General features: G+C 48.6%; 1 protein-coding gene and 2 pseudogenes across 1 annotated transcript; 1 reads left to right on the top strand and 2 right to left on the bottom strand.

The window, feature by feature from the left end:
• Positions 1-26,646: 26,646 nt before the first annotated feature.
• LOC130159838 (olfactory receptor 10AG1-like) lies at positions 26,647-27,585 on the bottom strand. Its single transcript, XM_056361876.1, has one exon. The coding sequence runs from the start codon at positions 27,583-27,585 to the stop codon at positions 26,647-26,649; it is 939 nt and encodes a 312-aa protein (XP_056217851.1).
• A 3,097-nt stretch (positions 27,586-30,682) lies between these two features.
• On the top strand, positions 30,683-56,383 carry LOC130159837 (olfactory receptor 14C36-like; annotated as a pseudogene).
• Positions 56,384-64,669: 8,286 nt separating this feature from the next.
• On the bottom strand, positions 64,670-65,322 carry LOC130159836 (olfactory receptor 14C36-like; annotated as a pseudogene).
• Between the last annotated feature and the right edge of the window lie 6,045 nt (positions 65,323-71,367).

Below are 71,367 nucleotides of genomic sequence, written 5' to 3'. Positions count from 1 at the left end.
AAAATCACAGACTTGACTGTAAAGATCGTGGAATACGCCCAAGTATTTAAAACCCTTCCCCTAGGAGTGAGGGGGACACGTGGAATCTGAGCTAGATCCAGGTTAAGCTGGACTATATCCAATAGCCACGTTACAGAAAGCATCTAGAGCAGAGATTCCTTTGAAGGACAGACAGAAAAAGCTCCTGCTTAGGTCTGCATAAAAATACGTGTGCCTTCTTTAGACTTTTGAAATTGGCTTGGTAATATCATCTTTTCCCCTCTCCTGACAAAGGGCATATTAACTTAATGAAAAGGAAAACACCAACTGCACGGAGATTGTTGCAGAATGGATGAGAGAAAACGGCCACGGATCCATGGAAGGGCTGTGTGACACAGCACTTGACATGAGTTTGGAGTGAACCAGACTAGGCCGCAGAGAAAAATTTACTGAGCTTGCAAGAATGGACAATGGACAAGGAAGATAAGGAAAAGGTCGATGCTGAGCTTGCAGAAGATGTTGCAACTAACTCTGAGGAAGTCACGTAGAACACGGAGCCAAGCTATGTGACCAGTTAACCGCAGAAACCGCAAGTAGGAGGCCGTATGAAGACGTAACCGTAAGGGCTTAGCCTATCAACATATGACTAGTAGGCATAATTAACTGGAATTGTATAAATGCCATAATTGCGCCGTAATAAATCGGAGCTTGCTTTATCACTCATACTGAGTCGGCTGCTTGCTTCCCCTCGCTCGTCGCAAGTGGCGCCCGAACAGGGACCCCCAATCCCTGTTCTTCACCGGACAGCGAGGACGGAGAAGCACTGGTAGCAGCGACCAGGGAGCAAAGATCGACTGATGCTGGCATCGTATCTCGATCCGTGCTTGAACCACGTTAATCAAGGGAAAGGTTCGCCGTCCGTCAGAGGCTACCCAGGGGAAAAAGGCTGCATCTTAATCAAGGAGAAGAATTCTCTTAATCAGGGAAGAATTCTTTAAAAAGCGCGCTATGGAAAAAGAGGTAGCACTCGCTCTTTTACAACGCTTTTTAGAAAAGCGGGGGGTAAGCCCATTAAAAGATTTAGCTGGGCTAATTACGTTAGGCAAAGCAAAAGGTTACTTTAAAGATCCTGAAAGTATGTTTGAAGTAGAAGAATGGCGTAATTATGGGGACTGTTTATGGGATTTGGTGATTGACGATGATAAAGTTGCTAAAAAGTTAATGAAATCTTGGAGAGAGGTCATTAACTGTTTAAAACGTTACAAAGTTGAAAAACAGATGGCTGCAGCTGCCTCTAATCGGCTCGAAAAAACTGACTCAACAGCGGGGCGTTTTACAGCAGGAGGAGATTACTTCAGTCCTCCTGCTTCAGGAATTCCTGTCCCTGTTGTTCGTCAGCCCTCAAATCAACCACCTCCTCCTCCTCACACAGAGAAAGAGGTTTGTCCTTCGGCACCGTTGCAAGATCAGGTGCTGGATGGCGCACAAAATGATAATATAGAGGAGGAGTTCATTGATCTCGAGGGAAAGGCAACAAGGGGACAGTTGAAAGATAAAACATTTAGTAAACCGGTTAACTCACCCCCGCATTCACAGTTGGTTCGGGTCGACTGGGACAAAATACTCCGAGAGGCAATGGAGCAGAAAGATTTTGATGCTGTAACTCAAATTAATTGTCAAGCTTATCCCGTGATTTATACTATTGATAATGCAGGAGTAATGACAGGAGAACATCATACTTTAGATTGGAAAATTTTAAATCAACTGCGAAGTACAGTTAATGACTCAGGTTTACATGGTGAACCTACCCGACAAATGTTAAACTATATTTGGGGAAGTGGAATACTGTGTCCGGAAGATATAAAAAACATTATGAGACTTATTTTGAAACAATCACAGCAATTGTTGTGGCAAGCTCATTGGCAAAGGCTTTGTGAACTATCTGTACATGCGTCGCGTGACCGATTAGCAGGAGTAACCGTAGAACAATTGATGGGGTCTGGACCTTTTGCCTCAATAGAAATGCAGATGCAAACTGGTCCTGATGTACTGTTAGAATCTATGAAACTGGCGCGTGAAGCATTACAAAAAGTAAGAACAACCCCTACTACACCTTCATATATGTCAGTTAAACAAAGCAGGGATGAGTCTTTTGCCTCTTTTGTAGACAGAGTCACTGATGCAATCAATCGCGCAGATATAGCGGATTTTATGAAGGGACCATTATTGAGGCAGTGTGTATTAGAAAATTGTAACACTTATACAAAAGGCATTTTAGTTACCCTTCCTCTAGATGCTTCTGTTGAAACTATGTTAGAAAGAATGAGCCGAGTGCCTGTAGGACCTCAAGCTTTGTTAGTCGAAGCGCTTAAAGAGGTAGGAGACAATTTGGTTAAAACTCAGCAACAAGCTTTTGCAGCCCTCGCTCCTTTAAAAACATCAGATGAACGGCCAAGTAAGAAACCACCTCGAAAAGACTTTATTTGCTTTCGTTGTGGGCGTCCTGGACATACGCGTCGTCAATGTCGAGAGCGCCACCTATGGTGCAAAAACTGTCAAGTAGATAATCACAACACTGCAGCCTGTCAGTATTCGGGAAACGGGAAGCGGAGCGCCAGGAACCGCGGCGCGCCGACCCCAATAGCGGCTCCAGCAACCTGCACATCGATGACTGTTCCCGGCCGACATCCCGATCGACAGTCAACGATGCCCACCTTCAACCAGCAACAAAGCTACGACCGGCAACCCGAGGGAGCCTCGGACTGGATTTGGCAACAGCAATAGATATTACTCTCCTTGATAACCATCCACAGAAAGTTGCCACAGGGGTGAGCGGGCCCATTGTGATCGATGGACAATCTCATGGAGCTTTGTTACTAGGTCGCTCCTCCAGTGGACTTAAAGGACTCTTTGTATTACCCGGACTTATTGATGCTGATTATGAAGGAGAAATTTTCATAATTGTTCAAACAAGTTTTCCACCTATTTATATTCCAAAAGGTAGCCGCATTGCACAATTGATTCCACTCCAACAACTCACTCGACAACTATCGGCAATTTCCAATACTGATCGCAGAATAAATGGTCTTGGATCTACCGGGGGCCTAGCTATGTTCACAATACCTATGAATCAACGTCCAGTTGTTCAAATCACTCTTATACATGGAACTGATAAAAGGGACATGTCTGCGCTTTTGGACACTGGTGCTGATATTACCATCATTGCTCGTGGTCAATGGCCCTCTTATTGGCCATTGCAACATGTCGCCGGAGGCGTGGAAGGAGTAGGAGGGATAGCACCTGTTCAGCGCAGCCGACAAAAAATAAAGATTATTCTGGACGACAGATCAGCAATGCTTCATGTTACAATTATGCCCCTACCTAATGGAGTAAATGCACTCGTCGGAAGAGACGTTTTAAACCAGCTGGGAGTCATACTTACTACCAATTCACCTTTTTAGGTGCGGTCACTGTCAATTGGACTTTCCCGATTCCTTTAAAGTGGCTGACAGAAGAGCCCGTTTGGATCGGACAGTGGCCGTTAAAAAGGGAAAGTCTACAACAAGCACATTTATTGGTCCAAGATCAACTACAACAAGGACATCTGCAACCATCAACTAGTCCATGGAATACGCCAATATTTGTCATTAAAAAGAAATCAGGGAAATTTCGATTACTACATGATTTGCGTGCCGTCAATCAACAAATGCAAGCAATGGGAGCACTACAACCAGGTCTCCCGAATCCCGCTATGCTGCCCACTGGATGGCATTTGCTAATTATTGACTTAAAAGACTGTTTCTTTACTATTCAATTACATCAGAAAGACACTCAGCGTTTTGCATTCACCTTACCGGCAATTAACAGAGAAGGACCTGACCAGCGATTCGAGTGGACTGTGTTACCTCAAGGTATGAAAAATAGCCCTACTCTATGTCAATTATTTGTTGATAATGCTCTTGCTCCAATCCGAAAGACTTGGCCTCACGTCATCATTTATCATTACATGGATGACATTCTGTTTGCTCAAGAGCAACCTTTCACCCCATCTCAGGAAACCTTTGTACAACAACAGTTAGAGGTGTGCAATCTTGTCATAGCAACTGAAAAAATTCAACGTTCTCCCGTATGGAAGTATCTAGGTTGGAATATTACCCAATCGCAAATCAGTCCGCAAAAATTGTCTATTTGTCAGAAACTGTCTACTCTCAATGATGTTCAAAGATTGCTAGGTGATCTTCAGTGGTTACGACCGGTAGCAGGAATTACTAATGATGAACTCAATGTTTTACGCCCTTTGTTGAAAGGGACAGACCCATCTGCTACCATTTACGTCTCTGCAGAACAACAGCTTATGATCCAGCAACTCAGTGAGAAAATTTTGCAACGAGCAGTGGACCGCATTGATCCACGTCTTCCAATTGATCTTACTGTTCTACATGGACCCTCCCACTTTATTGGTGCACTTACACAGTGCAAAAAGAAAAAGGGGGAGAGTGTGCGAGTACTGGAATGGATCTTTACAAAAATGCAGCCAAAAACCACCATTCAAGAAAAAACGCAGAATTTAGCAGAAATCATTCGGAAGGGAAGAACTCGGATTCTACAGATTACTGGCATGGAACCTAGTATTGTATATTTGCCAATACGACGGGACGATTTGGAATGGTGGTTACAGAATTCATCAGATTTGCAGCTAAGCCTATTAGATGAAGCTTTGGAAATCAAGGTTGAATCATTAAAGGCACCCATATTGAAATGGATCAGCAATTATGACTGGTTGAAACGTCCCAAACGAACTGAACAACCTTTAAGGGATGCTGTCACAGTTTATACTGATGCAGGGAAGCGTTCTAAGAAAGCAGCAGCAACATGGTATGAAAACAGCCAATGGCATCATCAAATACTGGTTGCAAAGCCAGGTGACTCATTACAGATTTTGGAACTAGTAGCAGTGGTATGGGCATGTATCCGATGGATGCATGAAAAGTTAAATATTGTAACAGATTCGTTATATGTTGCTGGGATTGTGAGTCGAATTGAGGATGCGTATCTCAAGGACGTACAAAATCAACGACTGTTTGAGTTGCTTCGACAATTATTATCAGCAATAAAGCAACGTACTCAACCCTATTGTGTAATCCATATCAGGAGCCATAAATGGGCTGAAGGATTAGGAGAAGGAAATGCACGTGCTGATCAACTTGTTTCTATGGCCGCTCCAGTAAGTGAATTTGTTAAAGCTCGAGAATCACACAGCATCTTTCATCAAAATGCACGGGGACTCCATAGACAATTTGATGTCACCATGGAAGAAGCAAAAGGAATTGTACGCGCTTGTTCTACGTGTAGTCATCATGGACCGGGGTTAAGTGTGGGGGTAAATCCTAGAGGACTTAAAGCTAGAGAAATATGGCAAATGGATGTTACTCATGTTAATGAATTTGGCAAATGGAAATATGTACATGTTACCATTGACACATATAGTAAGTTTGTATGGGCTACAGCACAAACAGGGGAACGAGCACTCCATGTAGTAAGACATCTGACAAGTTGTTTTGCTGTTATGGGTGTACCGCAGACAATCAAAACTGATAATGGCCCTGCTTATGTTAGCGAAAAAATGAGACGTTTTTGCCAGACATGGGGGGTACGTCATATTACAGGTATACCTCATTCTCCGACAGGGCAAGCAATTATTGAAAGAACACATCAAACTCTAAAACAATATTTACAAAAGTTTGTTGACATCATAGATATTCAAGAAAGACTTGCTAAAGCTCTTTTTGTATTAAATCATTTGTGTATATTTGCTGAACAGCAAGACCCACCTGTATGGGTGCATGGGTACACTGGATTACCCAAAACAGACACCCCGATGTTTGTTATGTACAGAGACCCTTCGACTGGTCTATGGAAAGGACCGGCAGAAGTAAAATATTCTGGAAGAGGTTATATGTGTGTACTTACCCCCACAGGACCACAATGGATTCCGGCCAAATGGACCAAAGCCGCAGTGACCAATACATCGGTGCCTAAATAAGTAGTCTGACCAGTATTAAATGTATAGACTGGAGCTTTGGATACAACAACATCATGACAGATTATTTCGGCTGCCACGACCAGATGAAGAAAAACGACTTGTAGAAAAGCTGACATATATTATTCTCCCCATCTTATGGCAACTGCCTCGGGAGATACAATATCAATTACCCTCTGATAGATTGTCTCTATTACATTTTACCCGTATTTTGCATACTTTGCAAGACCTCTTTGGGCAAGGACCAATACAATTAGAAAAATTTTGTCCTATATGTAAAACTGTTTGTAATTCAAAAATTACATTTTATTGTGGATATTGTAAAAGAGTTGGAGTGTTTAGACGAAAAACTTTATGTTCCTGGGTATGTCCACCCTGTCAAAATAACATTTTACGTTTTGGCTTTGGTGGAACTTCCCTTTTGACTGAAACACCTGCTCCCAATTTTACAGTTATCAACAAAGCATTACAATCTTATGAGGCTTTTGAACAATTATTTTTGGCAGAATTACGTAATGAATTTATCTTTTGGGTTCGCATTGTAAAGAAAAGTTTTGAGTCTCATATCATACAACAACATTGTAAACGTGGATGATGGCATTGTTTTTGGGAATTAGCCTATTGAATATTGTCGTTGTTTTCGCTTTACATAGTATAGAGCCTAGACAAAATATGTGGGTTACGTGGGCAAATCAATCAGGAGTTACAGATTTTTGTCTTTCCCTGCAGAAAGCAAGTGATCCTTTCCGAACGTGTCTAATTGGTTACCCTTATATACATTGGCCTGATTTTGAACCCTTGGGAGTAAATTATACAGCCATAAATCAATCATATTTGGCTTGGTTAGGCTGGAAGTATAATGACATGAATTTTGGCTTTGGTGATAACTGTACCTGGTGGAATAGTACACTTATTAGAAATACGTATTTTTTACAACAGTTGATTTACCATCTAAATGAATCAATCCATTTACCTCAGCAAGAATTAGACCTATGGGGCTCTTTTCCAGCCGCTGGGCCTTTAGTAAATGTTAGTCAAAAACTTAATTGTACCAGAGTTCGCCCCCTATTTCGACCTATCAATGGCTCAGGTGCTGTCATGTTTGGAGATGAATGGAAACGCATCATGCACCGTGACAATGTAATACAATTTTACTTAGGATATCAGAATGTATCAGGGAATTCTAGCCATTGGAACACCTCAAAATATGCCGGTGAATTTGATGTGGAAAGTGTTACGGCGAAATTATTACCAGAAGGATATTTTTTAATATGTGGAGACAGGGCGTGGCCTGCCATACCATTTCGTCCTGTGGGAGGACCCTGTTATATTGGCAAGTTAACCATGTTTGCACCCGCCATGCGTGACTTGGTAAGACAAGCGAATGAGAGTAGAGCAAAACGCAGTCTTCATGACTTAAAGCCAGATTGTAATGATAATGTAAATCTTGGCACAGTGGCTGGAACTGTAGCTCTTTCATTTTTTCTTCCCGGTGGCGCAGCCGCTGCGAATTGGGCTAAAATAAAGACTCTAGCTTGTTGGGCAGTGAAACAATTTAATTCTACAACAGACATTTTATCAGGTCTTGCCACTGATGTTGATAGCTTACGCCACGCAATCTTGCAAAATAGAGCTGCTATAGATTTTTTGCTTTTGGCAAATGGGCATGGATGTCAGGATTTTGAAGGCATGTGTTGCCTAAATCTTTCTGATCATTCACAAAGTATTCATCGACAGCTAGAGGAGTTAAGAAATCGTATGCATCATGTCAAAGAAGGTTCATCAGGCATAGATTCTTGGTTTGCTTCTCTGGGCATAAATGGATGGTTAAGAGACTTGTTAAAACAGGGTTTATCTGTATTGTTGCTTATTGTTTTACTATTGCTTTTGTTACCTTGTATTCTTTCTTGTATCCGAAAATTGTTTGAACGTGTTACCCAATCCTTCCTTGTCCAAAAAGAAAAAGGGGGAATTGTTGCAGAATGGATGAGAGAAAACGGCCACGGATCCATGGAAGGGCTGTGTGACACAGCACTTGACATGAGTTTGGAGTGAACCAGACTAGGCCGCAGAGAAAAATTTACTGAGCTTGCAAGAATGGACAATGGACAAGGAAGATAAGGAAAAGGTCGATGCTGAGCTTGCAGAAGATGTTGCAACTAACTCTGAGGAAGTCACGTAGAACACGGAGCCAAGCTATGTGACCAGTTAACCGCAGAAACCACAAGTAGGAGGCCGTATGAAGACGTAACCGTAAGGGCTTAGCCTATCAACATATGACTAGTAGGCATAATTAACTGGAATTGTATAAATGCCATAATTGCGCCGTAATAAATCGGAGCTTGCTTTATCACTCATACTGAGTCGGCTGCTTGCTTCCCCTCGCTCGTCGCAGGAGATCACTAAAATCACCTAGAAAAGGGAGTAGTAGCAAACCCCAAGTTCCTACTTTTCTTTTCTAGGTGGCCATTTCCCACAAAAATAACTGCTTTTTCCAGTCTTCAGTTCTGGTTTTGAAGATGCATTTTACCTCAGTGTTGACATGGAAATCACAGGAATTTAGGTGGGGTTTTTCTTTTGTTTTCCCCTTTTCTTTTTTTTGAGCAGGCAATAAATTTGAACCTCCATCGTGCGCTTCATTTTTTCTAAAAAGACATTTTCTTCATTTTTTGAGAAGCAGTGGACTACTCACTATGGCTTTCACCACTGAGGAAACTACTTCAACTACCACAGTATTAGAAAACCTAAGACACTTACATAGTACTACAAATAAGAATTAGAGATCATTTCCTTAGCTTGCCCTTTCATTGGCATTTTAATCAATTTTGAGCTCTCCCCAGATGAAAAACTCTTTTTGTCTTCTTCTTCTATCGTGTTTTCATTCTCCATTTTCAAACAGTCATTCTTCCTTACAGTAATCTTTTGTTTCATTTGCCGATTAGGGATATTATTTAATTTATCCACACATTCCTGTTTTGCCACGGCCTGCACTTTTGAACATCTTTGTTTGCTTTTTTCCTTCTTAACCTATAAAAACAAAGTTAAGCTTCACGTATTTCTAGAAGACAGAAACACCACATCCAAGATTGATTAATTCAGGGTTTACCCCTGAAATAATATAAAATGATCTTTTTTTTTAATTCATAGAGAAGCATTTTCACAAAATTACACTACAAAGTGTATTATGCCATTGAAAGTACTTTGAATTCACTCATCATGAAGGACATAACAAAAATACAGCCCTTAGAAAGAAAACAATAGTGTCTCTTAAAACATGAACAAGAAAAAAGTGAAAGCATTACTGATGGACAAAGCATTAGGAGGACTGCACAATGTTAGTTGTAACACCACCAGAAAAAAATCAAGTGGAACTGTGAACAAGGAGAGGAAAGAAAAAAAGATCCCAAACCCACAAACACAACTGGTTTCACAGGGAAGACAAATTTTAGTGAAAGGCAATGAAGACACACCACGCAGATAGCACAGCACATGAATTATTAGTCAAGACCCTGTTCAGAAGCTATTTTCATTCTTTGATTCAGAATCAGAACCGATAGAATTCTATGGATTTCTTTTTATGGCAATGAAGAGATAACTACTTGCACTGGAACCAAGTGCCACCTATTGTTAAACTGGAGAAATAACGCATTCGGTTTTCCAAAAATGGGGAAAAAAGACAACTCTCCACTGCCCTCTTTATTCACAAGTCACCTATTTCCATTAGAACAAACCCCAATTTGTAGGAAGCATCTTCCCTTTGTGACCAATAGCTAAAGTGAACAGGAAATACTCTGCCTGGCTCCAGAAGGCTGCGGGTCTCCCTAGGCTCTTTTACTCATGCTCCATCGCTGCTATTGCTTCAGCAGCGGTTTTACTTCCCAACAGAGACTTCCTTAAAAACATATTCTGACTTTCCTGAACAGTGGATTGTATCTCACAGTTTCATTGATTTGCACAGCAGAATCCTGCAGTTTCCGTTGAAGCTAACGAAGACTGTGTGCTTTCAAACCCAAGCACATTCAGCACCTCCATCATAACTCTGAATTAGAGCTATTGCCTAAACCACTACATGCTGCACACGCTGCCCGTGCCAGCCCTGGCTAGCCCAGCCCTGTTTTACCGATTCATCCAGGCACTTGCATCAGTGCCTCTGACTTGGTGAATTTACACATGAGAAACCAGGCATTTCTGACCAACACCCATGCTCTTTAACTGCACTGGTTATTTTTAAATTAATGACACATTACTAATTAAAGTGACCAAGACAAGTCAGAACTACAGCTTGGTTGTAGTCAAAATCACATGCGCCACAGATTTTCCCTGAATTTCTTCACAGCATCACCTATGATTGCTGTTGTCAAATACATGACTGCTTCTTCTTTACCTGCAGAAAGCTTGGCACAACATGTACAATATTGTACAACATACAGCTCCATCTGACAGTCAGACCAGAATGACCTTCCTGCAGTGCAGGCGGGCTGCATATCTCCAGTAGCACCCACAGCCCCAGCCTGCACTGCTTTAGAGACAGCAAAGATCCGTGCTGATGAGAAACGCTCTCATGCACATGGCATTTCACCTTGTCCACGGATTTGAAACACGGGTTGCTTCGCGAAATTTAATTGTATGGTTTTATTCCAAGGCAAAACAGACTGTCCAACAAGTTTTGACTTACATTAAAAACCATAAATACTCACCTTCCATATGAACGGATACATGCCAGGATATGTACGGCTGATGAATTTTTTCGCATGCTGCTGGGGAGCAATACCTGCACGTGTTCATCTTTTTGTCCACCTCTGCTGGGATTCCTTCTAGCTGGGTACATTGCATCTCAGGGTTGTATGGAGGGGATTACCTCCAAGCAGCGGGACAGATCACCCCTGTCGCTCCTAAACTGCCTCTGCTGAGCATCTCAGTGCCTCCCACAGTGGTGGCTTGCTCAGGAAGAGGTGGCCTGTGATGGCTTTTCTCCAGTGCACATGCCCACAGGACCACCAAGCAAAGGACTATCCCACACCATCTTTCCCCTCTTTGAGAAAGAAAGCACGTACCTATCTATGGCTAATCTCCCTTCTGAAGCAGTACAGCTCAGCTGAGACCTCAGACTGCTTTTCTGCAGCACCTGGGATTCTTACCAACACTGTCTCCATGGACTCTACCCGGACTCAGTTTTGTGCAGAGGAGGTGTTTACTGCCGCATGCGCAAGAGCAATGGCAAGGGCAGGCAGCGCAGCGATCTCCTGTTACTGAACGTGCTGCTCTGGGACTCCCAAACAGGCGGTCAGTTATATCCCTGGCAAAGTTCTCCAGCAAAGCCACCCCTGATCTGTATCCACCTCAGCTGTACAAACACGGTGTAAACAGAAGCGCAGCGGCTCTTTACCTCCAGCACTGTATGTCCCTTTCCTTCCCATGTCACCACCACTTGCAAAAGCGCTCATGGAAATGAGCAAACCCCACCCGCCAGAAAGAGGCAGGGCTTTCAAAGGAAAGGAGGGTATTCAATGGAAGCTGCAGATGTGCCCTGCCTGAAGAAGGTACCACTGGCAACCACTCCTCTGTGAGAGCTAGGGAGATGCAGAGGGGGGAGGAAGGCAGGCATCGGGGAGTAACTAGAAGCCCTGGTTTGCTACTGCTGCAGTAGCCCTGGCTGTGGGGACAATAGAGCTCGCCATGAAATGACGATCAACCAAAATATTTCAGAGGGGCACAGCAGGGAGCACAAGCTGCTGGCATCAGCAAAGGGCTGTGCTCAGCTTTTCTGTGGCACGTTGTCATAGGCAAGGTGAACACGAAGCACAGGGAGGATCTGCAGTTCTACCTGCCTTGCAGGGGCTTGGCCTGAGCTCCCCCTTTGCAAACCAAGTCACCCTCCCACCACACCGCACAATCTCTGCTTAATGTATGTCCCAGCAACTGGGGTACCACATGCAGAGAAATCTGAGAGGTCCCCCCTGGTCACAGCTCTAGTCATCAGTGGTCCCAACAACTTCTGATGCTCAGGGTGTCCCCTGCGCCAGTGGTCCTCCCTCCAGGCGCCCCTCCTCCTCTCCATTTGCCCTGGAGTAGACAACTCAACATCACACCCATTCTGGGGAGATTTAAGCCCCAAAGAGCTCAGAACTGGCTGAAGCCAGCACAAAAGCCTATCTTCTCTCTGAGAGTTGCAGTGTCCTTACACCCTCCCTGTCCTTCCCGTCTAGATCAGAAACCAAACAGGGGAAGCAGTGCATGCAGATACACAGAGAATACTGAAAGGGACACACTGGCTCCTCTTCTAACTCCTTTATTGTCTCAAAGGTGTTTTCATTCTGTTGGAGGAAAAAAGAGAGAAATATGTAGAGTCCCCCCCAGGTTTATCCCTGGTAAGCACTTTCACATGTTCATTTAGTAAAGCAGATTAGATTGATTCCTCAGATTTTTTATTTTTTTGGGGGGATGGGAGGGCAGGGAGGGTGATTATAATGAACTCATTCAGTTTTTAAATCAGGCTTAGGAGCCATGACTCACTGGCTACGAATACATGTACACACACGCGTTTACAGGACAGCACAGAATACTCTATTTACTCATATGGGTCTAAAAAAGACATTTTTTTTTTCTATCATTTTTTGTTCTGTCTGTGCGTCATTTATGGCTGGACTGCATGGACAAGATGGTTTTCTTAATTCTGTGAAAACACTTGCATCTATTGATGCCTGCACCTCTAAACATAGTGATATGGTCATACAGCCAAATTTGCAAAGCGGATTACTGTTCTTACACCATTCTGGGCATAGGGGACATACCCATAGAAACACCCCTAATGGCCTAATGGTCATGCCTATTTACACATTTATTTCTCCTATTTCATCCTCTGTAAAGAACAAGTGCTCCTTTCCTCGACCTGTCTCAGAAGAAATCTGAATACTTAAGGAATTAAAACAGTCAAAGGAAAATTTAAACATACTTACTTTAACAATGCCAAGGTGTTATTACTAAAATGCAAGCACTTTGACAGCAGGTATCTTACGAGTGCTGTGCAAAGTGACACAGAAAAGCCTCAAGAAAAATCTACTAGAGTTTGGGTTAATACACTAAATCCCAGCACAATGGTTCAAGGGTAAGGGCACTTTAAAACAGAATGTGTCCTGAATCATGTTAGGAAGAAGACAAAGAACATATCCTGCTGGGAAGATCATTAATGGTTAGGAAAACTCGATCAGGCTACTATAAATTTGTCCCAGGTTAGAAAAGGCCAAGAATCTTTTAAAGGATGCTACAAAAAAATAACATTTGAGACAAAAAGCAAGTGTAGTAGCAAATGGAATTAAAAGGAGTCCTAGAAAGTAAATCTTTCAGTAATAAGCAAGCAAGGCTAATAACAATCTAGGGCATAGAAAAGATTAGCTCAGCACCAGGATGCACAGCAGATAGGAGAGCAAATTAGTTCTGTCTTACCAAAATGTAAAGGGGGGTGGTGGTGGTGGTGGAATTCAGAACTTACTGTTTCTCTTTATTTTTCCTGCATCTAATTTTTAACTGTTAAGAGAAATAACACAAAAGCTTTATTTTTCTAATGCCAGGCAACCAGAATCTGGAATTTAAATTAATCCTTTACACACTGCCATTTGGGGATCATTTCTACCAGATCCAACAAGGATACAAGGGATAGGACAAGAGGTAAATGGCCTCAGGTCGCCCCAGGGGAGGTTTAGATTGGACATTAGGAAAAAATTCTTCACTGAAAGGGTTGTCAAGGACTGGAACCAGCTGCCCAGGGAAGTTTCAGGGTGGCCTCACCATCCCTGGAGGCATTTCAAAGATGTGTAGATGTGGTACTCAGGGACACAGTTTAGTGATGGACTTGGCAGTGTTAGGTTAATGGCTGGACTCAATGATCTTAAAGGACTTTTCCAGCCTAAATGATTCTATGATTCTATGCTGTTCAAAGTGACCTACAGTCTTCCTTCAAAAAAGAGGGTTTATACTGCTGTTCCAATTGTTCTGGTTATCGGGTAATCCAGCCTCATAGCACTCTTTAAATTAAAGTTTACAAGCACCAAGATATTCCCCAGTGACTGCACTTTAGCTAGTTTGATATTAAGCTATACATTTTTCTTACCGTGATTAGCAGCATATCTCAAGCTATGTTTGAACATATATTCTTAGGTGAATGGGAGATACTATCAGCTTTTCATTAGACAGAACATATGAGTATTTTAAAAAGCCAAACTCTAACAGAATACACAGCACAAGCATGTGTTTCTGCCAAGATATTTTCTATTAAGTAAATCAAATGCATATGTTCGTTCTCTCCCTCTTCTGTCCATATTTAAAATCCAGGCAAATTTGCAGAAGAACAGCGCAAAGAGCAAGGTGTTAGAAGTCCCACAACTTCTCTCGCATATGCTCTTCCGCTACCTGTAGCTACGTGCTTACCTTTGCACTCACATTTGTTACACAGCACACTTTGGTGCCCGGGAGTTTGATTGATTTAGATTCGCCCTGACAGAAGGAAACCTTTTTTTTTTAACCGTTTGACCTTGTTTCACTTCTAACTGGAAGATCAGTCCTGCCAGGAAGGAGAGGTGAAACCTCACGACAGCTAGAGGGTGAATAATCTCACTTCAAACTTTAAAACCCTGCGTATGAAGTTTCCTTTACAATTTGTACTCCACTGGGCTATTAAACATGTATGAAAAGCACAGCAAGAAATCAAGCCGCCCGTCAGTACAGAAGGTGCCAGCAGTTCCTCCTCGTTTCGCGAAAATCCAGCCCTCACCCTGAGGCTGCGGGACCAAATCCTGTGCAGCTGGAAGCGGCAGCGAGCCCTGGCCCCGGGGAAGGGCAGCTCAGCACCCTGCAAGGACGAGGCGCATCGCTCCGCTCCCCGCCACCCCCGGGATGCCACACAGCCCCGATGCCGGGCAGCGGCGGCAGCACGGGCTTGCTGACGGTAACGGCGACCCTCCTGCCTCCCCCGAACACGTAACGAGAGGCGAAAGCACCGTCCGGGCCGGCAGGCAAACCACCTGGAGCCTCATCTCCCACCCCGGCAGGCCCGCCACCCGCCGGGCCGCCACCCCCCCTCGCACCCAGACAGGGGGCGAGCCCCGGGAAGGGCCGCTGTCGCACCGGGACGTCGCGCGGCCCCTCCGAGCGCCGAGCCCGGCCGGGGCTGGCAGCAACCGTCTCCTCGGGACCTGATGCTGCCGTCCAACGGCCGGATCCCATTGCCCGCCGTGCAATGGATCAAGCACCCGCACGGCTGAGGGACCAGGCACGCGTGTCTGCGGAGATGGGAGCTGGGGGGCAAACCCACAAAGCTAGCACAGCTCTTCGCAACAGGAAAATACTTTATACCCCTGGAAAAACCGTTTACGATGACCTTTAGTCACACTTAATCCTCACTGGGTCTTACGAGCCTCGTCCCCATTTAAAGGCACAGCGGTCTTTACTTTCACTCAAGTGTTCATGCACAGTTCAAGTAATTTGTTTGGTCCCATTAACCAACTGGTTCTCCTTGAGCTTACTTTATGCCCCCAGCTTGACCCATGGCGTCTGTTCCCCCTCCCGAGGCCGTGTGCTGCCAAGCGCCTGCAACACGCTCTGTCCTCCGGACCCTCTGCTGTGCTTCGCTGCAGACCCTCACATCTTTTCTCTACGTCGCCATTTAAGGCGCAGAGCTGCCTTCTGCTGACCACCTACGTGCAAGCCGTCGGTCCGCAACGCTTCCCGGATCGCCGGGGGCTGCCTGCGGCGCGGCGCGGTGCGGGGCCAGGGGTGGCTCTGCGGGGGCTGCCGGCGACTGAGGCGGAGCCGCGAGTGCGGAGCCGCGGCGCAGCCCCCGGGTTCGCCCCCTGCAGAGGGCTGCCCGCTCCCTTCCCTGTGCGCTCCCTGGCGCTCGCCGCCTCGCTCCGGCCTCTCCCGGAGAAGGGGTCCGCTCTCCGGCTGGCAAAGACCTGCCCCGAGCTGGGCACGGCAAGCGCCGCCGTCGCAGAAGCGTGTCGGGGCGAGGGGCGGCGGCGAAACGTCTCGAACCTCAGCAGCAACAGCCCTGACCGTGCGGAGACCCGGCAGCGAGCCCGGGCCCCCCGCGGGAGGCGGCTCCGGCTGACCGGCACCTTCACGCCGCACTCGCGGCCTCTGCCGCGGTCGTGCCCGTCCTCCGCAGCCGCTCGGGGGGCGCCCGTCACCCGCAGCTCCCCCGGCTCGCCCGCGCCGCTCCCGCAGCTGCCCCCGGGCAGGGCGGGGGGGGGACGGCGGAGCCCTCCCCGGCTGCCGTGCGGGCTCTGCGGCCCGGGCACAGCGGCCCCGCCGGCGCACCCCCGCAGCGAGCGCACCGCGGCGCAGGGGGGCGGGGGGCGGCGACCGGGCTCCAGCCGCCGGCTGTCCCCGACGGAGGGGCGGGCGGGGTCGCTCCAGCCCGCGGCACCGGTGCCGGACCGCCCGCCGGCCGGGAGGGGTGTCCCCCCGCCCCGGGTGGCCCCGCGCCCCCCGAGCCGCCCCCCTCTCGCAGCCCGGGCTGCTGCCGAGCTCCTCTGCCGAGACCCCGAGCGAGATCGCTGCCCCCCGGGCCCCGGTGCCCACCCGGCGCTGGAAAAGCGCAGCCCCCTGCGGCGTGCTTACAGGCACCAGGGGCTGGGGGCTGCCTCTGGCTGCCTGTGCGGGTGTGTACACCGCATAACCCAGCGCTGACCCTACCTGCATGCACACGTGTGTGTGGTGGGCATGCCCGCTCGGCACGCGTGTGCCCACTGGAACACACTTCCTTGGCCGGAGCTGGGGCGGGGGCTGCAGCAGCCTCCCCTCTCTCCTGGGCTGGTACTGTAATAAGTAACTAAAGGTAATTTGCTGAGCGACCAAGGTAAGCAAGCGGAATGAACCCATCGTGGTGGTCTATAGAACTTCCTGTTTAACAAGAAGAGACATGTCCACAATGTTATCTTGCTGCACCAAACATGGGAACGTCCTGTCTGACAAGAAACCACGATAACAGAAGCAGCAGAGGGGCGTACTGAAGGTGTCAGAAGCGACCTTGCTGAAGATAAAAAGAGCTGCTCAGCTTGCTTGAATTTGCACGCCATTGGTGGAGCAGGAGACTCCCCGGCTGCCCAGCGCTGTTTTGCTTACTTGTCGCTTGCTTTAATAAATCACATTTTCTAATTGGCCAGTCTCTGTCATTTCATTGGACAGGTAAACTCTAACAATTTTGGTGCCGTGACTCGGATAAGGGCAATCTGGCCTGAGGTCCGTGGCAGGGGAGGCGCCCCGCTGGATAAGCGGCCCTTGTCAGGGTGCTTCTACGCCAAATCCTTTACCGAGGAACCTCAAATTTGACAGTAAGCAAATAAAACCGGTTACTACATAACCTTTGTGCACGAAGCCCGAATGAAGACGCAGGACGCGTGAGTATAGGCCGGTTAACCATTCGGTTGGGGTTGGGTATCCTGAAGCGTGCTTGTGTGCGACGCCCAGGGAGGGCGAAGTGAGTGCGGACCCTCAGTAGTGCGGTTTCCAGACCCCGCGAGGGGCTGCGCCACGAACCAGGGGAAGCGACTGCGCGAGTGAAAGAAGGCGCCTCGGAAGACGGGACAGAGGAAAAGCAAGCCCTCTGATCCCATGGGTGGTTCTGGGGTCCAGATTAGGCTCCCACAGATACCACCGGAGAGTCCGCTAGGACTAATGATAAAATTTTGGGATGCGTACCCTTCTAGGCAGGGTAAGAGTAAAGTAAGATTGATACGCTACTGTATGGAAGTTTGGGGTGGGAAACAAATTAGGGGCGACCACCTCTACTGACCAGTCTTCGGGGCATCTGAAGACTGGATATGCCAGGCTTTGAATATATATGTGAATTCAAAAGACCCCTTTTGCCTGGAGGAAAGTGAGTATGCTTCCTTATGGATAGGGTCTGAAACTAGGGCCCTTTTGTTCCCATTAAAAGAAAACAAAGAGGGGAAAAAGAAGAATAATAGAAGTGAGGATGAGATCCCTACCTCCCCCCCTCCGTATATACCTCCCCCGCCCTCCCCCCCCCCCCCCCCCCCCCGCCCCCTGAGCCCTTACCACCTCCCTCACTCCCCTCCCGCTGCTATCTAGACCCTGTGAAAGTGTTAAAAGTATCGGGGTGAGTTTGTACAAAGCCCCGTCGCCCCTCGAAGGTGCGGCTGAGTCCTGCGGGACGCATGGCAGGGTGTTTGCTGTTTGCCTGTGAAGGCATGGTATGTAAGAACGCAGACTTAAAGCAACAAGGAGCAGATTTGCATTCAGGGTCAGAAAGAGTTAAAACAGAAGTGCTGTAGCAGAGGCAGGCTTGTGTAACCTGCAGAGCAGGAAGAGCATCTCCTGCCCCGAACCCTTCTGATGGTGGGGAGGAGGGGGTTGCTGTTGCTGACAATTGAGCAGAAGGACCTGACAATGTCACCCCGATTGCTGCAGCATTTGCAGCACAACAGGACCGGTAACGGCCCCTCTAGGGCAGGCAGCGGGTCTGAGGAGAGTAAAGGTGAATCTCTGATGGGGAAATTTAGATGTTTGAAAGTTGGTTGTGAATAGGCCTGGATAAAGGTTTGAGTTGATTTTTACTAAGGTAATCGTGATGTAGAAAAGTTGATAGAATAGGGGACGTGTACAGACGGTAAGAGAAGAAGATCTGGGTCGTGCTAAACTGGTAGAGGAGATGAAGCAGAGATGAAGCTGCTCTGCAGCCTCAGGATTTCAGGCAGGGAGAGCAGTTCGCTGCCGCTCCTCTCCTGCCCCTCCAGATGCCTTTGCTCCTGCTGCTCACTGCCTGCTTCCCCGGGAGGATGGGGGCGGGGGCGGGGGGGTGGTGATGGCTCACTCCCACCCATTGCCCTGCAGGACAGAGACATCCACCGCATCACAGACAGGGTCGGCCCGGCGAGTCGCTGCCTCCTCTTTCATGAGGGCAAGGGTATCACATAGTAAGTTTTCACGGTATTAACATTTCTCTTAACACAGGAGATAGGACTTCAGTAAGTTCCATGCTACTGCCAACAGTGTTGCACTGCAATTAATTTGAGAGAAATCTCAAATAATATCCTGCAGTAGGAGAGAAATTATTTTAAAATTTGTTTTGATTGTGCTCAGCTTATTTATTCAAGATTTTGTCAGCAAGCAAGCATTGCTGTTTTTCAGTCCTTGACAAAGCGGAGCTCTCCTATTACCATTCCTCTGTCAGAACTCCAAGCAAGGATTACAAAGTTGGGGAGAGAAAAAATCCTTTAATAGACTGAATTGACAGGATTTTTTTTTAATGTTTTCTCTTAAAATATAGATATACAGTGAAGGCCTGATGAAAAGGCATATAATAAAAGGATTACCAAAATTAGCATGACATTCAAAAAACAATCAAACTCTTTTCTCTTTCTCTAAGCATTAGTTCATATAGCTGCACTACTTTGAATAAAAATGAATCTTGACAGTAGTAATACTATAAACACTGGAAATGCTTATTATTTTTCTTGTGCTCACTGGAATCCGTATATAATACAAAACACTAACAGTCAGACCACAGAGGATGCCAAGTGATTTGACACAATGAGTAACTGCTTTATCTGTCTTTGTCCAGGTGTTACTGTACAAAACAAAATTTTCATGTGAGTCCAAAGAACAGCAGATGTTGATGTTGGGATGCTGCATATTCAGTTGTTACACTTCAATAATGACCTAAGTGGATGTCAGGAAGAATTTCTCTGGATAAAACCTTAAATTTACCAGAGGAGGGACCTAATTTGGCAGACTTTTAGTTACCACTCATCCTTTGTTTTTTTCTGTGTTCCCAAAGCCTTGCTGATGTTACAGATTTTTTGCACTTGAACATGATTGTGAACAAGAGTTGGCCATCAGGCCACAGATCAATAGGCAGTACTAATGAGAGCAAGAGTCAAGTTGATGTTGGTTCAGTCAGATTAAGCTTGCTCTTTGCTTAGCATGGTAAATGTTGATCTGCATCGATCATCAAGTTGTGTTCAGCAATCTCTCAATTCCTCAGGACCGCTACATTCAAACAGACTTTGTGCAGGAATCTTCAAACAAACAAACCCAAAACCTCCAATCCAAACAAAACAAAACTTTCATCAGTTCCAACTCCCTAACGTTTGGAGATTGTGTTAAAATATTTTTAGATCTGTGGGTGAAAAATTGGCACAGTGGCGCAGAGCGTCATCACAGATGAATTATCTTATATGTCTGTTTTTGTTTTTTTTTTGTCTGCTTGCAATTTCAGATTTTCTGGAAAGGAAATTGGTTCAGTATCTCTTCCAAACATTCTTGCTACTTGACACAGTGCTTTGCAAAGAATGACGAAAACACAGTCTATGCCATAGGGGGCAGATGATTAAAAAGAAAAGAAGCTTTGATCTGTTACTTCTGTGTCATTCAAGAGTAATACCACTGTAAATACTACTAAGATGTTACAAAAGTGTATATGAAATCAGAATATGCTACAAATATCAGAGGCAGAGACACAATAAAACATCAAAGAGCAATGAGAAAAAGGGAAAGAGATAAATGTAAAAAGAACTTTTGAGATAGACTAATGTTAGCACAAAGCAGATTAGTAGTTCTTAAGGTGGTGGGAGAAAAGATTCTGTTTAGTAGTATAGCATGTTCCAAAATAGAAATATTTTTGTGGCTACAATTTAAACTCGGTAAAATAGATTCGTTAGAGCTATTTGTTCATCTATGTAAGTGCTTTGTGAGCCACGTAATTTTAAAAAAAAAGCTTGATAGATATCAAATATATCTTGAACCTATGAGTTAGTAAGATCTATCCTATAAGTCACGTGTACCTAATTGCATACCTGTAGTTTAAACCAAGCCTCATCATTGCTGTTGGGGCAATGCACAGGACCTTAACGAGCTGCAGGTGAAACCCCAGGATGAGTTGTGGAGTTTGTGTTTGCTTTACAGAGTCCATGCTGACTACCCAAACATCCCGGCTGTTTCTGCAAAGCAGTGTTGGGGTACGCTTCCAACAGAAACCAGCCTAATGGGTTTTTTTCTAGGGTAACAGAGAGAGCGGCATGTGATAATCAGCCGCCACTTTCTGAAACTCATTATAGTTTAAAAGCTACGTTGGTGACTGATTCCAAATCTTTAGCTGCTGCTTCTGAAATGCTGAACTGCATTTCAATCTTTTGCACCTTGTTAGCAGCTCCATCTTCATCGTGGTACAGGCCAACAAATGCCCAGATACAAAGTTAAATTTCCACTAGTAGATAAGGGAAGCATCCTTTCTTTTTCTTTTTTAAATCTGCCGATCCATTTTTCCAGAAAATACGGTTCTTGATTTTTTATTCCTAATCCTATTAATCAAGTGAAATATTTTCCCCACTCCTTATTCCAACAATGTAAGGAAGTGATCATGAATAATTTTTGCTGGCAACACACGTTCCTTGAAAACAGATATTACTGTCCATATGCCTTTGCAGTAAAGTATGTCTACCTTACAGAAAACAGGAAATTAATCTTTTTCATCTTCTCACATTGAGCAAATATCACATAACAAAATATTTAAAGAGGTACATTGGGAAAGGATCTTGTTGAAGTAATCCCTTCCAGGAGGAAGTGATCATTACCTGGAGGCCACCCCCTTTATAGAAAAACCTATATAGATTTCCGCATATATATATATGTGGAATACATACATATATATTACACACACACACACATATATATTTCCTCAAAGAAATCTACAGGTACATACGGCTTATATCACAAGCACATATAGGCACAAAAGTTCAAGGGGACAAGGCACTCCCTCAGATTACAATAGCAATGATGGTAGTGAACCTGATTCTAAATATGTTATACTTCCTGCATACTCTAACTTTTTGTAAAACTCCATCCTCGTACACGCTTAGGCAATGTTGGCTGCTCTAAGCGACATAGTTTAACATTAGCAAATGTATGCAGGCAGAGTATGAAATTATGAAGGGGATTCAAGGCAAGAATGGGCTATACTATGCACAAAATGTGGAGAAGTAGGGGAAACATGCAGAATTATTCACAAGGTGAAAAGGGGAAGCTATTTCAGGCACTCTGTTTCAGAGACAATTCAGAGAAATATTTTAACAGTCTGCTTTGATAAATAACATCAAGCATACACACATAAAAAGCACACTGAAAAAACATACTCAAACATACTCCTGGAAGAGGATGTATTTTGGACTTTCATACCTCAAACAGCCACACATACGTTAGTAATTACATATGCATTCTCAAGTTCATATGCGTTCTGCTGTGTTTTGGAGGTTTATCTGATGAACTCACTATGAAAAAAAGGTATCATATAGGGGCTGGGATCGGATCTTTATTGTTTATTGTGATAACATAGTGTATTTTCACAGGGGTGTCTGGTTTTGCACTTACTTAAAGAAAGTCTCCAAACTATTTCGACTAATTTTGTTTTTCTAATCATCCTTTGTTACGGCTTGTAAACAGATCCCTAGCTCCAAACATAATTTAAATATATTGGGCTGCAAGTTCAAAATAATCATAATAAAAAAAAAAAACAAAACCAAACCAAAAAACCCCCAAAAACCCAAAACTGCAAGGAAGGAAAATTGAATTTCAGATAGTCTTTACTTACTACTAGACAAGGACTGTTCATCCAGCTTTGAGCAGAATAGTGGAGTAGATGGCCTACTGCAGTTCCTTCAAACCTGAATTACCCTATAGTCTTACAAGATTCTTGGTTTTGGGTATGTTTTCAGAAGTCCCTTATGATTTAATTTACATGGAATATCTTATTACTGGCTTCCTTCAGACTGAGTGGAAAGTCAATTGCTTTGTGACCTGTAAAATCACTCTCAATGTATTGTTGGAAATGATTCTAATCAGTTCTCTGGGATGTACATCTTATTTTTCTTGGATGAAAGCCCATGATTAGGAAAAAAAAAAAAAAAGACATGGACCTGGAGGAATAAAGACTCAAAGTCTAAAACTCATAATAGAAGAATGAGAACTCTTAGCCTGTACAGACTACTCTTCAAGTGTGGTTCTCAAAGGATATGGCAATGAGAATTCTTTAACCACTGTGCCTGAAGCCAAAAAACCCCCACAACAAAACAGGTTTATTAATATGCAGACTTCCCTCAAACACTGCATTTTGATGCAGTTTACACTGTATACAGAAAAGTTATTTAAGCTATTATTAGCAGCAGAACATATGTTAGTGCAATTGTATATGACTTTACCTTATCAGGAAGTGCATAACTAAAAGCAGCAAAAGCTATAGTTCAGATGGCTACTTAATTACTTGCTATGAATAGATCAATAAACAGCTTTGATTATGATTTGTTTGAATATGTTAATTAAGCAATTTATCCCTGAGCAGGAATGATTTTGCAAAATGCCATTATCCCCAAGAGACAAAAAGGTGCAAAAAGTTGAGTTGCACTATTTTCTGAATTTTCTGTTCTCTCTGATGCAATTTTATACAAAAGGGCTAGTCTATTCTAAGTGGTTGGTTGGTCATCTGAAAGTTGTAACAGAAATGTTTCAACCTAGAAAAGCACCGGTGGTCAAGGCCACAAATGCTATCCTGACCCCAGGAAATCTGTAGAGGTTTTACCACTGGCTTCAATACAACCAGGATTCTGCTTCCTAAGGAATACAAAAATGTAGATTTTATTTGATTTGATTTTATTTTTTTCATTTGCTTGTGTGGGCACCATAATGGAAAAATTTATATAGAAAGCTTTGTGGTGGAAGAAGCCATATGAGCACTTGGAGCGGGACTGTGAGATGAATAAGGTGTCATATTTAGCAAATAAGGCAATCCTCCGGGGTGGGGAAAAAAAAAAAAAACAAAAACAACCAGGTATGAAAAATTAGTTCCTTAGCTTAGAAGCTATAGACTGAAACCAAGAATACGTAGATTAGAAAGAAAATGTATTGGCCTCTTCCCTATGAACACACAAGTCATTGCTGTACTATATGTACAAACCATTACAGGTGTTATGCAAACACTGCGGTGCAATTTTTTATTACTGTCTAGCTTAAAATGCTTTGTTGTTTCTTTCTCTCACTTAAAGAAAAAAAAAAAAGAAAAAAAAAAAACCAAAGCCCACAAACAACCCATCTCAGAATGTCTCCAGAAACCTACTTTCCAGCCCAAAAAGCTGGCTTAGAAGGAGTTTCTAAGACAATTTATCTTTCCATATAAAAGGTGAAAATGTGGAAAGGTATCTGCAAAATACACCCAACCATTTCTAAGAAGCTTAAAAATGCAAATAGCTGGAACTGACTATTCCTTAAAGAAATCTTCAGTAAGTTATTATTTTGTGTGCTGCTTAATTGGTCTTTTAAATCCAGAAGCTAGGGCAAACACCTGCAATTACAGTATATATTTCCTTTATTATAATATAAATACATACTAACAAGTACAATTTGGTCCTGAAATAATAGCTTATACATTTAGAGGAGAATCTAGAATCTAACCCTGTACTCTGTGCAAACGACCAGCTTTCTGTGAAAATTATCTCCAGCTCTGTCCCCAGGTGAATTCAACTTCTAAATACCTGCCAAAGATACATCCATATACTACTTTTTTGAAACATATGTAAGAGGGGATCTTGTATCCATCAGCAGAATCTAATCACAATACTTCTAGTTTATTAACATGATTCAGGATCCTATATGTTAAGGCCCAAGAAAGAAGAAATCATTTTCCACTTGCAGAGTCTCTGTGCTACGCTAAATTAAGCAAAATAATAACAACAGAGACAAACCATGCATTAGAAATAGTCCACAAACAGCAGGGAGGAGGGAGAGGAGTAACAAGCATTACAGTACCTATTAACTAACGGAATGCTTATGGAAATAGGGATAAGAGGCACATGCATGCACTCTGCTGAAAGGGAAAAGAGAAATAGAAAGAGCTGTGCAGCACATCCTGCACAGGCGATGTCCCTGGTGTCCCAGAGGGAGTTGGCCATGGCTTTGGGTAGAGTGGTGGAGATGGAGCCCAGGTCGAGCAGTGAGAGGCTGAAAAGAAAAAAATACATGGGGGTGTAGAGGTGGTGGTCACAGCTTACAGTGGTGATGATGAGGCTGTTGGCCAGGAGGGCAGCCATGTAGATGCCCAGAAAGAGCCAGAAGGTCAAAAGCTGCAGCTCCCATGTATCTCCAAAAGCCAGGAGGAGGAACTGGGTGGCGCAACTCGTATTGGACATCTGCTGCCTCCAACCATAGGGTCCTGTTCAAGGAGCAAACATAGTGACAAGTCAGGAAAGACTACCGTGAGCCAAGGTAAAGCCCTTTCTCCTAGATCTGCCCCCACTGCCCCATGTCCCCGCCTCTGCCGTTCCTAGGAGAGCTCCCTTCAGAGCCGTGGCTGGAGCTGTGCTGAGTGCTGGCCGAGTGTGCTGTGAGGAGCAGGGGCTGTGCCCGCTGGCTGCCCAGCAGTGAGCCCTGCTCTGCAGCATGGGAACCGTGGGGGCAGGGGCCAGTCCTGGCCTTGGACTTGGTCAGACCCAACTGCTCCCAGCGCAGAAGGGCCTGTCAGCATCTGCTCTGCCCATGCTGAGCAACGGTCATGGCCAGAGTCAGGTCAGGAGGGTTTTGTGCTGTGCTCAGGGAGAGCAGGGTGAGTGCTGAGAGGCAAGGGGACTGTCTGTGCCTTAGGGCAGTGTGAGGGAATCTGGTGTGTCCCTCCAGCTCCTTCTCAGCTGCCCAGCTCTGCTGGATGAGGAGGTACCAAGGAGCCTGGAACTTATGAGCTAAAGGCTGTGATAGCTTATAGAGAGAAAACTTGTATATTTTCAGGGAAGGCATCTGCATGGTAGGGCACAGTGGGTGGTGCCCCATCTACCCTGTGTTAGTGTTCTCCTCAGCATTCCTCCACTGCCCCAAGCCCCCTCTGTCCCTATGTCTCCATCCTGCAGCTTTCCCTGCCAGTAGCTCTTTCTCTGGCCCCATGGTTCTTCCCTGCCAGCGCTCACAGAGCCCAGCTCAGCCCCTGTGTACCCAGTTCTGCCCTGCAGCCGCTCCCTGTCTGAACACCTGAAAAAACAACAGGTCACCCAAACCCTGATGGAAAAGGAAAGGATATTTTGATGTGGAAGCTAGTGGGGAGTGAAGGCACTTGCTGAAATTCCTGGTAAACCTGTGTAATGCTTTAATAGTCTGTGCCCCTGGTCTTACCTCCACAGCTGAATTTCCATTCCTAACAAGCCAAGACACAGAGAAGTGGACGCACAGATTCAGGAAAGCACAGAGTGAAGCAGGGAACCCCTGCAATGAACATGCTCATGACGCGTCCCCTTGGAAATGACCTGGACCTGAGCTGGAGTTGTGAGTACCTCTGACCCATGCAGCACCCGATCACCAGCACAAGGACCTTGCCCTCAGTAGGGTTGCTCCTTCCACCCACAGCTTCTCCCCACAGCCCCATGGGAGCTCCTGGGCAGGGTGAGAGCTGCCCCTGGCAGACGGCAGAGCCCCTGCCCCAGCACACAGCCCCCTGGGCTGCAGGGACCCTGCTGGCAAGGACAGCCCTGGGCACCCCTGCCTGCACAGCCACCTTCACAGCCCTGCAGCCAGCCCTGGCACAAGGCAGCCCCAGTGGGACTTCTGGTACCATTTAGGAATATTTTACATACCCTGTGGTTTCACTTTGTCCGTAGGAGTCTCTTCAAGGCAATTCTCACTTCCTTATTCCTCAGGCTATAGATGACAGGGTTGAACATGGGAGTCACAATTGTGTAAAACAGGGCAAAGTATTTATCAGTGTCTATGGAATCCTTTGACCGTCGCTTTAAGTAGACGACTGTGGCTGAGCCATAGAAGAGCATCACCACCCCGAGGTGTGAAGAGCAGGTGGAGAAAGCTTTGTGTCTGCCCAGAACTGAAGGCATTTTCAGAATTGCCCTGATAATTGCAATGTAAGAAATAAATATGAAGGAGGCAGGAAGGACTGCAAATACCATGATGATGGTGTACAGCATCACATGGTTCCAGAAAGTGTCTGCACAAGCCAGTTCTAGCAGGGGGGGGACATCACAGAAAAAGTGGTTAAGGTCATGGGATGCACAGAAGGGTAAAGTGAACACCTGGTAGGTCTGTCCTACTTGCACTGGTACGACAGCCACCCATGACCCCACCACCAGTCTGATGCAGAGCACCCTGCTCATGGTCAGGGTATAGTGCAGGGAGTCACATATGGCTATGTAGCGGTCGTAGGCCATGGCAGCCAGGAGTAGGCATTCGATGCTGCCCAGCAAAACCAGGAAATACAGCTGGGCAGCACAGCCAAGGAAGGAGATCCTGCCATCTTCCCTCAGGAAACCCACCAGCATTTTTGGCAGAGTGACCGACGTGTAGCAGATCTCCAGAAAGGACAAGTTCCTCAGAAAGAAATACATGGGGCTGTGAAGGCTTGAGTCCACCACTGTGATGAGAGCAGTCAGGCTGTTCCCTATGAGGACCACAAGGTAGATTACCAGGAGGACTGTGAAGCACAGGCCCTGCAGGCCGGGCAGGTCAGAAAACCCCACAAGAATGAATCCAGATCCAACAGTGTGATTCTCCAAGCCTTTTCTTCGGGGCATTTTCCCTATACGAGCAATCCAAACAACAGGCTCTTAGAGGATGATGATGGCCTGTCCACCATCACATACGCTTCAAGCCTAGAGAAAGACTCCAAACACCAGCATACACGTGATTGCGGGATTAGGTGAGGTTGACCAAGGCCTGCATGAATGTTAGGGAATCTAACAGGGGTTGCTTGATGCAGGGAGCTTTGTAAAGAGAGGGGAGAATGGAATCCTTGAGCCTCAATGACTGGGTTTTGTCATCAGGAAAAAAGAATCTTGACTTCTTTTTAAAGGTGATTTTATTAAATAGAAGACCTGGTGACTGATGAGAAGAAAGGAATTAAATAGATATATACTAGCCCCTTCAAGAACAGTCTTTCTTACACTCCTTGTCCAGGTCTTGTAAGAGCTGCATTTAACATCAGAACATGCAGAAGAGATAGGGTGAAAAGGAGGATGGGGAGGAAAAGGGGGAAGATAAAGCAAGGCAAGGCTGGGTAAGGAGAAGCCATCAAAACAAAGCAAGGCAGAGTATGACTTGATTCTTAGACCTGAGTGAGAGACATGAATCCCAGCTCTCCTCACATGTAAGGGCTCATCCCCTGATGGCGTGTCCACACACTCAAATATCTGGGAGACTCTTTTAAATCTGAATCATTCCTTTTTGCATGGTGACATGTGAATCTCCTCAGAAGTAAAACACAGTTCTATCTGCCAATGAATCCAGTGACATCGATGCATCCGCAGAACATCTTAGGTAGGTAGAGAAGCAGCAGCTGATGCATACATCACAAGTTTTCAGGGTGCTTAAAGACATTTTTTGCAATCAGTCAAAATGCTTCATGCAGTTTTCAGTCATACAGAAAAGAGATTAAAAGTGGGTGACCTCCCCACAACACCCAGTTTTTCCTGAGTAGGTCATGCTTTTAGAACTTCTGGAGTCCTGAATCATTTTAAATTTGCTGCTCTGTCTCCTGGATTTACGACAGCTTACAAAACCAACTGAGGACCCATTTGCTCCAATCCCAGCCCTGCAATGCTTCCCAGTCCCCTGCAAGCTCTCGTGGAAGCAGAGCGATGCTCTTGTTGTCTGAGGAACGGAGCCTTCCCTTTGTGTGTCCCACCTTTCCCAGAGCGTAGACTTCTCACTGGGCACACTTGAAGGGTGTGAGCTACAAGTGAGCAGCACCACAACCGCAGATTGCCTCTTACGAAGCAGAGACTCAGCTGAAAGATGTTGAAGTATCTCAGTTGGACATGGGGAACGAATATCCTCTTCCAGGCAGAAGACTGAGGATGCTGGCTGTGTCTCTCCAGCTGTCACTAACACCCTTTGAGAAGTCGTCTTAAACTCTGACGTATTAATGATGAGAACAGCTGGTCAGAACACACGTAATAAAAGCATTCAAAACAGCCAAGTGAAAAACACGGGGTGGTTTTCTCCAGAGAAGATTTTCATTTCACAAAAGCATGTCATCCTAAGAGTTTGATTCTCTTTCCAAGGTATTCCTGCCTTTTCCCTCTGGGTTGTATCTATCTCACAGAGGTGCCATTCAAAATTTCCCGGATAAAATTAGAGTTCACATGAGAGAAATGTCACCATAATTGTTTTCTAATCTAACTCCTTCTATAAATGCACAGAAAAATGCAATGCTTTTCTTAAAAAACAAACAAACAACACCCCCCCCCCAACAACTAACAAACCAACAAACAAACCAAACAAGACCTGTGAGATACCAACATCTATTTTAAACAAATGCTTTAATTCAAAGCAACCCTTCACAGGCAGATTATCCACATACCAGCATGTCCGGCTTGTTTCCAAAGTCCTCAAACATACAGACTATTCTTTTCAATTCTCAGATGTCTCAATGCTTCTCAAGATCACAGTTCAGGAGAGCTTTGCTCATAGGAAACTGGCAGAGTACTTCTTCCATGGTGATTGTCTCACGGGCAGCATTTGTCAAAGGTGAAGGAAGCCCATTCCAGTGAGCCCAGCCATGCTGGACAGATTCCTGTGGCTGCTTTTCGTGCTGTCTGTGCTGCCCCACTCTCTCAGCACTTCAGGGCATGCCCAAAGGGATTTAACATGGTCAGGAGCCAAGGGGTAGGAGCACAACTCTCAGTACATGATGCTGCAGGAGGCAGTGAGTGACCTTTTTCTCTCTAGCATTCCCCTGGAAACCATCTGGAGAAGGTTCTCTGGACACCTCTCTGTCACTCTCACCTCTTATAAGACAGTTAGTAAGCAGCCTCAGGAGAGAAGGTGGGGATGCTGGTGCTGCCGCTGCTCCCCCCTGGATGCTCACAGCACCATGAATGATTTTTAAAAGGCTGTCAGAATCATGTTCATTAGCCTGACTGGCAACTTCCAGTATAATTACATAATTTCAGGACTTTAAAAAGTAGAAAAAAAAAAAAGAGACATGAAGTTTAGGTGCTAAAAGTGCCAAACCTGTGGAAGGAAGTTAAACCAAACCAAAGAGAAGGGAAGCAGAAAATAAATCCATTCAATCTGTGCAGGAACAGAAAAGGCTTCCCTGTACCTCCACCTCCCTGGCTCCAAACCCGTGACTGTGCCCCATGTTATCCTCGAGACTGAGTTGGCCATGAGATGCTGAACTTTGTTCTACAGGAGAAATGAAGATGTTCTTCAAGAGCGATGCACAAAGGGAAATGAACTGAATTTGCGATGGGCCATGATATTTTTTTCTCTGATGTGAGCAAATCTACGTCTGAAGGGGAGCATGCTAAGCTTCCTGGGCATTTAGCACACTGAGAAAGAAAAGTGAATTTTCTGATTCCCAGTTAACAGAAACCTCTCCACAAAGAAACTCAAATGGTAATGGAAAGGCCCAGCAGGTCACTTAGCTCCTTTTTCCTGATGAGGAGGGTGGCATTCTTGATTAGTTTTAGTATTCCTTCAGCTCATTCTATCATGTTGGATACCTGTCTCAAAAATCAACCCACAACATTCCTTCCATAATGACTGTCCTGCTGCTAAGCCCCACACAGCTCCCCCATGATGGGATGGGGAAAAGAATTGAAAGGCTCAAAGTAAAATGTTCTTGTGGTTAATGCCTGTTTAGCCTTTGCCTGTTTTGTTTTCATCATGCTGTCCTACGTGCAGATCATCAGGGCCATGCTGAGGATCCCATCTGAGCAGGAATGTCACAAAGCCTTTTCCACGTGCCTCCCTCACCTGGCTGTGGTCTCCCTCTTTGTCAGCACAGGCATGTTTGCCTACCTGAACCCCCCCTCCATCTCGTCCCAGTCCCTGGATCTGGTGTTGTCAGTCTTGTACTCAGTGGTGCCTCCAGCAGTGAACCCCCTCAGCATGAGGAACCAGGAGCTCAAGGGTGCAGTGTGCAAACTGATGACTGGATATTATTCCAAACATGAACCCATTGCTCTTCTGCAGAGCTGTCATCATGGAAATCATTACAGACCTGGGTTGTGGTCTGTAATTATTGTTGATGTTGGTGTTGTGTTACCTGTAATGATGTCATGTCCCCTCTTAGTCACTGTTATCAATGGTACAGAATCCTCCATGCAGGCAGTTACTAGCTGCATCCCTCAGTGACCAGCACTTGGACCAACACTATTGAACATCTTTCTGATCCCCCTGTATGCTATGACTGTGTGCGCATTCGGCACCTTTGTGGATGGTACAAAACTGGGTGGAGGTCTTGAGCAACCTCCTCTAGTTCACTATGTCCTGGGCAGGTGAGCCAGACAAACTGTTGTTCAGGACTCCCTTCAAGCATGAGTTACTCTATGGTGCAATGAATCATCCCCTTGAAAGGTTTTTGAAGAAAGACTATGCTGAGGGAAATAATAAAAAATAGAAAAAAAGGAATGAGAGGATATAGAAAATATGTCAATACAAATATAGGATTTTATTTGAGAATATTTCTCCACTCAAATGGTTTCTAGGGATTATATTTGATAAATTTGATAAAACAAACACGCTTTTCTCTGGTCAGGTCCCAGGTCAGAAGGATCATGACGGAGGAGTATGCTGTTAGGAACTCAGTTATGCTTACAGAAACTGCTAATGCAGAGGTCATTTCATTCTTGGGAGGTGCCAGGCCAGCCACAGGAACGTGGCTGGGACAGTCCCTCGGCCACTGTACCCCCTAGGCCTTCTCCAGGAAGATAGGGATGCCATGTCCATTTTCTTGGGGACATGACACGACAGCAGCAGGCATGTGGCTTGGTCATGTCTCTGGGAGAAGCTGAAAGGCCAGAAGCAGTCATGTGGTATAGAAGACCATGTGCAGGTTCCTTCTCAGTGGTGAGGGGAAAGAGCACGAGAATAGGCTAATGGGTTGGGTTCCATGCTTAAAGGAGGGTTTCTGCGATGGACAAACTTTCCTGGGTAGTGGGGAAAAAAAGGAGAGGGAAAAATATGTCACAAAGTACAACTCAGAAGGTGGAGAGTGGCTATCAGCAGGAAGAACTGTCACTCCAAGGGTCCTGCTGTGGTGCAAGAGCTCATCCCAGAGGGAGTCGGGATCAGCCCGTGCCTTTGTGTTTCAAGGAACAGCAAGTGAGAGTGGAGGTACCTCAGTGAACAGATGGAACTGTTGGGGTGAGAGCAAAGCAGGGCAGCGAGATGGTGCCTACAGCCTGCAGGGAAACAGGGACAGGTGTCCAACCATGTAGAACAGCCTGCGGTGGAGATGGAAAAGGATTTTAGCAAGGCTGGAAAGCATGAAGAGAACACAGCTCTTTTTCCCCTTGGCTATGGCAGCTGTTTCTTACACAGAGGCCTGTGACATGACATGTTTTCCTCATGGCACTAGAGCATCGTTGCCTCCTTGCAGCCCCACCGGGAAGCCGGAAGTTGTTGTGCCATTGTTGTCCTTAACACGGCATTGGATGCCCCACCTTCCATGGTCCCCAGGAAGGGCCCTGAGCCCTGTGTGAGGGACAGCACTGACCTTCCCACAGGCTGCAGGCCATGGCTTGGCCTTTCTGTTTCATCAAGCAAGCCAAGGCTTTGCTCAGCAGCAGAGCTGCCTGCACAGCGCCTTTGCCTACCTGCACTCACAGCCTCCAAGGATGGGCTCTAACAAGGCCATGGGGAGGCTTTCTCAGTCATGGCCCTCAGTGGAGCTTGTTAATGCTTCCAGGGACATTGGGGTTTGCTTCTGACTTGGTGTTCTTGAGAGGTTTCTTCAGTCTCCTCTGAAGACCTCAAGTTCACAGCACCAAAGACACCCTGGGCTCATTACAAGGCAGAAAGCCCTGACAAGCCATGTCTCTCCCATCAGGGACATCTGGTCTTCAAGTCTTGCTTGCACAGTTAATGAGATAAGTTTCAGAAGTACAGTGTAAGAGAAAGGCAGGTAATGCTTTTCCAATTGCAATTGATGCAGAGTATCTCGCGAGAAAGTGCGGACAGGTGGGAAAAGCAGTCCCTGGAGATAAAACACTGTGTGGACAGCCTTGCTCCTCAACTCTCCTGCCGCACTATTTCTATCCTTGTCTCCAAGGGACTTACATCACTTTACATGAGACTTCTTCAACCAACTCTGCAGCTGAGTGTAGCAAGTGCTTGGCAGTAATTGTTGCCTGCTTTCCTTAGAGAACGGGGTGTTAAAGACAAATAAATGAGGGATTGCTTATGGAGGGTGTGTGTGTAGGGGAATGGGTTAGAAATTAATAAATAAAAAATATATTGCTCAGCTGTATTATTGTTAGTTCAAGCAGATCCCCATGAAGTCTGTCGCCACAACTGAAGAGTTGCCCATAGGGAATATTAGAGACACTACTGAAAGACAGTCCAGCTTTTCCTCTCTGAACCTTAAAGGAGAAGCTGCATGGGTAAAATAGATTGGGGCGATCACAGAGGAAGAGGAGAAAGGCATCTGGAGATGAACTTCTTAACCCAGAGCTGTAAATCAGGAAACCAGGACATCTGCGCATTCCAAATTTCTGAATTCCATAGAAGGTGTGAACTTTCGGGAACTCATGACAAATATTAGGATGTTTCAGATCTTTTTTACATCTGTAGGTTTTCCCCCACTTTGATCTACATATACGCAACAACTGGCATTAATAACAGTACAGCGTCTGCCTTGAGACGCCAGCTTCATATCTAATGCCATTCCATTTTGCACAGCTATAGGGGCTATTCCTCAAACTCCTTGCTGCAAAGCCTTCATGGCACCTGCAGTGTCCTTGGCCATATCTTCATTCCTGTACATCTCTTTATCACTGCCTTCTCCCATTCAGGAACCACTAACCAAGGAGTAACCGAGGCCACAAGCAGACTGATGATCTGGGCTATCATTATGACATCCATGACATCTGAGAAGCTCATAGGCCACTAGGAGACACGTGGCCATGAAGGCAAGTTTGAGGTCCCTGGAGTCTCCAGTTTCCTTCGGGGACTGGCCATCAGCAGCCCAGCTGGTTATGGCTGCAGTAAGAAAGGCACTTGGACTCTGAGACAAAGTGTCATTTCAAATGGCCTTGGTTAGAGCAAACTCTCCTCACACGGAGACAACCGTGTCAGCTGTATTCCGTCCCTTCCGACGCCGGGAACACGGAGTTTACAGTGTTGGGAGAGTGGTGCAGCAAGTTGTGCAGATCCTGCCTGCAGAAGGCTTATCCCACATTGTCTCCTGTGAGACCTTGAAGTGCTTTCTGCCAGGGAAACCCATTCTAGTCATCACTTCTCGTGTTCTAAGAGGAGATGTTCACTTGGGAGTTGGTAACTGCAGTCCCAGGTAAAGGTAAGGGCGAGCGGTTGGCCATTCACCAGCAGCTTCCTGCAGATTTCTTCTTCCAATATGGCTTGTTCTGCAACCCAGGGGCACACTCAGCACAGCTCAGCCTGAAGGCCAAGAGGTACGTGGAGCACAGCACAGGCCTGCTCAGGTTTCCTGTGACACTCATCACTAACTCCTCCATGTACAAAGGTCTTCTGCTCACATTCCCTGAACCTCCTGATGAAGATTAGCAGGGCAGAATTTTGAGCAGAAAGGAGCAGCAGAGGCGTTCTGTGCTATCAGCCCACTCTTCAAATATCCCTCCGGCGCCTCTCAGGGTGTGGGTGATTAGGTGGTTGGGAGCAATGGAGTAATTTGGCCCTGGAAGGACCTGTGAGGGGAATGGTCATATAATACTCTGGACATTGTTTCTCGTAATCAAAATCTGTTTGAATTGGCAATAAAAGAAATTGACCTTTGGCAAGACAACATCTAATTGGTCATTACAGGGATAGGTAAGTAATCTCTCTGTCTTTATCTTGACCCATGAGCATTGCTGGTTTATTTCCTCCCTTGTCCTGTTGAGTCAGGGAAGTGAATGAGCAGCTGGGGCGCTGGCAGGCTTCGGGCCAAGGTTAACCCACCACAGGACCACATCAGGACTGCTGTGCCCAGAATGTGGCTCCCCAACACCAGAACGACCCCGAAAGATTGGAGCAGGTCCTGAAGAGGTGAGAAGGACGGGTGGGACCTGGAGCACATTATGGACAAGGAGAGGCTGAGAGAGTTGGGGTTTTATTTGAGGAATCGTTTAGAGTGAAAGGCCAGAGCGCTGGGCCCAGGGCTGCTGCTGGATGGCAATCCTTGGCCTGTTTCAGTATTTGTCAAAACAAGGCCATGAGCACATGATCTGGCTGGAAGTCTCTGACCATGGCCTTGGCTGAATGACCAACTGTGGCAAGAGCTATGGGACACTTGTGTGTAAGAAGGGTCAGTAGGAAAATGAATCACTTTATATTGAAAATGGCAAAGGAGTTTGGTCTCACTAAGCCACCAAGAAGGACAGAGGTGACAATGCAGCAAAGGTCCCTTGCTGGGGCTGGGACCACACAGGGAAATGTGAGGTGATTGGGACTTCTTGGGGAAATTTTCCCTGCTGAATCCTCCCTGGGGTCTCCAAGGAACATGAAACAGTGCAGGCCCTCTCCTTTGGTGCCTTGCTTCATTCACCCTGGGTCTGCACCAGGACCACCCTGCTCTGTACCCCACCATGCACACTCACACAGCTGAGCTCTACACTGGTGTTTGCCTCTCCCAGGCCCTTCCCAGCCCAGCCCCACCCCCCGCCTCCATGCTTTGCCCCCCTCCCCTGCCCTCTCCCCAGCCCAGGCAGACACAGCAGCCCACGCTGGGCTGGCCCCATGCAATTGCCCACCCAAAGGGGGATGCAGAGCTCTGGGCACTCATCCCAAAGACTCTCACAAGGGCACAGCAGATGCTGGTGGGCAGAGAGGGGTCTCATCCTGCCAGTCAGCCCCAGGGCTGGCACCAGCCATGGCATGAGGGGACAGAGGCCAGTGTCTCCTTCTGTCTGCTGCTCTTCTCTCACACAGACCCTGATTGCCCACTCCTGGCAGCCCCTCTGGGCCAGTCCCTGTCCCCAGGGACTGTTGCCATCTGGCCTTGGCCACTGCAGCCTTTGCTCTCATGCTGGTAATCTCCTTCCTCCTTCTGCTGCCCCCTGCCATCCCCTCCAGCATCCTCTGCTGGGCAGCAAACCCTTCCCACACAAGGGCTCCCATCCCTGGGTACCCAGTTTCTGTGTGACAAGCCTGCCCTTGGCCCTGGTGCCACACCTGAGGTGCTGCAGCCCACATGGGCCCCAGAGCTCACCGCCTCGGGCGTGGGCAGCAGGAGCCCCCTGTGCCACCACAGAGCTGTGACATCAGGGCCATAAGTCCTAGAGGAGGGGCAGGACAGCTCCCACGCCTTTGGTGGTGGGTCGAGATACAAGGTCTGTAGGGGAGACCTACGGGAAAGATGAGGAGTGGGGGATGCTCTGTGTGATGTCAGGGCAGCTCAGATACATGGGGCTCTGGTATTGGACAGGCAAAGAGGTTGAGTGAGAGCTTGTGTGTGGATCAAAGGAGAGACCAGAAAGAATGACAGTGTGGTAGGAATTAGTTGTGGTTTGACCCTGGCCATAGCCTAAATGTAGAAGAATGGCTGCAGAAGCATGGCCATAGAATCTTTGAAGATCTGCACAGTCCAGGCCTGGTATTAGAATAGGCCTGTAATCAGAATTGTACTGAAGTTGCTGGGCTGAAGTTAACAAGAAAGGTAGCCTTGAGCTATTCTTGAATCCTGAGACCAAGTAATTATGGTTGGCCAACAGGCCGTGGCTGTAACAAGCTACAGCTGCTGGGAAAGCAGGTGCAGGGCCAAGAAAGATGGGGAGTGATATGGGAATATAGGGAGTAACAAACTACAAGGCTGAAGCATAGCAACACAATTAGCTACATGGATAGAATTTTTATTTTAATCATGATAATTAGGGGTGTGAGAACCGCGTGTGCTTAGAGACTAATGCCGCCATGAAAGGGCTGACCATGTCTACTTGGAAAACCTCTGAGGTCACAATTTCCAAATCCCAGTGTTTTGGAAGGTGCTACTTGGACCAGCTTTTGAAATGTGCATGGACATGGCTCACCCTGCCCTGTGGTGCCTCTGGCAAGGTAACAGCATAAGGAACTGCAGGACGCCACAGATAATGAAGGGAGGCAGCTCTTTAGTGCTATTGCTGACCATGGTAGTCATTCCCATGGTGAACAACTTAGAATCACCAAAGGAAGACAGACAATGTCTAGGGAGGAAAGGGAAAGGAGAGGCAGGCTGCTTGCATGGGAGGATACAAGGGTGGTCAAGGAGAATCAATTGTGCATGGGAAAAGAGCTACAGCAAAAGTCAAGGATGAAGAATAGGAATCAGTCAGGGCTGTTTGGGGGTACCTTCCAAGGAGCCCTGCATCTGACCTAAAAAGCTTGGAGTGGGTAGAGAAAGTCACATGTCATCTTACCAACTTTCTATTTGGCTTCAACAGCCACTGGGAACCTAAATGGTTTCCATCCCATCATGAAGGCAAGATCCATGCTGGATGGAGATGCAGAATCATTCATGCTGGAAGGGACCTCAGGAGGTGTCCAGGCCAATGTGCTGCTCAAAGCAGGATCAGCGATAGGGTCAGGGTGAGTAGCTCAGGCTTTCCTTCAAGTAGGGCCTGAAAAGCTCCAAGGATGGACAAGGCACAAGGTCTCTGGGACATCTGTTCCAGTGCTCGACTGTCCTCATGGGAGAAAGATTGTCTTCCCTTGATGATGCCCCTCCCATCATGCACTAGAGGCATAAACCTGTTTGCCTTTTCTTGCTTATAAGTCCCCAGACGACATGGGAATGCTATCATTAGGCGTCTCCAAAACCTTCTCTTCTCCTGGCTTTGCACCTTTCAAACAAGGCCAACGGCATCCGGGACTGCATTAGGAAGACCACTGGAGGTGATCTTTCCTCTCTACTCAGCCCTGCTACAATTTGTCTTGCTGTCTTCCCTTGCTTTCTACCCTACCACTTCACCCATACTTAACTCAAAGTTGTCATCCAGAATTTTCACCACCTCTGCCATCTTTTTGTTCAAAATAAGTCCATGCGAGCATTTGCGCCATGTCGGTGAGGGATCACCTTCCACTTTCCCTTTAAACCAAGGCCTTCAAGTAAAGATCCCTTTCTCTAGCAGTCTAAATGAGATGTCATTCTCCTAACCTTCATCAGGAGGTTCAGAGAATGTGAACAGAAGACCTTTGTACATGGAGGAGTTAGTGATGAGCGTCACAGGAAACCTGAGCAGGCCTGTGCTGTGCTCCACGTACCTCTTGGCCTTCAGGCTGAGCTGTGCTGAGTGTGCCCCTGGGTTGCAGAACAAGCCATATTGGAAGAAGAAATCTGCAGGAAGCTGCTGGTGAATGGCCAACCGCTCGCCCTTACCTTTACCTGGGACTGCAGTTACCAACTCCCAAGTGAACATCTCCTCTTAGAACACGAGAAGTGATGACTAGAATGGGTTTCCCTGGCAGAAAGCACTTCAAGGTCTCACAGGAGACAATGTGGGATAAGCCTTCTGCAGGCAGGATCTGCACAACTTGCTGCACCACTCTCCCAACACTGTAAACTCCGTGTTCCCGGCGTCGGAAGGGACGGCATACAGCTGACACGGTTGTCTCCGTGTGAGGAGAGTTTGCTCTAACCAAGGCCATTTGAAATGACACTTTGTCTCAGAGTCCAAGTGCCTTTCTTACTGCAGCCATAACCAGCTGGGCTGCTGATGGCCAGTCCCCGAAGGAAACTGGAGACTCCAGGGACCTCAAACTTGCCTTCATGGCCACGTGTCTCCTAGTGGCCTATGAGCTTCTCAGATGTCATGGATGTCATAATGATAGCCCAGATCATCAGTCTGCTTGTGGCCTCGGTTACTCCTTGGTTAGTGGTTCCTGAATGGGAGAAGGCAGTGATAAAGAGATGTACAGGAATGAAGATATGGCCAAGGACACTGCAGGTGCCATGAAGGCTTTGCAGCAAGGAGTTTGAGGAATAGCCCCTATAGCTGTGCAAAATGGAATGGCATTAGATATGAAGCTGGCGTCTCAAGGCAGACGCTGTACTGTTATTAATGCCAGTTGTTGCGTATATGTAGATCAAAGTGGGGGAAAACCTACAGATGTAAAAAAGATCTGAAACATCCTAATATTTGTCATGAGTTCACACCTTCTATGGAATTCAGAAATTTGGAATGCGCAGATGTCCTGGTTTCCTGATTTACAGCTCTGGGTTAAGAAGTTCATCTCCAGATGCCTTTCTCCTCTTCCTCTGTGATCGCCCCAATCTATTTTACCCATGCAGCTTCTCCTTTAAGGTTCAGAGAGGAAAAGCTGGACTGTCTTTCAGTAGTGTCTCTAATATTCCCTATGGGCAACTCTTCAGTTGTGGCGACAGACTTCATGGGGATCTGCTTGAACTAACAATAATACAGCTGAGCAATATATTTTTTATTTATTAATTTCTAACCCATTCCCCTACACACACACCCTCCATAAGCAATCCCTCATTTATTTGTCTTTAACACCCCGTTCTCTAAGGAAAGCAGGCAACAATTACTGCCAAGCACTTGCTACACTCAGCTGCAGAGTTGGTTGAAGAAGTCTCATGTAAAGTGATGTAAGTCCCTTGGAGACAAGGATAGAAATAGTGCGGCAGGAGAGTTGAGGAGCAAGGCTGTCCACACAGTGTTTTATCTCCAGGGACTGCTTTTCCCACCTGTCCGCACTTTCTCGCGAGATACTCTGCATCAATTGCAATTGGAAAAGCATTACCTGCCTTTCTCTTACACTGTACTTCTGAAACTTATCTCATTAACTGTGCAAGCAAGACTTGAAGACCAGATGTCCCTGATGGGAGAGACATGGCTTGTCAGGGCTTTCTGCCTTGTAATGAGCCCAGGGTGTCTTTGGTGCTGTGAACTTGAGGTCTTCAGAGGAGACTGAAGAAACCTCTCAAGAACACCAAGTCAGAAGCAAACCCCAATGTCCCTGGAAGCATTAACAAGCTCCACTGAGGGCCATGACTGAGAAAGCCTCCCCATGGCCTTGTTAGAGCCCATCCTTGGAGGCTGTGAGTGCAGGTAGGCAAAGGCGCTGTGCAGGCAGCTCTGCTGCTGAGCAAAGCCTTGGCTTGCTTGATGAAACAGAAAGGCCAAGCCATGGCCTGCAGCCTGTGGGAAGGTCGGTGCTGTCCCTCACACAGGGCTCAGGGCCCTTCCTGGGGACCATGGAAGGTGGGGCATCCAATGCCGTGTTAAGGACAACAATGGCACAACAACTTCCGGCTTCCCGGTGGGGCTGCAAGGAGGCAACGATGCTCTAGTGCCATGAGGAAAACATGTCATGTCACAGGCCTCTGTGTAAGAAACAGCTGCCATAGCCAAGGGGAAAAAGAGCTGTGTTCTCTTCATGCTTTCCAGCCTTGCTAAAATCCTTTTCCATCTCCACCGCAGGCTGTTCTACATGGTTGGACACCTGTCCCTGTTTCCGTGCAGGCCGTAGGCACCATCTCGCTGCCCTGCCTTGCTCTCACCACAGTGTTTCCATACTTTCACTGATGGATGTCACCTAAATCCTACCCATTTGGGAAGGATTGAACTGGCCCAGGTAGATTTGGATAGGCAACATAAAGGTGAATTCTTTATAGCTCGGTGGGCTCATGACACTTCAGGTCATCAAGGAGGAGATGCAACATACAGATGGGCCCGAGACTGAGGGGTGGACTTAACCATGGACACTATTGCACAGGTAGTTAATGAATGTGAAGCATGCACTGCAATTAAGGAAGCCAAATGGTTAAAGGCTCTGTGGTATTGGGGATGATGGCTGAAATATAAATACGGTGAGGCCTGGCAAATTGAGTGTATCACACTTCCACAGACTTGCCAAGGCGAGCGACACATGCTTACAATGGTGGAAGCAGCCACCATTTGCTGGAAACATACCCTGTGCCCCATGCAAGTGCCCAGAACGCTATCCTAGGCCTTTAAAGACAGGTCTTGTGGGGAGATGGCACCCCGGGAAGAACTGAATCAGGCAACGGAACTCATTTCTGAAACAGTCTCAGACACGTGGGCCAAAGACCATGGTATTGAGTGGGTATATCACATTCCCTATCATGCACCAGCCTTTGGGAAAATTGAACAATGTAACGAACTGTTAAAGACTACACTGAGAGCAATGGGTGGTGGAACTTTCAAACGTTGGCATAAACATCTAGCAAAGGCTACCTGGTTGGTTAATACCAGAGGATCTGCTACCCAAGCTGGTCCTGCCCAGCCAAAGCTTTTGCGTACTGTAGAGGGGGATAAAGGTCCTGTAGTGCACTTTACAAATATGCTTGAGAAAACAGTCGGGGTCATTCCTGCCTCAGGCAAAGGCAAACCCATTCGTGGGACTGTTTTTGCTCAAGGGCCTGGGAGCACTTGGTGGGTAGTGCGGGAAGGTGGGGAAGTTCGACGTGCGCATCAAGGGGAATTGATTATGGGTGAAAACAGTCAATAAATTAAGTGATGTTAATTGTTACGTAATGCTGTATATTGTTTGGTGATGATGGTAGAATCTGAAGCCACACCGTGGAGAGACTGGATAAATCTTGTGGCATCCATTTCTACCATCTTTAGATGGGAAGATTTGAACCTTACTTCTTCTTCGACTGCCACACCAGCGAAGATTGACTGGTGAAACCAGATCAGCGTAGCTGTAGTAGGATTAGAACTGGCTTCAACGTGGAATAATTCAACACCTCATACCATCCTCCTTGCCCAGAAAGACTGTTATAACAGATGGAGCCTTACATCATGGACTAAATGAACTCAATGGATTTTATAGGGAGGGTCCATAGAGTAAGGGGTGATATCTGTGTATTTATATAAAGTACAGGAGGAGTGATGAGGATGATGTTTGGGAAAATGTAGCATGACATACATGGTATGGAGTAAGGAGTGGATACTATCCTGGTTTCATCTGGGATGGAGTTTATCTTCTTCTTAGTAGCTAGTACAGTGTTGTGTTTTGGCTGTGATGTGAGAACAATGTTGATAACCGCACAGATATTTTCAGTTGTTGCTGGGTAATGTTTATACTAGAGTCGAGGACTTGTTGGTTTCTTGGGCCTTGCCAGCCAGAATGCTGGAGGGGCACAAGAGACTGGGAAGGGACACAGCCAGGTCAGCTGCCCTGAAGCAGCCGAAGAGGTATTCCATACCATGGGACGGCACGCTTGCTATGTAAACTTGGAGGGTTAGCTGGGGGGATTGTTGCTTGGGAACTGGCTGGGCATCGGTCAGCAGGTGGTGAGCAGTTGTACTGTGCATCACGTGATGTTTATTTTTTTCCTTTTCCCTTCCTTTGGATTTTACCTTTTTTCCCCACCTTTCCATTCCTAGTTGTTGTTGTTGTTGTTGTTATCATCATCATCATCATTATGGCTATTATTATTGTTATTACTGTTGTTCTTATCGCTTAACAATTTAATTATTAAATTCTTCATATCTCAACCCTCAAGTTTTACATTCCTTTCTGATTCTCCTCCTCACCCCTCCGGGTGGGGGGGGAGTGAGCAAGTGGCTGTGTGGTGTTTGGTTGCTGGTAGTCTTCTGTTGCCGGCCGGGGTTAAACCAGGACACCTTCCTGGACATCAGCTTCACCTGCACCACAGGTCCTCTGCGGCTGCAGAGACATCACAGCAGCAATGCCCTCTCCTGCCAGCACTGCACAGTCCAGCCCTGCATGTCTCTGGTCCCAAGGACAGCATGGTTTGCTCCCCTTAGGGACATCTCATTTCACCTTTACAATGCCACCTGCCAACCAGCCCAGCATGCTCCGCCGCAAAACTTGTGCTTTCATGGGACCTTGGGCACTTGGTACCTGCTTTTTTTTGTGACACATCTGATTTTGGCCCTGATGACACAGGTGTGGTCCAGCGCATCTCTGCTCTGAAATAACCTAGATCAGGGAGGGGAAGGGGGAAAAGTCTTATTTAACCAGCGTGAGGAAGCCTTAGGATCAATAACCTGACATCTTATTGGGGAATTTAGAGATCCTGTGGGTTTACATGGCAAGGGTTTGGGAGCGGTTTGAAGGTGTTTGTAGGTCTGGCAAAGGTGAGAAGAGATCAAGAGCTGACTCCATGGGCATAAGAGACACTTTCATTTGACTCCAAAATGGACCGGCCACTGACCAATGCTGAACTAATAGACTATTCTGGTGGTACGTCTCTGATAACCTATGGGAGAAAGGATAAAACCCAATGTACAGCATCTATGAGACGAGTTGGAAACGTGTGAGCTAAACAACCCTACCGACACCAAGGTGAGTGAAGGAGGGGATCTGTGAGAGTGAGGCTTGGTGGGTTCCTACAAGACAATGGTCAGGCCACCACCCCTTGACAGTCACAGGACAGCACAGTGACAATGCTCCTTTAGGTGTCTGCAGGTTCTTTGCATCAGCCTTTTAGCATAGCCACCAGATGTGCCAACAGCTGTGATGCTCAGCTGGATCTGAAACCCTGTGTCATCCATGTCTACCTTGGCTCTAGGAGCAAGAAATGGTGGAGTGTCATCTCCCAGGGGGAGGGAGGCAGGGGAGCAGCAGAGTGCAGGTGCCAGGAATCAGGGTGGCAGGCTGTGGCCAATGCTGGGAACTTTCACTGTGCAGTATCGCTCAAGGGGAGAAGAGTGTTCTGCAAGTGGTTGCAAGGAGGCCATGAGGCCCCAGGGCCTTAGGACAACTTATATCCTCATACGCCTCGGTGGCAGAGACAATGCCTGTAACCACAGGGACAAAGCCTTTGGTTCTCTCGGTGACTTCCAGCCTTACCAGTGCCTTTTGCCATGTCCATCACAGGGTGTCCTACGCTGTCCCACAGCTGCTGCTTTTTCACTGAAGGCTGCAGACACCCAACTGGTTTCCCCACCTTGCTCTTACCTTGGCGTTTCCACACGTGCACTGGTGTCTGTCCAGCCTCACACTCTGTTCCTCAGATCTCATACTCCTTCTGGAGGACTTCTCTTACCACAGCCTTAGTCCTTGAGTGACATTTCCTCCTGATCTCCACTCTCAGCATTCTAAGCTGCACTGTGTGACACTGTTTCTCTCTCCCGCTCTTTCCTACCTCCAAGGAAAGCTCCAACACCTGGGAAACCACTCTTCAGGCAGGCATCCCAACCCAGCACCCTTCTTATGACCCAGTACCTGAGCAGATAAAGGGAAGATTCTTTCATGGATCTTTCAATCTAAATAGATTTCCTACTCATGTTTTGAGTGGAGAAGTGCTCCTCAGAAGAACTGCGGTATTTCTGTCGGTACTTTTTATACCTCCACTTCTTTCTTCCGGTTTTTCCTTCTTCCTCCTGCTATTCTGTCTTGAAGAGCTCTCTAAGAAAACGCTTCATGAAACTGTAGAATAACTCATGTTGGAAGAGACCCTTGAACGTCATCTTGTCCAGCTATCCTGCTCAAGGCAGGGTGAAGCAGAGGAGGTAGATAAAAGGCTCTACACAGCTTGGTGTCATCCAAAAAGGAGCTGAAAAGGCACACCATCACAGTATACAGTGCCTTAATAAATACATTCCATACATTTGGCCAAGGTTCTTATCTCGAGGGATGCCGCTAGTGAGCCCTTCCCTGGCACGTGCGGAGGCAGAGCACTGCAGCGGGCACAGTGAGTGCCTGGCCTCCTACTGCCCCTGCCAGAGGCTGGCAGCACCTCAGCCCGGGGGTGTAGCGCCCTGCTCGGCACCTCTCGGAGATGGCCCTCGTCATGAGCAGTGGAGACAGGCACCTCGGTTCAACGGAGCACATCCCAGGGCTGCATTCAGGTGGTTCCTGTCAATCCAGAACATTTTATGGAGGCCAGCTGTGTCACAGAGGTGCCACTGCCTGTCCCTGCCTGCAGTCACAGCACTGCCACGCAGCATGGCTGTGACCAGGCTGCCAGCGCACTCAGGCCTGACAGCAACGCAAGGGATCAGAAGGAGCGTGGAAGTGGAAGGAGGACAGTATTGCAGAGCCAAGTGCGGCCATGCCAGGACTCTTCCCCTCCAGCTCTGCATACAGAAACTGTCCCTGCAGCCCCAAATAGGCCTTGGAGGAAGGATCTCAGGGGAAAATAGTGACTGAAGGGCCCTTTATTTTGTTCAAACAGGCAGAGAGCAGGGCTTTTCATTTACACAGCCGCTGGGGCAGAAAAGCAAAGCTGAGACCGAATTACAAATGCAATGACAACATTATCGTAAGCAAAAACAAACCCAATAATCAAAAAATAGAGGAGACAGTCTGGGTCTGTAATGAATTACTTTATAATTGCTGAAGAGGGTCCCCCGTGGAGAGTTGGCCAAGTCACGACAATCACACCAATATGGCTACACTACATGCTCACTTTATTGAGCAAACAGGTCATATTTATAACTTAAACCAACTGCTCACACGACTTTACACACAGTTGATTGGATAAGAGTCTCTGGCCACATGGGTGTCCATGTCGCTGGTTGGTGAGCATGCTGCAGGAGCCTGATCAGAGTTTGCTCAGGAGAGTCTGTTGATTTCACGGTTCCCATGACTTGCTCTGCACCTGGCTTCTTGTTTGTGCATAGCTTGTTTTCTTTCTCTCACTCCTTGTTCCCAGGACAATTTAAAGTTGCTCTGCAGCTTCAACTAACAGGCCTGGGTTGTCCAGTCTGGACAATGGTAACATATGTCCTCGGTCCTTTAAAAATCCCTATACATATCCCCCTTTTTCTTTTTGGACAACCTATTTCTGGTTCACAATAGATGTTAAAACTTTCTTCAAACAAGAAAGTAAACAGCTAAAAATTAAAAACATTACAACAATGATTATAACAAAGTGTATTCCTTCCATCAATAAAGTCTTTAACCAACCTGTTATCCCCAATCCTCATCGAAGGGATTATCATCAGCAAGAATATGCTTCATGTTTCCATGCAGTTGTGACAACGTCTTGTGCTTCTATATGGAATGATCGGAAAGGTTCATAAAACACATCCCTCAAAAAATCCTCACAACCGTGTCCATGTGCTAATAGCAAAAAATCTGTTGCAGCTCTATTTTGTAACGTAGCATGCCTAAGACTATCTACATCAAGCAATAACGAATTTGAAATATGTGATGTAAGATTAAATTGTTTCTCTCCCCAGCATGCTAACCTTCATATATTCTTAGCATTTAATGCTGCCGTTGCCCCCAGCATAAATATAGAGGCTAGGACATTTGCTGTTTGGGAATACCAATTAAACAATTTCTAACGGGGTTGTCTGCCTGTTGCAGACTTAAACAAAAGTCTGTTACTCCCATGATATTTGCCCATGTCACCCATATGTTTGTCCTAGGCAAGATGGCAAAATACTTTGGCCAATGGTTAAAAAATTCATCAAGACCGTAAACCAAGTCCACCACTCAAATATGTTTAGTCCTACAATTTGCACTTTTTTTTTTTTTTTTAACATTCCACCACAATCCACAAATGCTTCCACAGATTCTGATGATGTACACTGTCTCCAATCAGCATGGTATTACACTAGTCATATGTTTTCTCTTGCTTCATGCCCGGTTACTAATCTAAACACATACACTCTTTACACCATTTACGTTACAGCTTTGGCTTACAGAACAGTTTTACCCCACATAGCATACCTTGGCACAATACCCGCAGGTTACATCCCGTACAACATAGACAGTTTATTCCATCTGCTCGCTCTGCGTCTTCTCTTCCGTCTTCTGATTTTGACATACAGATCGCACAAACTTGCTAGGGACCCATATAGGTCCTTTATCTGTGGAGATACAAAAATAACCTCTACCGATAAATAACACCAGATCAGGTCCTTCCCATACACCTGAAGCCATATTTTTTTACAGAACATTCAAACCAGGAACTGTAGTTGTTTGGTTCCCTCGTACTGTTTGGTGATGTATAACAACAGGTGGTCCCTCTCCATGCTCCATAAGGGAGAGATAGTTTAAGGTAAACAACACCTTAGTCAACCGTTTAGTTACATCTATGTCCTGCGATACTTCCTGTCTCTGGAGATAATCCTTCAGGGTACGGTTTGATCTTTTAAAAACTTCTTGGCCCGTTGGGGAGTGAAGAATCCCTTTGATGTGTTTAATTCCCCAAGTTGTCATAAACCTTGCGACTCGTTGACTACACTGGACCATTGTCTGTCTTTATTTCTACAGGTACTCCCATGACAGCAGAACAAGACATTAAGTGTCTCTCCACATGTAATGCCTTTTCACTGGTTTGTGCAGTGGCCCATATAAAATGAGAAAATGTGTCAATTGTGACATTCACATACTTAAGCTTCCCAAAGTCAGGTACATGTGTTACATCCATTTGCCAAACCTGAAGTGCCTTCAGACCTTTTGGGTTAGTGCCCACCCCTAAACCAGGTCCATGATGACTACACTGAGGACAGGAGCGGACAATACTCTTTGCATCTGCTATGGGTATTTGATACTGTCAATGTAAAGACTTTGCATTCTGATGAAACATCTCGTGGCTGTTACGAGCTTCTTCAAACTTATTTGTTGGAGAAGTTATTGCCAGACAGCTGACTGCTTCATCAGCTCTAGCATTGCTTTGCCCAACCCAATGGTCCACTGATGACTTCTAATATGCATAATACAAAAACCATGTTTTCTCTGTTGAAGAGTACTACGCAGTTGTAGAAATATTCCACCAAGGTGTTGGTTCTTTGTCTCTCTCAACAAGGCATCTTCAATGCGCTCTACTACACCAACTACGTACAATGAGTCTGATACTATGTTTACAGGTGTACCGTTCAAGCTTCCCAATGCCCAGCACACTGCTTTCAGCTCTAAGGTTTGAAGGTTGTCCCATGGTTCACCGGTGATCACGTGTTTCTGCCACTGATTATCAGATTGCCAAACACACGCAGCCTTCTTCATCTTTCGTCCTACATCTGTAAACACCGTTGGCTTGTCAACTGGTCTTTTTGAGCATAACGGTCTTGCAATCCACTGGTAATGTTCTAACATCTTCCAGAGAGGTCCTTTTGGCCGGTTGTTGTGTACAACACCTGTATAACCCATCAAGGCTTCCTGTATGGCTGTTGAAAGTCTCAGGAGCCACTCATAATCATCACCACGGACTGGAATACTGATAACTGCTGGTTCAGTCCCATCAGTTTCAACAATCCTGTCTCTTCCTTTTCTCACCAAGGCCGCTACTGCTTCAAGGCAACTTAAAATATGATGTCTGAGTTGCAATGGCAAAAACAACCACTCTAAAATGATGGCCGAATTTTCCCCCTTTTTCTTTTGCCATTGCAAAATAAGGGCAAAAGGTGAAGTGGCAACATTCCAAACCAAGAAAGATAACGGATGATTCACCATTCGGTGACCACACCAGCCAGTCTGAGTCTTGTGGGACACAACTTCTAGGGCAGCCCACTGTTCTGGTGAATAAGTTCGAGGACTGTTGGCTTCAGTGCCATGCAACCAGGATCGGAACGTTTGCAAACCTTCGTTAGTGAGGCTCTTTGTGTGTCATCAGGGTGTAAGGGAATCATAAAGAAACAGTCTTTCAAGTCTATCACAACAATTTGCCAAATCTGAGGGATCATCATCAAAGGTGGAACAGCTGATTGCAACACACCCATCGCTAAAATCTGATCATTAACCTTTCATAAATCATGTCCCAGTGATGTGCATCAAGATTATTAACCACCTCAGGACAAGCTAATGAGCTGGTCACCTGCCAGTCACCCTCCAAAAAAGCATCACAAACAGCACCGGACCATTGCTGTAGAATTGGATCTTTTCCTGAGTTCAGCATCAGAGGGGTAGTTGCATTAACTAGAGGAACTACAGGTATTGAAGTAGTAGGCAGGTTCATTTCAACTCGCTTTTCCAGGTTTCTTTATTTATCTATTACCTCCTTTAAGGATTTCTCTGTATTGTTATCACAAGGCTTCTCCCCGCTATCCTCCTCAAATTTGTCCGATTATGTTTCAGGAAGAGGAGGAAACGCCATTGGATGCCGCTTTTGCCTGCCCTGACAAGACCTACTAGCTGTTGCCACCCTCTGTTTTGGCCTTGCTCCACCCACAGCTTCGATTGGTGCAGCAGGACTCGCTGCCCTGCCCTCCTGAAATGGCCTTGCTCCACCCACAGCTCCGATTGGTGCAGCAGGACTCGCTGCCCCGCCCTCCTGAAATGGCCTTGCTCCACCCACAGCTCCGATTGGTGCAGCAGGACTCGCTGCCCCGCCCTCCTGAAATGGCCTTGCTCCACCCACAGCTCCGATTGGTGCAGCAGGACTCGCTGCCCCGCCCTCCTGAAATGGCCTTGCTCCACCCACAGCTCCGATTGGTGCAGCAGGACTCGCTGCCCCGCCCTCCTGAAATGGCCTTGCTCCACCCACAGCTCCGATTGGTGCAGCAGGACTCGCTGCCCCGCCCTCCTGAAATGGCCTTGCTCCACCCACAGCTCCGATTGGTGCAGCAGGACTCGCTGCCCCGCCCTCCTGGGGAGGCTCGGCCGCCTCTTCCAGGTTCGGCTCAGTTACCGCAGGCTCCCAAGGAGTAACTTCCGGTCTGTCCACTGTCTTATCTAAAAGCTCCTGCATTGTTGAACACGCAGGGGCGGACATATCCTTCATAGCATGAGTATGCCCAACTCCAAAAAATGTAGCCAAGAGAGAAGGCTTAGGTGAATCACCCTTCTGCTCTACCGGCTTTTCTACCACACCTCCCCGCAACGCTTCTATAGCTGCTGCCGCTACTTTTTTTTCCACCTTCATAGTTTCCAGAGTGTTAACTATCAACCGCCACATAGCTCCTAATGCTCTAGCTTCTTTTCCTTCCTTACCTCCCTCAATTGTACTATTCCAGAGGCAATTTCCCACTTCTCTCCACTCAGTAACACTAAACAATAACGCGGGCTCGGGAATCTTATCCTTTTTTCGTGCCCAGCGAACTAAAGCCTCCACTTCTGTTTCTTTAGTGCTCTCACCTCTCTTAAAGAGGATACTAGTTAAAAGTTTAATTGACACATATAATTCCATGTATAACTTAAACCAACCGCTCACATGACTTTACACACAGGTGATTGGATAAAAGTTTCTGGTCATGCGGGCGTCTGTGTCCCTGGTTGGTGGGCATGCTGCAGGCGCCTGATCAGAGTGTGCCGATGAGAGTGTGTTCATTTTGCAGTTCCCAGGACTTGCTCTGCACCTGGCTTCTTGTTTGTGCATAGCTTGTTTTCTTTCTCACACTGCTTGTTTCAAGGACAATTTAAAGTTGCTCTGCAGCTTCAACTAACAGGCTTGGGTTGTCCAGTCTGGACAATGGTAACATATGTCCTCGGTCCTTTAAAAATCCTTCTACACAACATCATTCAGGCTGGCAAGGACCTGGGCGTGTTTCTCTACCAATCGCTTATAAAAACCAGGGCCAGACCAGATGACTCAAAATTTTATCCAAAGGCACCTTGGTTACTTTCTTGGATACAGCTTGGATACAGCTTTGTTACTTTCTTGGATATGCACTTGACTATCGTCATGATGGAAAAGCTTCTCCCTGTATATACTTTGACCATGTCTTCCTCCAGCCCATGGCATCTTGTCCTTGTTCCTTGCAGCATGGAAAAGAGCCTGAGTGTGTCCTCCTGGGGACACTGCCATGCTGCTGCATGTTCCCCCAAGACATTCCTTTCTCCAGGCTGGACAAGCCCAGCTGTCTCAACTTCTTCTGACATTGCAAGTGCTCCACCTGTGACCACCATGGTGGGCCTCCACTGAACTGAGTCCATGTTGCCAATGTCTCTGGTATTCTGGATTCCACATAATCTGCATCTATTGTATGATGTGCTGACTAGAGGGGGATAACCATTTCCAGTGTCCCTGCTCCTTCTCATAGAGCCCAGGATGCTGTTGGCTGCCTTTGCTGATGGCTTATGCTTTGCCTGATGACATCCAAGGACCACCAGAGCCTTTCCTACAGAGCTCCTTCAAAGTCATACAGACCCCAGCCTCTGCCATTGCAGGGGCTTAGTCCATTCTGGAGATGAGTCTCTGGATTTTTCTTCATTGCATACAATGAGGTTACTTTTGGCACATCCCTGTGACCCGCCTATGTCCTTTAGGACGGCAACCCTGCCTTCCAGTGCAGTGTCTGTTATCTTGAGTGTCGTGACATCTACAAATGCTATGAAAAATCACCCTCTCATCTCCTCCAGGTCATACACACTAGGTTCAACAAGGCAGATGACAGGAAAGACCCCAGCAGGATCTTGCTAAATGGATGCCTCCAGGCAGAGTACCTTGTACTGATCACGTATTTAAGAGACTGACCATCCAGGTATTTTTTCCAATCTAGTTCTCTACCCATGCAGTCCACAATATCAGAATTTGGACATTAGATTATTGCTGGCGATGAATGTGAAAGCTTTGCTGACCTCCACTGAAAGGCCACCACTGCTCTCTTTAAGGGCAGAAATCCTGTCCTTTCCTCACAGAAAGCAAAAAGGATGTCCAGGCACAATCTCCCCTGCATCAACCCACTCAACTTCTCTTTCATACACCATGAAATATTATCTCAGTGGACACACTCTGGGGCACAGCCTTTAAGTCCCCTGGTCATACATTGGCCATCTTTTAAAAGGGCGTGCCATGGGTGGGTGCTGCCACACCTCCCACAGCTCTCCCAGTCTCCATGGCCTTTCCCAGAGGATGGAGAGTGGCCTCCCTGTGACAGCAGCCTGCTCTCTCAGCTCCCTGGGATAACGCCCCTGTGCTCCCACGGACTGCTCAAGACTCCCTGAGTTCAAGAGACTTGATCCCCTCCCAGTGCTGGTTGTTCTCCTCCAGAGACCTGCCTGCAGCCACAGAGGCCTGGGAGAACTGGCCAGGGAAGGCAGAGGAGAAGAGGACAGAGACAACCTCAGCTGTACCCACACCTGCCCTTGCTCAATTCAGCAGCGGCCACACAGTATCTCTGTGTCTTCTGTGACTGCTCCCAAATAAGGGAACACTCCTTCGGGTGCCCTGAAATTGCCTCACTGGTCTAAACTGCGTGGTGGACGCCTGGGCTGTTGGAGGCTGCTGCCCTTGCAGAGCAGCTGTGCTGAGCTCTGACACCTGCCTTGGCACTTGGTTCCATCAGTGCCACAGCTCTGTCTGCAACAGGACGGGCTCCAGCTGCCTCTGCGTGGGCCCCTGGCTGAGGGCACTGCTGCACATGTGGGCTGAAGCCCCCCAGCTGTGGCACCAGCCCAGCTCTGCCATGAGGAGACCTGGAACCAAGTGTCCCCGAGCCCGCGGGTGCAAAGGCTTTGCTTCAGAGCAGAGGCGTGGCCTGGGCAAAGGAGCTGAGTCTTAGTAGCCCTGAGACTACAAACCCAGACTTACATGCCTACCTTGTGTGAGAGTAACTGAAGACATCACACACCAAAACCCCACACTGGAGACCTGAGATGCTTTCCTGTAAATTTCCTTCTGTCCTGTCTACTGAAGGGTTAACAAAAGCTGATTCTGATGCTGAAATCTTTTTTCTAATCAGAGAAATGCCATTGCTAGGAAAAATGTGTCTCTGCAGAGCTGAGATACAAAACATCCGTGATTGCATCAGGCTGTTCCCCAGCAGGTTCCCCTGCAGCCCCAGGGGCACCTGGAGGGAGCCCAGAGGGGCAGAGGAGGGAGGCAGGGAGAGCTCAAAAGCAGACCTTGGTGGGAGGATGATGTGACCTCACTGCTGGAGAAAACTGCACAGCCCCTGAGCCGGTGAGTCTGTGGCTGCAGGGCAATGCCTCTGCAGTTCCTAGCCGGGTCTGCAGCAGCTGGGGCACCCCCAGCCTGTGGGACCGTGTGGGAGCCTTTTGCTGTGGAGGAGGCCAGTGTGCTGCAGAGCAGGGCTTCCCTGCTGCAGCGTGGTAGGGCCAGGGCATGTGGGCTGCCTTGTGCCAGGGCCGGCTGCAGGGCTGTGAAGGTGGCTGTGCAGGCAGGGGTGCCCAGGGCTGTCCTTGCCAGCAGGGTCCCTGCAGCCCAGGGGGCTGTGTGCTGGGGCAGGGTCTCTGCCGCCTGCCAGGGGCAGCTCTCAGCCTGCCGGGGGGCTCCCGTGGGGCTGTGGGGAGAAGGTTGGGGTGCAAGGAGTGATCCCCATTAGGAAAAGTTCCCTGTGCTTTTGAGTGGGTGCTGCATGTGACAGGGTTGCTCACAGCTCCAGATCATTTCTAGGGAGACTTTTCACGACAAAGTTCATGACAGGGGTGTCCAGCTAGTCTCTGTGCTTGCCTGAATCTCTGCTGCCACTTTTCTCTGGCTCCACTTGGTAGCAATGGAAACTGAGCTGTGCAGGTCAGAGCAGGAGGTGAGATGCTGAAAGCATCACAGGGAGGTTGATGAGGAAGCTGAGCAAGTGCCTTCCCTCCCCAGCACGCTGCAGGGGAAACCAGCATCAGCTCTCCTTTTCCCTCCAGCTTTGGGGGAGCTGTTCTTCCAGCTGTGCAGACAGAGAGCGGCTGCAGGGCAGAGCTGGGCACACAGGGGCTGAGCTGGGCTCTGTGAGCGCTGGCAGGGAAGAGCCCTGGGGCCAGAGAAAGAGCTACTGGCAGGGACAGCTGCAGGCAGCAGAGCCCTGGGCAGGGAGGGGGGAGATGCTGAGGGGAACCCTGATGCAGGGGAGATAGGGGCACCTCCTGGCCATGCCCTTATGAGCAGGTGCCTTCCCTGAGTAACACACCTCTGCTCTCCTCTCCCACCCAGCACAGCTTTTGGACTGTTGGTTTCATCTTTTTCAACACCTCCTGGTCCAGCAGAGCAGCAGAAGGGATGAAGTGCATCTCTCCTTCTGCCACGGTCCCATTTCTCGCTGAGCAGAGCCTGAGGGTGACTGTCCTGCACTGCTGCTGTGTGGGAGGTGGTGTGCCGGGCTAGGCAAGGGGAAGGAATTTCCGAGTGTCCCTTTGTCTCTCTCCTGGCCTTGCTCAGATGCTATTGGGATTGCAGACAGGCTCTCTGGCAATAAGGGTTTCAGCTGCAGGCTGAGGCTTAGACCTTGTGGGTCCTCCTGTGCAGACATGTCCTCTAGCATGGAGGTGTCCCAGCTTTCCCCTAACACGTGATGCTGTGGGCAATGCAGTCTGTGAGGCAGGGGAAGGAGCTGACTGTCTTTTTCAAGATTGCCATGGTCACAACCCTTGTCCACCTACTTCGGGTGTCCACCTGAGCTGTGCCTTCCAGGTCACACAGTGAGTCCTGGGTGTTCTTGGATAGAAGTGTAGTGCTGAGCCTTCAAGAAAGGATGAGGCCTTTTGTTCAGTGCAGTGGATTGCTCTGCTCTCAGCAGTGCCTGGCTGCTTGTCAGGGTAACATGGCAGTGTGATCACTCTCCATCTGAGAAAGGAGCAATTGCTGGGCAGCTGGGAAGGAGAGGGAAGGAGAGAGCAGAGTGCCTGCCTCTGCCCTAAGGAGCCCTTTTCTCTGGCTCCACTTGGCGGCAATTGAAACTGAGCTGTGCAGGTCAGAGTAGGGACTGAGACAGTTCAGGAATCAGTCAGGTTGATGAGGAAGCTCAGCAAGTGCCTTCCCTCCCCACCATCCTGCAGATCAAACCAGCATCAGCTTTCCTTTTCCATCAGGGTTTGGGTGACCTGTTGTTCTTTCAGGCATGCAGACAGAGAGTGGCTGCAGGGCAGAACTGGGCACACAGGGGCTGAGCTGGGCTCTGTGAGCGCTGGCAGGGAAGAGCCCTGGGGCCAGAGAAAGAGCTGCTGGCAGGGACAGCTCCAGGCCGGTGAGGTACAGACAGAGGGGGCCAGGGGCAGTGGAGGAATGCTGAGGGTAAAACTTAAGTGGGGGAGATGGATCACCACCCAGCTGTGCCGTACATTGCAGATGCCTTCCCTGAACAGCACAAGTCTTCTCTCCTCTCCCACCCATCACAGCCCTTAGCCCATAGGGTCCGGGCTGTTCGGTACCTCCTCATCCAGCAGAGCTGGGCAGCTGAGAAGGAGCTGGAGGGACACACCAGATTCCCTCACACTGCCCTAAGGCACAGACAGTCCCCTTGCCTCTCAGCACTCACCCTGCTCTCCCTGAGCACAGCACAAAACCCTCCTGACCTGACTCTGGCCATGACCGTTGCTCAGCACGGGCAGAGCAGATGCTGACAGGCCCTTCTGCGCTGGGAGCTGTTGGGTCTGACCAAGTCCAAGGCCAGGATTGGCCCCTGCCCCCACGGTTCCCATGAAGCCCCTGCTGCAGAGCAGGGCTCACTGCTGGGCAGCCAGCGGGCACAGCCCCTGCTCCTCACAGCACACTCGGCCAGCACTCAGCACAGCTCCAGCCACGGCTCTGAAGGGAGCTCTCCTAGGAATGGCAGAGGCGGGGACATGGGGCAGTGGGGGGGGAACAAGGAGAAAGGCTTTCACTTGGCTCAGAGAAGTCTCTCCTAAAGTGTCCCTGTCTTTCCTCCTTGAACAGGTCCCCATGTTCAGAAGCAGCAGATGTTCAACAGCAGCTCCATCACCCAGTTCCTCCTCCTGGCATTGGCAGACACGCGGGAGCTGCAGCTCTCGACCTTCTGGCTGTTGCTGGGCATCTACCTGGCTACCCTCATTTCCAATGGCCTCATCATCACTGCTGTAGCGTGTAACCACCACCTCCATACCCCCATGTACTTCTTCCTCCTCAACCTCTCCCTCCTTGACCTGGGCTCCATCTCCACCACTCTCCCCAAAGCCATGGCCAACACACTCTGGGACACCAGGATCATCACCTACTCAGAATGTGCTGCCCAAGCCTTTCTCTTTGTATTTTTCATTTCAGCAGAATATTTTCTCCTCGCCGTCATGGCGTATGACCGCTACATGGCCATCTGCCAACCCCTGCACTATGGGACCCTGCTGGGCAGCAGACCTTGTGTCCACATGGCAGTAGCTCTCTAAGGCAGTGATGTTCTCTACGCTTTACTGCACACGGCCAATACACTTTCACTGCCACTCTGCCACGGCAATGCCCTGGACCAGTTCTTCTGTGAAATCCCTCAGATCCTCAAGCTCTCCTGCTCACGGGCCTACTTCAGGGAACTTGGGCTTCTTGTGGTTAGTTTCTTATTAGCATTTGGCTGTTTTGTTTTCATTGTTCTGTCCTATATGCAGATCTTCAGGGCTGTGCTGAGGATCCCCTCTGAGCAGGGAAGGCACAAAGCCTTTTGCACGTGCCTCCCTCACCTGGCCGTGGTCTCCCTCTTTCTCAGCACTGCCATGTTTGCCTACCTGAAGCCCATCTCAGTCTCCTTCCCATCCCTCAATCCAATAATGTCAGTCCTGTACTCGGTGGTGCCTCCAGTAGCGAACCCCCTCATCTACAGCATGAGGAACCAGGAGCTGAAGAATGCAGTAAAGAAGCTGATGCAGTCAGATGCTCTCAGCAGCCATAAGCTACCCATGGCTCTTCACAAGTAATTTCCAAGTCACCTCTGGAACCTCCTGTGCATTTATTTTTCTGTCTGTGACAAGCCTCTTTGTCCCCGTATGGCAGCATCCACTGCCATTACTCAAAGACATGAACCCAGCCTGTTTGACCCAGAGCTCTTTGCACATGTGCCTGCGAGGATTGTAAAGTTGGCCTGCGCTGATGATGATGAAAAGGCTGCGGATGCTGTCTACCTGGACCTTAAAAAAGCCTTTGACACTGTCTCCCACAGCATTGTCCTGCAGAACGTGGCTGCTCATGGCTTCGATGGGTGTTCTCCATGCTGGGTTAGAGCTGGCTGGACAGCCAAGCCCCAGGAGTGGTAGTAAATGGAGTGACATCCAGGTGACGGCCCATAAGGAGTGGTGTTCCCCAGGGCTCAGTGTTGGGGCCAGTCCTGCTTCAGAACTTTATCAATGATGCAGCCAGGGGGATTGCGTGCACCCTCAGTGAGTCTGCATACAACAACAATTTGGGTGGGAGGGCTGATCTCCTTCAGGGCAGGAAGGTTCTGCAGAGGGATCTGCACAGGCTGGGCTGCTGAGTGAGTAAAATTGTATGAAGTTCAAGCAGGAGAAGTGCCAGTTCTGCACTTGGGTCACAACAACCCCACACAATGCTACAGGCTCGGGGGAGAGTTTCTGGAGTGCTGCCTGGTGGGAAAGTGCCCTGAGGGTACAAACCTGAGGTTGACAGATGGTTGAGCATGAGCCATCAGTGTGCCCAGGTGGCCAAGAAGGCCAATATCATCCTGTCTGGTATCAGAAACAGTGTGGCCAGCAGGACCAGGGCAGTGATTGACCCCCTGTACTCGGCACTGCTGAAGCCACACCTTGAACACTGTATTTCCATTTTGGGCCCCTCACTTCAGGAGAAACTTTCAGGTGCTGGAGTATGTCAGGAAAAGGGCAACAAAGCTGGTGAGGGTCTGGAGCCCTGGTCTGTTGAAGAGCAGCTGAGGAGACTTGGATTCCTTAGTGTGGAGAAGAGGAGGCTCAGGGGGATCTTACTGCTCTCTAAAACTAGTTGAAAGTCAGTTGTAGATGGGTGAGGGTAGGTCTCTTCTCTCACATAACAAGAGACAGGACAAGAGGAATCTGCCTCAAGTTACACCAGGAGAGGTTTACATTGGGCATGAGGCTAATCATCTTCACTGCAAGGGTGGTCAAGCATTGGAACAGGCTGCCCAGGGAGCTGGTGGAATCACCAGCCCTGGAGATGTTTCAGAAATACACAGACGCACTGCTTCGGGACATGATTTAGTGATGGAATTGGCTGTCCTGAGATTACTTTTGGATTTTATGATCTTTAAGGTCTTTTCCAACCTAAATGATTCTCTGCTTCTATGCTTCTATGATATCGCAAGCCTACCTAGACAAGCTGCTGAGAAAGCTGGTCTAGCTCACCCTGCCTCAGTTGGAGGAGTGGACTCAATGATCTCCAGAGGTCTGTCCAACCTGAAAAAACGCCATGGAGGTAGAAGATCATACATAAATTGTGTCAACGCAACCCAAGGAGTTCATGTGGAGATTGTTTCTCCTCTCAAATGGCTTGTGTGAAATACATTTGATAAATCTGAAAGAAAAAAGACTGCTTTTCTGTTGTCAGGTCATGGGGCACAAGGAGGGTGTTGAAGGGTTATGGTATTAGGAGAGCAATCGAGTCTCAGGAACTACTAATGCAGGAGTACAGAAGTCGACACTGCCTCCTTGTCAGGTAGAAATATAGGGAGGATGAGATAAATTAAGGATGTGGTATATCTGTAATAATAATGGTGGTGAAGTTCTGTTATAAAATCAATATTTCTTTGAAATATCCCTTTTGAAAGCTCCATGAATTGACAGAAGTTACTTGTGAGGAAGGACAAGCATTGTTGCGATGTCTTAGAAGGAGTCCATAAGTGCAACTCAGGGAACCAGAGGCTGCACAAACCCCCACTGGCGAGGGGTGTGCCACCAGTTAGAGTCCTCCTAGGTGACATCCCTGGCACCTGAGAAGGTAACTGTCCAGGTGGATTTTCCAAGGGTAAATCACACCTCGCCAACCTGACAGCCTGCAGTTGTGCGTGAGGAGCTACAAAGTGGATGTCATTTCCCTCGGCTTCAGCAAAACTCTGGCCATGGTCTCCCTCAGTGTTCTGCCCCAGTGAGGCCATGACACTCTGGGTGCGAACGGAAAGAGATGGGTAAAACACCAGCGGGATGGTCAGGCTGAGAGAGCAGTGGTGAGGGGCTCACACCCCACCTGGAGGCCACTGGGACATACTGGGGCATTGTGGGCAGCACAGTGGACTCTCCTGTGCCCTGTGCAGTTTAGAAGCTGTATACATGACCCAGTGGAGGCAACTGCCACAATGTCTGGTGATGGTCCTGAACTCAGAGGACCATTCCTGTGCCCTAGGGATGCCATTGAGGGAAAACCTGGCAGGTGGGATGGCTGCCCTGTCAGGAGCTGCACAGATGCAGGACGGACCAAGGGCAGAGCCTGCACCTCCCTCGGATGGACTAACACCCTGCAGCTGCAGGGCCTGGGACCTGCCTGGCTGGGGAGTGTCTGTGCAGAAAAGGCCCTGGTGGTGCTGGGGGACAGAAGGCAAAACACAATCCCACCCCGTGACCTGGTAGCAGAGGCAGCCGGCAGTGTCCTGGAGCGTATGAAGAGGTGCCTTGACAAGAGAGTGAGGGAAGTGATGATGTCCCCATGCTATCGCCCGGTACACCATGTGTAGACTGCTGTGTTAATTTTGGGCCTTGACTGGGGAGGGAAGGAGGGATGGACAGGCCTGGTGGCTCGAGCAACAATCCGTGACAGCATGGAAGATGTGTATGACTGGGAGTGAGTTCAGTGAAGAGTCACTGAGATGCTCAGGGGCTGGAACACTATCCTGGGAGGGGAAACTGAGGGCAAGGCCCTTGTTCTGCCTGCACAAGGGAAGGCCTTGGGAGCCTCCTAGTGACCTGCCAGTCCCAACGGGGAGGTGGTCAGGATGATGAAGCCGGTCTTGGAGCTGTGGTGCCTGGCAGGAATGTGATAGGCAATCCTCAGGTGTGGAAATAAGAATGTTCTTGGCAGGAGAAAATACAATGACCAACCTCCACATCATGGGGTGCTTGAAGCTGTAAACAGAATGGAAACAAATGCTCTGCTTGGGAACTCTCAACTTCTTTGCTAAAGGTGGTGGTCATGGAAGAATGTCAGTGCTTTCCAGTTCTATGGAAGATTTTAGGCTTTTGGGAAAGAGCTGAAGGTAACAGGTTTTTATCCCCCCTTTCAGTCCGTGACACCCTGAAGCCTGACCTGCCCTTCCTTCCCCTCTTCCCATCAACTGATGTAGGGATGAGAAGAAAGGAAGCAGAAAGGCCCTAGGACTTTGAGGGCCATAAAGTCCTTTCATTGGCCACCCCATCAAGAATCAAACTGGGATGTGAGCCTTAATATTTTCGATTTGACAAGGTCCGTGGACAGGCAAGACTTTGTCTATGGTTGTGCCTAGAGACCCACACACCTACAGCGTAGATGATGCTGGACCTGAAACTCCTGCCTGGCTTTAGTGAACTCCTGGAGCCATGGACAAAGCTTTGGGTGGAGGCCCCACTTAATCTGATCAGGGCCAGGAAGGCATAGGGATATCCTCAGGGTCCTGCCCTCATGGGATATCACCTGCCAGGGCCCTCAAATGCCAGGTTCTCATTCCCTCCTGTCTCAGGTCTGTGCTTTACTGATCTCTTTCCGCACATAACTGGGGATCAGGGTCACCACAACTTCACACTCACTACGACCAACACTGGCACTGGTCTTCACATCCCTGAGCAGCTCTTCCTTTTTGGAGTGCCAGGTCCAGGCAGGCATCAGAATGGGTGGGCTGTTGGGCATGGGGAACTTGCCCACAAGGCCCTGGACCCTTGGTATTCTTGCTTACCTGTGCAGTGAATACCAAGGAGACTGCTTCCTCCAGAAAAGCCAGACCCTGTCATCCACAGATTGCCTCAGAGCATGTGAAGAAGACATTGTCCATTCCTCACCCTGACTGTATGACCTGTCACTCTGTCCTGGCTCTGGCTTGCATGGAGTGCATGTTCTTCACAGCATGCCTTCTTGTGCTGAGCTTTGTGTCTCTTCCTAAGACAGTGCTGCCCACACACCAGTGTTTTGGCTACTGCTGCAGAGTAGTCGCCATGGCTTTCTGTTTTCCACACTCTGCCTCTGCTCAAGGAGACTGGGGGGAAGCAAGAAGCTGGGACAACTGACCCCAAATGTCCAAAGGGCTATTGCATATCACAGGACATTGTGCTCATAATAACAGTACAAGGAAAGCAGGATGAAAAGAGGACGCTTGTGGTCATGGTGTTTATCTTCCCATGTCACTGATAGATGTGCAGAAGCCCGGCTCTTCTGGAAATGACTGAAACCCTGCCTGCCCATGGCGGGGAGTGAGTGAATTGCTCAAGCTGCTTTGCTTGCACACACAGCTTTTGCTTCTCCTGTTGAACTGTCTTTTTCCTGATCTGTGAATTTTCTTTGGAGCCTCTCCGCCATCATGCTGAGCATGTAAGGGGTCAGTGAGCAACTGATTCTGGGTGATTAGGTGCTGGCCAGGGTCAAACCACAACTAATTCCTACCACACTGTCATTCTTTCTGGTCTCTCCTTTGATCCACACACAAGCTCTCACTCAACCTCTTTGCCTGTCCAATACCAGAGCCCCATGTATCTGAGCTGCCCTGACATCACACAGAGCATCCGCCACTCCTCATCTGTTGGGGCTCTTGCTGTATTGAATGATTATACTGAACTCTGAAGCAAGTGGAAAAATACTGAAGAGATAAGACGAGGTTACGGCCAGAACAGTGGGATGAAGAAAAAGGAGCAAATTGCAGATGTTTGCACAAAACCAAGGCCAACGGGACGTGATAAGAGGAGCTGGGAAACCGCAGAAAGGAGCCTACATGCTAGAACAAGCAGAAAACAGAAATCTTCCCAGTAAACAACTGTTAACCAATCATATTATTATACGCTTGTAAAATAGCCAACCACATTATTGCACGCTTATAGAATGCCTTATAAAAGTCTACCTGGTTTGTACAATAAACGGATCAGATCTTGAACTCTGTGAGTATTTGAATCTGACTCCCGCTCGCCCGAAATGCCCGCAGCACTCATCTTTCCTGTAGGTCGCCCCTACAGACCTTGTGTCTCCATCCACCACCAAAGGCGTGGGAGCTGTCCTGCCCCTCCTCTAGGACTTATGGCCCTGATGTCACAGCTCTGTGGTGGCACAGGGGGCTGCTGCTGCCCACGCCCGAGGCGGTGGGCTCTGGGGCCCATGTGGGCTGCAGCACCTCAGGTGTGGCACCAGGGCCAAGGGCAGGCTTGTCACACAGAAACTGGGTACCCAGGGATGGGAGCCCTTGTGTGGGAAGGGTTTGCTGCCCAGCAGAGGATGCTGGAGGGGATGGCAGGGGGCAGCAGAAGGAGGAACGAGGTTCCCAGCATGAGAGCAAAGGCTGCAGTGGCCAAGGCCAGAGGGCAACAGGCCTGGGCTGTGCAGCCCTGGCAGGAGAGGGCTTTGCTCTCCCAGGTGACTCTGTAGCACCGTGCTGCCTTTGCCAGAGGTGAAGCTCATCTCCAAGAATGACTAGCTTCTGCTGCTGCTGCTGCTGGTTCTGAGCAAGTCCCTGGGGGAGGCCAGGCTGTGATCCAGCCCTCCTGTGGCTATCCTGCTGGTGGCAGGGCAGCTAGAGAGCAGCTCTGCAGAGAAGGACCTTTGGGTGCCAGAGGATAAGCAGCTGAGATTGAATGATTGATGCACCTTCATGGCAAACGCCAACAGCTGTGGTGGCTGCATTAGGAAAAGCATCGCTGGCTGATGGATGGAGGTGACCCTTCCCTCATCTTAGCATTGCTGAGGCCACATCTGCAGTGCTGTGTCCAGGATGGGCTTCCCAGGGCAAGAATGTTGTTGACCTACTAAAGCAAGAGTTGCAACGGGCCATCAAATTGTTTGAAGAGACTGGAGCATCTTTCCCAGGAAGAAAGGGAGACAGATCTGTGCCTCTTCAGTCTGGAGAATAAAAGCCTTGTGAGGTTCTTACGAATGTATATAAAATTTCACAAGATCCCAAGAAAACACTTTTTGACTTTGCAGGTGATCAATCACTGGATCTACTTGCCAGGAGAGTTTGTGGAATGTCCATCCATGGAGATATTCCAAAACCAACTAGACGAGGCCATGATTAACTTGCTTAAGCTGACCTGTCTCAGATGCGTTTTGAAATAGAAGATGTCCAGAGACTCTTCCAATCTTCTCTTGTCTCTCATTCTCTGAGTATCAAGAGAAGTTAGACACAAAGAAATGAACAACACATTGCCTTTGACTACAAAGACGGTCGGGTCTATGGAGAGGACCTATGCTGAGGAAGGGCAGAAGTGTGAGGAGGAAGGAGCAGCAGAGAAGTTCTGTACCATCAACCCCCTCTTCACTATCCCCCTAGTGCCTCCATGGCTGTGGGTGTGTAGATGAATTGGGAGCAATGGAGTAATTTGGTCCTGGGAGAAACTGTGAGGGGGAATGGTCATTCATGTGTTGGTCGTTATTCCTCACAATCCAAACTGTTTTTAATTGTCACAAAATGACATTGGTCTATAGGAAGACAACACATCTTTGGCCTTAACGGGGATCGGTTACTATCCCGCTGTCTTTATCCTTACCCAGGAGCATTGGTGGTTGATTTTCTCTATTTATCTAGTTGAGTCAAGCAAGAGGATGAGCAGCTGAGGGGCTGGCTGCCCCATGGCCAAGGTTAACCCACCAGCGGACCACATCACAAATGCTGCCCCCAGCATCAGAAAGACCCTGACAGATTGGAACAAGTCCTGCAGAAGCCAGAAGGATGGTTGAGACCTGGATCATATTTTGAACAAGGAGAAGCTGAGAGAGATTTTGGGGGTTTTGTGAAATTATTTGAGTGATAGACTTGAGCATTGGACCCAGGCCAGTTGGCGGGATCTCAGTCAATTCCCTGTCTCAGTATTTGTCAAAACAAGTCCATGAGGACATGATGTGGCTGGAGGTGTCCTTCGGTGGGCTTGGGTAAGAGACCAACTGTGGCAAGAGCTGTAGGACTTGGTGTAACAAGTGGCAGTGGGAAACTGGTTGTCATCTTATTTAAAACTGGTGATGGATTTATGTGTCACTGAGTCATAGAGGAAGACAGAGGTGACCACATAGGAAAGATCCCTCACTGGGGCTTGGGTGTATGACCAGACATGGAAATGAGCAGTTTTGGGAATTCGTGGGGAAAATTTCCCTGCAGCAATTCCTGCTAGGTGTCCAGGGAACATGGCACAGTGCAGGCACCTCAGTCCCACTCCATTGGTGCCATGGTTTGTTCACCATGACCCCTGGGTCAGCAGAAGGTCCACCCTGCTCTGTGCCCCCACCCTGCAAACTCACACAGCTGAGCCCTACACCCGTGTTTGCCTCACCCAGGACCTTTCCAGAACAGCCCACCCCCAGCTCTACCCCCCTCCCCTGCCCTCTCCCCAGCCCAGGCAGACACAGCAGCCCACGCTGGGCTGGCCCCATGCAATTGCCCACCCAAAGGGGGCTGCAGAGCTCTGGGCACTCACCTCAAAGACCCAGCCTCTCTGAAAGGCACAGCAGATGCTGGTGATCAGAGAGGGATCTCATCCTGCCAGTCAGCCCCAGGGCTGGCACCAGCCATGGCATGAGGGGACAGAGGCCAGTGTCCCCCTCTGTCTGCTGCTCTTCTCTCACACAGACCCTGATGGCCCACTCCTGGCAGCCCCTCTGGGCCAGTCCCTGTCCCCAGCACCAGACTGCTGGCCTGGGGGCTCCCCAGGCACCTCCTGCTGCACCAGGGACACAGCAGCCTGCCCCAGCTGGGGCGTGCAGAGAGACACCTGCTCTTGCCCAGGGATGTGGTCTCAGGCATGGCCCTGAGCAGGCGGTGCTGCTGTGCAGGGCAGTGGTGCCTGAAAGCCCAGGGAGATGGTCCCAGGTACATCCCTGTTGGTCACCCACCATTCCCATGGGCACTGGGCACCCACACGGGAAGGCTCAACACAGGCCCATCATGCTCACAGAAATGCTACAAAGGCCTCTGGGTCAGACAGGCAGGGTTCCTGCACTTGAGTATATTAAGTGTATGAAGAGATGTATTGTAGGAGAAACAGGATTGTCACAGAGAAATCCACTAAACCCACAGGATGTTTCAAAGATGATGTGTAAATCCTTTGTGAATATATATGGAGAGTTTATTGCTGCTGAGAGATTACTGACTGTATCAGCTTCTTCAGTGCATCCTTGAGCTCCTGGTTCCTCATGCTGTAGATGAGGGGGTTCGCTACTGGAGGCACCACCGAGTACCGGACTGACACCACCAGATTCAGAGATGGGGAAGACATGGAGGGGGGTTTCAGGTGGGCAAACATGGCAGTGCTGAGAAAGAGGGAGACCACGGCCAGGTGAGGGAGGCACGTGGAAAGGAATTTGTTCCGTTCCTGTTCAGAGTTGTTCCTCAGCACAGCCTTGAAGATGTGCATGTAGGAAAGCACAATGTAAAGAAAATAACCAAATCCTATACAAGCACTAAAAAGAAGAAGCCCAGCTTCCTGAGGTAGGCCCGTGAGCAGGAGAGCTTGAGGATCTGGGAGATTTCACAGAAGAACTGTCCCACAGCATTGCCGTGGCAGAGCGGCAGTGACAGTGTATTGGCCGTGTGCAGCGCAGCATTGAGAAACCCACTGGCCCAGGCAGCTGCTGCCATGTGGACACAAGCTCTGCTGCCCAGCAGGGTCCCGTAGTGCAGGGGCTGGCAGATGGCCACGTAGCGGTCATAGGCCACGATGGTGAGGAGAGAATACTCTGCTGATATAAAAAGAAAAAGAAAAAGAGCTGTGTAGCGCATCCTGCATAGGAGATGTCCCTGGTGTCCCACAAGGGGTTGGCCATGGCTTTGCAAAGAGTGGTTGAGATGGAGCCCAGGTCGAGGAGGGAGAGGTTGAGGAGGAAGAAGTACGTGGGGGTATTGAGGTGGTGGTCACTCACTGTGGTGGTGATGTTGAGGAATAGTAGGAAAATACGGGGAATGAGAGAGAATGGTGTGCTTTATGGAGTTGCTACCCAAGGTGGACAATTCCCACAGCAAGCATCTTGAAAATATGGAAGAGATATACATCAAGAAAAGCATGGTCAATGGGGATTGACAGGTTAGGCTGTTCTTGTTGCATGATGTGAGGAGAGTACCAGAGAAGACCTTGTATCAGGGAAAGGATGGGCTGAGGGAAGGTGACATCTTGTGGGCACCTGTGAAGCAGCCCCGCACCTGCTGTGAGTTTCTTCAGTGCTCAGGGAGCAGCCGAGTGCTTTCCCTAATTGGAGAACAGTTTTGGGAAGAAGGGACAGCATCCTTCAGGCTGGCAGGGACCTTTGCAGGATTCTTGACCAACGTCCTGCACAGAGCAGGGCCAGACCCCATTTGTCAAGGCTTTACCTAAATGCATATTGGTCCCTTTCTGGGAAAGAGGCAGCACACAATCTCTGGGAAACCAATTCCAGCATTTGGCTATTGTCACGTTGGAAGAGTTTCTCAGTTGATGTCCTCTGACCATGTCTGCTTTCAGCCCATTCTCTCATGTCCTTTTTCCTTGCAGCATGGACATGAGCCTGACTGTGTCTTCCTGGGACCAGAGCCATGCTGATGCATGTTCCCCCAAGATCTTCCTTTCTCCAGCCATGACAAAACCAGCTGTCTTAAATTGTGATGCTGCAAGTGCTCCACCTCTGACCCTTGTGGTGGGCCTCCAGAGATCTGAGTCCAGTTTACCAATGTCTCTGGTATCCTGGATTCTAGATGTGCTGGATCTATTGTATAACGTGATGAGCAGACAAGCAATAATCATTTGGACTGTCTCTGCGTAGCACAGGATTCTGTTGGCTGCTTTTCCTGACAGCTCATGCTTTGCCTTATGACACCCCAGGACCACCAAAGCCTATCCCACAGAGCTACTACCCAGCGACACAGCCCCCAGCCTCACTCAGTGCAGGGGCTTAGTCCACTCTAAGGAAAAGACTTTGGAATCTTTTTTTATTGTTGGACACCTTTTAAGTACCTTTTCAAACACCCCTGCAGCATGTCTGTCCTTTACATTGGCAACCATTCCTTCAGCACAGTGTCTGCTGTTTTGAATGTGGTGTCATCTACAAATGCTATGAAAAATACCCCTCTCATCTCCTCCAGGTCATCCAAACCAGGCTCAACAGGGCAGGTGGCAGGACAGACCCCAGCAGGACGCTGCTAGCTGGGTGCCTCCAGGCAGAGAACCATGCACTCAACACTTATTTCAGAGACCGACCATCCAGCTGTTTTTATACCCATCCACTTCTGTACCCATGCAGGACACAATATCCTAATGTGGGCACTAGAATGTTGTGGGTCATGATTTCTTAAGCTTTGCTGACTCCCAGTTGAAGACCACCACTGCTCTAAGTCCAGCAATCCTGTCCTTTCCTCGCAGAAAGCAAAGAGGATGTCCAGGCACAATGTCCCCATGGTCAATCCGCTCACCTTCTCTTTCATACACCATGAAATATTATCTCAGTGGACACACTCTGGGGCCTTAATTTCCCCTGCTCATCCTTTGGTCATGTTTTAAAAGCCTGCACCATCGGTGGGTGATGCCACCCCTCCCGCAGCTCTCCCAGTCTCCATGGCCTTTCCCAGAGGATAGAGAGTGGCCTCCCTGTGACAGCAGCCTGCTCTCTCAGCTCCCTGGGATAACGCGCCTCTGCTCCCACGGACTGCTCAAGACTCCCTGAGTTCAAGAGACTTGATCCCCTCCCAGTGCTGGTTGTTCTCCTCCAGAGACCTGCCTGCAGCCACAGAGGCCTGGGAGAACTGGCCGGGGAAGTCAGAGGAGAAGAGGACAGAGACAACCTCAGCTGTACCCACACCTGCCCTTACTCAATTCAGCAGCGGCCACACAGCATCGTTGTTTCTCCCTTACCTGTTTATAGAGAAATAAATATTATGTAGGGTTCCCTTGAATTGCCTCACAGTTTTCAACTCTGTTTTGGATCTCTGAGCAACTGGAAGCTGCTGCCCTTGCAGAGCAGCTCTGCTGAGCTCTGCCACCTGCCTTAGTACTTGGCTCCATCAGTGTCACAGCTCTGTCTGCAACAGCACCAGCTCCACTTGCCTCTGCATGTGCCCCTGGCTGAGGGCACTGCTGACCATCTGGGCTGAAGCCCCCCAGCTGTGGCACCAGCCCAGCTCTGCCATGAGGAGACCTGGAACCAAGTGTCCCCGAGCCCGCGGGTGCAAAGGCTTTGCTTCAGAGCAGAGACCTGGCCTGGGCAAAGGAGAGCTGAGTCTTTGTACCCCTAGGACTATGCAGTGAGGTGCTTCAATTGACTCTGCAATGCTTACTGAAGCACTGAAGACATCCTCCCCGCCCCTGCCTGTAGAACCACCAGACACACACATACACAGACGCTGTTTAGGAGTATGCAGTCTTCCTGGTGTCCTGTCTCATAATGGGTTAACAAAAGTTGATACTGATACACAAAAGTTTTTTTTCCTCAGAGAAATGCCACTGCTGGACAGAAGTGTCTCTACCCAGCTGAGGCAGGGAGCATCAGTGATTGCATCAGGCTGTTCCCCAGCAGGTTCCCCTGCAGCCCCAGGGACACCTGGAGGGAGCCCAGAGGGGCAGAGCAAGGGCTGCCTTGGGCTGCTCCCTGCTGCTGAGCTGGGCCGGGCTCCTGCCATGGAGGGAGCTCATGGCAAGCGGGCAGCACTCCAGAGAGACAGCTCTGCCCACCAGCAGCTCCTCTGCAAAGCACAGCAGGGCTGAGGCACTGCCTGCAGGCACCCAGGGCAGAGGAACCAGGCACCCAGAGCTTCAAGGCAGTCTGGGCTGGGAGGCTGCTGAGAGCTCACCGTTGGAGAAATCTGCACAGCCCCTGAGCCGGTGAGTCTGTGGCTGCAGGGCAATGCCTCTGCAGTTCCTAGCCGGGTCTGCAGCAGCTGGGGCACCCCCAGCCTGTGGGACCGTGTGGGAGCCTTTTGCTGTGGAGGAGGCCAGTGTGCTGCAGAGCAGGGCTTCCCTGCTGCAGCGTGGGAGGGCCAGGGCATGTGGGCTGCCTTGTGCCAGGGCCGGCTGCAGGGCTGTGAAGGTGGCTGTGCAGGCAGGGGTGCCCAGGGCTGTCCTTGCCAGCAGGGTCCCTGCAGCCCAGGGGGCTGTGTGCTGGGGCAGGGGCTCTGCCGCCTGTCAGGGGCACCTCTCAGCCTGCTCGGGAGGTTCCAGCTGCTTTGTGGGGTATACATTGATACCCAATAGGGAAGGGTCTCTCTGCTGTTGAGAGTGTGCTGATGTGTGAGCGCTGCTTACAAGTGTAGATTACCCTGAGGATAACTCTGGATGAGATTTTTTCATAAGGTAGTTTAGGGCAGAGATCGCTATCGTAATACAGGGCTGTCCTCAGTCTGTTTTCCATTTCCTGCTCTTGGGAGCAGGACAGGGAAGGGAGAGATGGAAACGGAGATCTCTAGTTGGAAGAAGTCACTGAGACTCTTCGCTGGAATTGGGAGTGATGAGGAGGTCTGCCAGGAGCCTTCTGATGTGCCCTCAGCCACTCTTCTGCCTATGAACAGCAGCAGCAGCACCTTTGCTGGAGCCATCAGGGTTGTTCTGACCTGCCCTTTCCCCCTGCGGACAGGACCATGCGCCCAGCCAGTGCCATGCAGACAGGGAGGTTTGTGTGGGGCCAGTGCACAGAGGCTGGGATGGGGTCTGTGAGCACCAACAGGGAAAGACCTGGCACAGGGAAACACCTCCCAGGAGGAAAATCCTGTGGCATCCGATATAAAATCAAGACTTAAAGGAAACTCAAAGCAGAAATGTTGTGGGTGGGAGAATTCAGCAAGCTCTGTATGACCCCCTGCAGTGCAGAGCCTTTCCTCTGAGGCATCCCCCTGGCCTGCTCTCCCCCCAGCAAAGCCTCTGTCCTCAGGGCTGGGGGTCCCGAGGAATGAGCCACCCCCCCTGCAGCCAGAGCTCCAGCAGAGTCGCGGGGCAGCTCTCCAGCCACGTGCCCCGGTCCCTCTGCAGAGCACAGGGGCTGAGAGCAGCTGCCCGGCAATGTTGGTGTGTGGGAGATGGCGAGCAGAGCTGGGCAAGGGCAATGCTGCCCTCAGTGCCCGGCACACTCGTCCTGGCCTCTCTCAGACGCACCCTCACTCTGTTTTGCCTCCTTTCTCCATTGTCTCTGTTATTTGTTACTGTTCCCTTGCTCTTGCTGTCAGGCTCTCTGGGGATGGGTGTTTCAGCTGCAGAGTCACACACTGATCTTGTGGGTCCATTCCTGCAGCTGTGTCCATGGGAACAAGTGTCCCAGTTTTCCTGCCACCTGGGGGGCTGTGGGCAATGCCCTCTGTGGGGATGGGCAATGAGCTGGTTCTCCCTGAATTAGATGCTATATTTAGGGTCCTTTTGTACCTCCCTGACATTTGCTTCCAAGCAGTGAGTTGCCCTGCAGAATGCAAACCTTTCCCCTCGCACCCGTTGTGATCTGAAAGCCTCACAGAGAATTGCAGGGATGCTGTGACAGAGAAAATGCTGTTGGGTGGGTGAAATGAGCCCTGTGTGTCCTTGGCTGCAAGTGGGGTGCTGAGACCTCAAGAAATGGTGAGGTGTCTGTGGTGGGTCAGGCTGCTCTCAGCGGTGCCTGGTGGATTTTCAGGGTGACATGGCAGTGTGGTCACCCTCCACCTTAGGAAGGTACAAGCCCAGAGACACTGGGAACCAGATGGACAGACCACCTCCCCGCACAGGCACTCACCCACAGGCAATCCTCTTGCCTCGCAGAGCTCACTGTGTTCCTCCTGAGGGCAGCAGCAATGCTGAGAGTTTCTGACGTATGAGAATACTCCCCACAGGACATCAGAGGGAGCTGTTAAAAGAACTAGAGCTCTTTCAAACTGCCTTCACCCCTCTCATTCCGTAGCCCTTGCAGTGCAGATGCAGACATGGCATGAAGGGACAGAGGCCAGTGTCCCCCTCTGTCTGCTGCTCTTCTCTCACACAGACCCTGATGGCCCACTCCTGGCAGCCCCTCTGGGCCAGTCCCTGTCCCCAGCACCAGGCTGCTGGCCTGGGGGCTCCCCAGGCACCTCCTGCTGCACCAGGGACACAGCAGCCTGCCCCAGCTGGGGCGTGCAGAGAGACACCTGCTCTTGCCCAGGGATGTGGTCTCAGGCGTGGCCCTGAGCAGGCGGTGCTGCTGTGCAGGGCAGCGGTGCCTGAAAGCCCAGGGAGATGGTCCCAGGCACATCCCTGTTGGTCACCCACCATTCTCATGGGCACTGGGCACCCACACGGGAAGGCTCAACACAGGCCCATTCCCTAACGCATTGACCCATGCCCTCCTCCCCTGAGCCATGGGGAACCCAAGCCCAGCAGCACGCTCCTGGGGGCAATTCCTTCAGCCTGTTCCTGAGCTCAGCTTTGGAAGAAGAGCCCAACCTCCAGACATAGGCACTGAGAAAACTCGCTTTTATTACAGAGATGCCACACTGAAGGCCAGCTGCACCATCCTCCCAGGGCCACATACAAAAACCTGTAAGTCACACAGCCTGTGTTCATCCTTTAGGAAAGTGGAGTAGGTGTAGACATTGCAGGACCAAAAGGACTTACACAGATGGAATGATAATAGAACGGGAGGTTCCAGAGATGATGTGGAAATAGCTTGTGAGGGAACATGGCAGCTGATTGCTGCTGAGAGACTACTGATTACATGAGCTTCTTCAGTGCATCCTTGAGCTCCTTGTTCCTCATGCTGTAGATGAGGGGGTTCGCTACTGGAGGCACCACCGAGTACAGGACTGACACCACCAGATTCAGAGATGGGGAAGACATGGAGGGGGGTTTCAGGTGGGCAAACATGGCAGTGC

Source organism: Falco biarmicus, chromosome 16, assembly GCF_023638135.1.
Source record: "Falco biarmicus isolate bFalBia1 chromosome 16, bFalBia1.pri, whole genome shotgun sequence".
NCBI classification, from domain to species: domain Eukaryota; kingdom Metazoa; phylum Chordata; class Aves; order Falconiformes; family Falconidae; genus Falco; species Falco biarmicus.
The sequence above is the reverse complement of the archived record's forward strand: the minus strand, read 5'-3'. Positions and strand labels throughout refer to the sequence as shown.

Coding starts and splice junctions, on each gene's coding strand:
- LOC130159838 (XM_056361876.1), bottom strand. CDS start 27,585: ATGCCCCGAAGAAAAGGCTTGGAGAATCACACTGTTGGATCTGGATTC.